This window comes from Balaenoptera borealis, assembly GCF_965194805.1.
Source record: "Balaenoptera borealis genome assembly, chromosome: 1".
Classification (NCBI taxonomy): Eukaryota; Metazoa; Chordata; class Mammalia; order Artiodactyla; family Balaenopteridae; genus Balaenoptera; species Balaenoptera borealis.
Genome location: NC_138860.1, coordinates 145,125,762 through 145,197,850, shown reverse-complemented (window position 1 = coordinate 145,197,850; position 72,089 = coordinate 145,125,762).

Sequence of the window (72,089 nt, the reverse complement as noted above, 5' to 3'; positions counted from 1 at the left end):
ACACGTCTAGCAACCCTTCTATATTTCTTCATAATCGCTTGTTTCGAATCTGATTTGGGTCATCACCCAAGTAACTTTCAGAACTGTGTCTATGACAGCATATAACTTGCCCTGTTATATGCTCTCCAGCATGCTTTACTTTTCCTTCAAGGCTCTTATGACATCTAATTATTTGTGCAATTTTTTTGTTTAATGTCTGTAGTTCCTGCTAGATCATTACTTACTGCTCTATTCCTTAGTGCCTAATATTTTGCTTGGCATACTGAAGCTTTCCCATTCAATATTTGTTGAATGAATAGAAAGAAACTCACAACTGAGCCGATGGCAGACACAAATGAACATTCTCCGCTACAAAGACAACAGTCCCCACCCAGAGAAATTCACCAGTCTCCGGAGTGTTCATGTCCTGTCTTTAGACCACCTATAATCTCCTGGTGCCAGAGACTTTTTAGAACTCCCACCACTTATCACTTTCTTTAGAGTAACATCCCACAGTGATGTGTCCCATGGGATGCAAATTGAGCTAGAAAATGATTGGTGGTTGGTTCATCCTCTGCAGGACACATATCCTGGTAATTGTGTTAACCTTACAAGAATGCAACTCTGCATCTTACATGGAGGCTTTAGACTCTCCTTGGATCCTCATAAAGATATTTTACTGTATTTGTAGGTGCTATGTTCTCCTTGCTAGACTGGCCTTCCTCCCATTTAATCCAGTTGGGTCTGTGTCCCTACCATGGAGCCTTCAGTGACCAGGAAATCAAATTCTACCTCCCCAGCCCTGATGGAGTTACCAAGAAGGGGTTACTATATATTGAACTGCTACCATATGCAGAAGTATCCGTCATCATCACAACTACACACTAGGTAAGCCTCAGTATACATTTTTACAAGTAAGAAAAACCCTACGGTTTACAGAAGTGAAGTAACTTATCAATGGTCATATACCCAGGACTGGAGCTTTAAGTTTCCCTACTGACCCTCAGTTAACACTTGATGAGCACTCATACCTTAAAGCACAACACATTTAGGGTGCTTTTTATTATCCTTCTGGTCACCCTAATATTCCTTGGGAGGACCAAAGAATTGATGGATATTTCTGAGAGGGCCAGAAATCTCTGACCACTCTGCCAGATAATTCAAGTTGTTACTCCATTTAAAAAAAAAAAAAGATGCAATAATACTACTATTGCTGGCCATGTCTTGGAGGGGAGGGACCACCGGGGTCTTTCCAATGAGCAGATAACATATTTAAATGCAGTCCATCAGTCAGTAATCCGCTGCCATCCCATCCTCGGAGAGCTGCTTTATTGAATTTTGTAATTGCCTGGATGCAGTTATTCATTTCTGTAGCTGTTGCTATTAATTAAATATTTTTGTTGAAAGCTCCCTGTGACATTTCTTGCCGCATTCTTGAATATCTGATAAGATATACAGCCAAGTACACTGGTACCCGCTGCATTTGGCTGATAGTCTTGTCCTAGTTTCTAACCCTCAAAACACTAAAGAAATGACACAGTTTTAGTGGAATGAGGACTTCTATTGTTACAGGATTTGGGGAGATAGGGGGAGTGCAAGATTCTTAGTGAAATAGATGCAAATGTCACGTTTTAGAGCTCATTGTGCTGGTTCAAGCTGGAAACTGGACTAGACCTTCATTCAAAGGCTTAGCCCATTCCTCAGGTCAAAGAAAGCTTGGCTGGACTGATTCCGACAATCCCAGCCCCAGTGGAAACAGGCATTTAGTCATTCATTCAATAATATTTAACTGGTATCACAGGAAGTCCCTCTATGTACCAGGCCCTGGGCTAAGTGCTGAAGTTACAGAATTTAAATAATAAAAATTAAAATTAAAACCAAAGCAATCTCTGCCCTTAAAAAAAAAAAAAATCACAGTCTGTTGGGGAACCCAGGCAAACCTACTACTGAAGGGAGCATGCTTTAATTCCAGGTGTAAACTAGCAATAGTAACAGCTGAGGCTGCAGGGCCTCTGACTATCGAGAAAAGCCTGGCAGCAAAAGGCACAAGGCAAAGGGAATGAAGTGTACATAGAGCAAGGCATCCCAGTGGAGACAAAACTGACGCATAGTTTGTACGTGGAAGTGACAGGCTGGAGACTTCTCTGGTCCTCCATTAATCTGGATAACATGTATGAGAACTTAAAGTATAGTTGCTGTACAATATTATATGTTACAGGTGTACGATATAGTGATTCACAATTTTTAAAGGTTATACTCCACTGATAGTTTTTATAGACTATTGGCTATATTCCCCGTGTTGTACCATATATCCTTGTAGCTTATTTTATATCTAATAGTTTGTACCTCTTACTCCCCTACGCCTATCTTGCCTCTCCCCCCTTCCCTCTCCCCACTGGTAACCACTAGTTTGTTCTCTGTGGCTGTGAGAGCTTTTATTTTTTTTCCTTGAAAGAGGAAGGAATCTGAGACCAGAGCCTTTGGGGTGAAGAGGAGGACAAAGTGGGAGAGGATGACCTCTGCCCCCCCACTTAATTTCCAGCCTGGGTTGGAGCCCATATGGGCAGAAAAGGGGGGCCAGAAGCTGAAGCGGTTGTGTCCACAAGAGACTGTGAGACTTGGAACATGGCCTAAGCAGCCGGGGGACCCAGATGCTCGGAGCACTGCGGGAGTTGGGGTGCCAGGCCTTGCTCCTTCACAGATACCGGCTCGCTCCAGCATCTCCAGGACCAGCAGATTTGGGGCATGGGGAGGAAGCAGCTCTGCATGGATACTGGACTTCTCCTAACCGGCATGACTGTGGCGGCAGTAGAGGGGGTCCTTCAGAGGACTTTGAGGATGGAGAGCCACAAGGTGGGGTTCAGACCAGAGAGAAAAGGGGGCCAAATATGACAAGTGTAGCAGATAGACTGGTTTTATGAGAATAGGTGAGTGCCCCTGAGACACACCTGGAGATTCTCGGGGTGGGGCAACTCTGAAAAGTGATGGAATTGGGGAGGGAGGGGTTTTCAGTCTGAAAAATTTGAATATAACTGTTAACAAGGTAAAGCAGCTTGGGGATATTTGAACTGTTTAGTGATTTAAAAAAAAAAAAAGAAGGAAAGAAAGAAAAGAAAAAAGGAAAGAACTCAGAAGACAGTGGCAGATGGATGAGCCCCTTGGCCCAAGCAGAGAATCTGCCAGAAGAACTACTGGAACCGAGCAGTGTGGTACAGTGGAAAGAACACTGCGGGTCAGGGGACACTGCTTTGCTGGTAACTGTCTGTGTGACGTCTAGCAAGTTACTGCCCCTCTCTGGACCTGTTTCCTTGGCTATAAATGAGAGGCAAGACCATTTCAACAGTACGTTTCTGCTCCTCTGAGTCCAAGATTTCAAAGGAATGACTTACAGGTCCTCAAGCTTGTAAATACAGGAACCCCCTAACACCAGGTGAGGGTTGCAGATGTAACTATAACAAAGTGAGAGATGGGCAGAAAGTTAAGGTTCTCATGGCAACCGATTCATAGCAGTTTTGCATTGCTAAAGGGGCTTCTTCTGACAGGCTGATGAATAATCCCAAAGTCTACCTATTGTGTAGGAATTGCCAGGGACTCTTTTTTGGGGTCTGGGTTGGGGCACAAAGGCAAGATTAGCCAACCGTCTCAATGAGATTTTTAATCAATGCAAACATTTTTGGGCAACACTTTCAATGAAGGTGCCCAAATAAAAAATGCATTTATATTTAATGAGGCACTCTGTCTATTTATTATTTATGCAATAATAAATGCCAGTTGGTTATTAATAAAATATTGCTCAGTCATTAATCCTCAATAAATACAGTTAGAGTAATTAGTATGAAAGTGACACAGAATACTTCATAATGAGAAGGTAATTTTCTCTATGGTAATGGATTATTCAAGCAAACCTTAACTTGCAGTTATCAAAATCAAGACCCTCTAGGGAAAGAGACTAGGGAGTTAAAGTATAACCTTGAAAACTTTGAAAGCTTAAAGACTTGAAAATGAGGCCAGCAGGTGTCCTCAAACTGTTAATAAGAGTCTCAGGTTTCTCGGGGGAAAAACCATACAAAAGCCCAAGCACATGGAGGATCTGGGATAGAAGCTAGAATTTAACCATAACTAAGTTGAGTGACCTTGGCAAAGTCATTGAGTTTCTACACACCCTACTTCCTTCCTTTGAAAAATGAGGATAATGCTATCTCCCATTAAAAGCTGTGGTGAGAATTAAATGAGATTATGTATTTTTTAAAAACCTAGCACTGTTCCTAGCACATAATAGATGTTTGATAAATGAGAGTTCAGGCTAAATCCCATCAATAACGAAGTGTATTCCATTAGTGTGGCGAAGGGAATCATAAGTCCTGTTTCTTAAGGATCCCAAATTTCGGAATCTTAACTTCACTTGTTGGGTTGAAATTCATATTCCTCATCTTTACTCAAAATTTTGACTGTCACTTATGAGCCCTTACATTGGTCCTTTCTGGCAGATCCAAGCTGTTTTCATAGATGTCAAATCACCTTGACAGCATCTTACTTCTGATTGTGACAATAACACAGAAGAATAGAAAACTGTACATCTGAGAATTTAGAAAAGTGAATTCCCATTCCAGCCCTGCGTAAGCTTCTGTCAATCATTCACCTCACTGGGCTTCAGTCTTATCACAGGTGGTGACAAATAATTTCTATAAGACTCTCAGTATTTAGCATGTAAATATTTTACGACTCTTTCTTTAAATAGTGGGTTCTTAGAATTTTCTCGTCTTTACAGATTTATTTTAAAGCCAAGCCATTCTTGGGAAGAACAGTGCTATTGGTGACCCTGGAGAGTTCAAAGAATCACGGTTGGGGGAGGAGACCCCCCACCCCCCCACCCCAGTTATTCGCTTAATGCAACTCAACTTCCAGAAATACTGCTGAGCTGGGAGTGAGGGTTGAGGAGAGCAGGGCTGGGGGCTGAGGGCAGGCGGATGTTGGAATTTCCAACTAGCAGAAAACTCTGACCCAAAGAGCACTGACTGAATGCAGAATCCTGGTCATTTAGATCTCATTTAGTTTCCAGATAATGACCCCATTGCTGCCATAGGTCTCCAGTTCAAGTCGACAACTCCAAGTGTATTCTGTGTGCCAGGCACCACGCTAGGCAGGGGACTACAGAGCTAAATACATCATTTCTTCCCTCTAGAACCTTGCAAATGAACAAATCACTGTATTAAATATGATCAGTGCCAGAAGAGAAACAAAATGGTATCTTTACAAAACCCTTTGTCTGTCTTCTGAAAAATAAAGGTAGGAGGGGAATGAAAGCCCTTCATAGACTTCCTTAGAAAGTTCTTACCTATTTTGAGCTGCCTTTTCATAACTTCTCCCTGGCACTTGTAGAAATGTTGTGTACACTGCCAGAGGCAGTAGGGTATAAATATATATAGGTATAGGATGGTGTCGGACCTCGAACCAGCATGGGCTGGGCTCGGATCTTCATTTCACCATTTCCTAGCCTTGCATGTGACCTCGAAACAACTTACTTAACACCTGATGCTTCAGTTTCCTCAGCTGTAAATCTGAGATAATAACAGTACCTTCCTTACTGAGTATTTGTGAATTTCAAATGAGTTAATATGTTTAAAGCACCTAGAACAGTGCCTGGAATATAACAAATGCTCAATAAATGGCAGCAAATATTATTATCAACACTCTGCCCATTTGCTCCGACCTGCCACTTCTGATTCTCCACAGGAGAAGCTTTTGGACTGGATGCTCAAAATCAGACGTTAAATTATATATTGAGAAGAGCCTGGGTTTCCAAGACAGTCGGACACGAGTTTGAACTTGCCACCTGCTGTTTATGTGCCTGGTGGGAGTTTTTCAATCTGTCTTAACCCTATCTAGTAACAACAAACAAACAAAAACAAACAAAGAAGGAGATGGGATCTGGGGAATAATATACTACCTACCTAGCAAGGTTGAAAACTATTGGGTTAAACAGATTAAAAGAGGTTTTGTTTTGATTTGGTTTTGGTTTCGGTTTCTCCTGCAGGACTTATTATAACCGATCTTATATACACTCATGGATTTCCAAGAAGGGGATAGAACATTTAGGGTTTTCCCAACTCTTTTAAGCATAGAACTCTTTTTGATGGCATACCTATTAACATTTGCTGAAAACTGGAATTCTCTAGAAAACTCTTTGGAAACAGCTTAATCTAAATTCTTCCTGTTTCACAGATGAGGAAAATGTGGTTGGGGAAGTGTATTAGTCTGCTTGGGCTGCCATAGCAAAATATCATAGACTGGGCAGTTTAAAGAACAGAAGTTTAATTTCTCACAGTTCTGCAGGCTAGAGTCCCAGATCAAGGTGCTAACAGATTCTATTTCCAGTGAGGGCTCTCTTCCTGGCTTGTAGATGGCTGCCTTCTTGCTGTATCCTCACATGGCCTTTTTTCTGTGCATACAAGGAAGGAGACATTTCTTTCTCTCTCTGTCTATAACTCTCTGTCTCTCTCTCCTTCCCCTCTTTCTTTCTCATGTTATAAGGCCACCAGTCCTGTCAGATCGGGGCCCTTACCTTTATGACTAGGACCTCATTTAACCATAATTATGTAAGGACCTCATCTCCAAATATAGTCACATTTGATGTTAGGGCTTCAACATGTAAATGTGGCGGGGGGACACAATTCAGGAAGAGAAAGTGACTTCTTCACTAAGGCTGCACATAAACTTGTGGGAAACTGCCACCAGAACCCAGAACTACTGCCATGCAATCTGATGTTACTTCAGGGACATTTCCTGACTGACTGATTGATTGATTCATTGAGACAATCCTTTATTCATTCACTTACCTTCCAGCACTGAGTGCCAATCATGTGCATTTCACCATGCTAGGCTAAGCTACAGGATTACAGAGAAAAGAACAGACCCACTGCTCTCAAAAAGGAAACCAAGATTCTAACTAGAGAAAAAGGCATGAGAACACAGTCTCAAGGCACTGGGCTCATAGCATTCTGAACGGCGAGGTGCTTATCTGTGCCCACCAGCACTTGCCAGCATCTTGCAGCAGCGGGCAGGGTAGAGGAGAAGCGGGCAGTCATGTGGAGCAGAAATGCAATCCTGGCACTGAATTTGCTAGCTGGACGGCACCAGGCAAACTACTTGACCTCTCTGTGTGCCCCAGTTTCTTAATGTGACAGATAAGGATAAAACTTTGTAGTCTGAGGAACAAATGTACATATATATATAATCTAGCATATTGCCTGGCACATAGTGGATACAAGAAATGTTAACTCCCTTTCAGTTGGGGAGAGGAAATTAGAGGGATTTTAGGCAACAATATCCACATATACTTCTTCTTCTTGGACTTAACAAGTACGTGTGTGGCTCTATCAATTTTAGATCCCCAGGATCCAAGGTGCAGTGCTGGCTTGCATCATTTAATCTTCCATCACTGCAAGGGAGTGATCCCACTGAGAGAGATTTATTAATAAGCACATGTATTTTGTTGCTAAAAAGCCACTGAACCTTTTAAAAAAAAAATGGTTAACATCCGTGTGCTGCTGTGAATATATCCATATATATTTTTAATCCTCCTTTAAAACCCCTTTGGTTCCTGCCAAAGACCAACCCTCCTTTAAGGAAACTTTCTTTATGAGCTATCACTTATTTATCACTTAGCGTGGACCAGGATCTTGTGCTAGGTATCTTAGACACATTATTTCTCTTAATCTGTAGAACAAGCCAGAGAGGGAAGCCTCATTAAGTCTATATTTTGGTGAAGATACTGAAGATCAGCTAGGTTAGAGGCAGGGCAGTGGTTCTCAAAGTGCAATCCTGGACCAGCAGCAGAGGCACCTGGGCACGTGTTAGAAATGCACATTCTCAGGTCCCAGCCCAGCTCTGTGTATCAGAAGCTCCAGCACTCTCTGTTTCAACAAGCCCTGCAGGTGATTCTGTTGCATTTGAAAGTCTGAAGGGTTTGCTTACACCAGCCAGGGAGTAGTGGTGGGGACAGGGGGGTGGGCTGGAGCTTGGATCTATCTGACTACAGAACAGGGTCTTTCTCAACTAGGGATGATTTTGCCCCTTCCCACCCCCAGCAGACACTGGGTGATGTCTGGAGACATTTTTGGTTGTCACCACTAGGGGATGGGGATACTACTGGCATCTAAGGGTAGAGGCCATGGAGGCTGCTAAAATCCTTCAGTGCACAGGACAGCCCTCACAACGAAGAATTAACCAGCACAAAATGTTAGTAGTGCAGAGGTTGACAAAAGCTAGTCTATAGTTTCATGCTGCCTTGTGAAAAGACACTTAAAAGGAAGGAAAAGTGAGGGAGAGGAGGAAGAGAGAGAAAAAAAGAGAGGCAAAGAGGGGAGAAAGGGAAGAAAGAAAGAGGGGGATATTGAGAGAGGAAGGAAGGAAAGGAGGGAAGGAGGGAAGGAGGGAGGAAGGGGGCTAAATGATGGATTTGGAGAGCAGCCAGTGGGAAGGCCTGTCCTGCCCTTGGATGTCAGGAAACTGATGACCAAAATGGCCATTTTAAAAATCATTGTAGTGAGGTGGATGGAGTTAGAGTCTGTCATACAGAGTGAAGTAAGTCAGAAAGAGAAAAACAAATACTGTATGCTAACACATATATATGGAATTTAAGGGGAAAAAAAAAAAAGGTCATGAAGAACCTAGTGGCAAGACGGGAATAAAGACACAGACTTACTAGAGAATGGACTTGAGGATATGGGGAGGGGGAGGGGTAAGATGTGACAGGGTGAGAGAGTGGCATGGACATATGTACACTACCAAACGTAAAATAGATAGCTAGTGGGAAGCAGCCGCATAGCACAGGGAGATCAACTCGGTGCTTTGTGACCACCTAGAGGGGTGGGATAGGGAGGGTGGGAGGGAGGGAGATGCAAGAGGGAAGAGATATGGGAACATATGTATATGTATAACTGATTCACTTTGTTATAAAGCAGAAACTAACACATCATTGTAAAGCAATTATACTCCAATAAAGGTGTTAAAAAAAAAAAAGAACTTGAAAAAAATATAAAATAAAAAAATAAAATCATTGTGCTGGAGCCTGGGAGCTACACAGAATGGAAACTTAATACGTCTTCAGTATATCATACTTAGTGGAACTTCTGGATGTGAAATGTACTTACAAAATAATGTGGCATTTCAAAAGAATATTGTCCTCTGATAAGCCAGGGTCTGGAACCAGAAAGAAAATATCTCTATGGACAATCACCAGACTGTAACAGCCAATGAATGTGATATGTAACTTGCAGCTGCTATATTTATTTCAGCACGTTAACATCGAGACGTTTGTCACCTTACCAAATGCCTTTAATACTTTCTTTCGCAGCGTGAGCTCGAGTCAACAGTCTTTCTCTCCCCTCTCTGCCTGCTCCATCTCACACCCTCAGTCTCTCTCTCCTCCCTCAATGCTTCTCTCCTCTCCTATTTATTGCCCTTCCATCTTCCTCGTTTCTCTCTTCCCTCCCTGTCTTTAGTCTTTTATCTCCCTGCCTCCTGTCAATCTCTTTCTCTCCCATCTTTCCTCTCTCTCAATTTTTTCCCATCATCTTCCCTTTGTCCTCCCTCTTTGCTTCTTCCCCAATTTCTCAATCTTTCTATTGCATTTTTCTCCAGTTTTCTCTAAATCATTCTTATATTTTTTTCCTGCTCTTGATCCCATTCTCTCTCCCCCCTTTCTCTTTGTTCCTTAGTTTTTCTCCCTCTCCTCTCCTTGCACCTTCAAAGTTCCAATCCTTTCCCTGGCCCCTCCTTTGCTCTTCCCATCCCCCCTTACTTCTATCTGTCTCGGTAAAGCCTTATCCCGTGCACTGCCTTCTAGTAAAGGGCCTCCTTTTCTGAACCAGGTGTGAGGATGCATGCTTCTGGAAAGGGAGTATTGTCACTTTGGGGGAACAGGGGTCCTCCCAAATGTGACGGCATAAAGACTGGAGATGATCTCTCTGCTGCCGAGGAGCCCTATGGCCTTGTTTCTGATGGTGGTGGGCATAATAATGACTCCCAAAGATATCAAGTCCTAATCTCTGGAACTTGTAAATGTTACCTTATAAGGAAAAAGGGTCTTTGAGACGTGATTAAATTAAGGACTTGGAGATAGGGAGATTATCCTGGTGGATCCTAAATGCAAACATTGTGTCCTTTTAAGAAGGAGACAGAGAGAGGTCAGCACAAACCCAGAGGAGAAGGGGATGGGAAGATGGAGGTAGAGATTGAAATGAGGTGGCTACAAGCCCAGGAATGCTGGCAACCACCAGGAGCTAGAGGATGCAATGCAAGGAACAGATTCTCCTCTCCAGTCTCTAGAAGGAGTGCAGCCCGGCCGACATCTTGATTTCTACACAGTAACACTGATTTCACACTTTTGGCCTCCAGAACTGTAAGAGAAGAAACTATTGTTGTTATAAGCCACCAAGCTTGTGGTTATTTTTTGCAGCAGGCACAGGAAACTAACATGCTGACCTTGAGTCTTAAGCCATCCAAAACACAAAGGTCTGAGTTCGGAGACTGTCTCTTCTTTTCTATTAGTCTGTGACTCTCTCCTTAGCTGATGAATTGACAGGGCCCTCCGTTATAATCTTAGAGGACTTTTTTCTTTTAAACTTGTGGGTACTTTGCATATTTTGGTATCTGTAGATTATGAATGAATTCTATAGTTCTTAAATATAGTACATTTCTAAACCTACCTATTTTCAGCCACTTTATACCTATCCATCAGCCTGAAATCCACATTCTTTTCTTCCATGGTCTACTAGGATGTACCTCTGAGTCCAACAGACCTGGCTTATGGCTCATCATCTACGAGGTTTGCATAGTTATTACATCTCTCTGAGCCTCTGAATCATTATCTATAAAGCAGGGATAAAAGCTTCTCTTTAGGTACCCAATGCAAAGAAATAAGCAGAGAGAATGCAAGGCACATTATATAGGGAGACCCACAATATCTTAAATAAACAGGTACTTTGATGCCAAATGACACAGAGCATATAGAGAACATTAGAGAGCATATATCTAACAAGCAAACAAATAAATAAAAAATAAGAGAGTTTGGACCCAGACAGACCTGGGTTTGAATTCTAGCTCAACTACTTACTAGTTTTCTAAATTGGGGCTAGTTATTTATCCTTTGAATCCTTTTCCTTATCTGTAAAATGGGGACAATACTATCGAGTGTATTGGTTTATTGTTGGAAGGATTAATTAAGATGCATGGAAGGGCTCATGACAGTGTCTGGCATATAGTATGTTTATGGTGATGAGTATTAGTAACAAACTTCATCATATGTGTGTTCATTTTATTATCTGTATCTTCCTGGAAAAATCCCTTAAATACTTGGATTGAGATGTGGAGCTACAAAAAGAATCAGAATCTAGGAGCTGGGAGAAACAGGCAGGGAAGACCAGGAGTAGCACTTAAGAGTGCCCCAACTGTGATAGAGGGATACCTGTTCCTCCGTCACTGGTAATTGTAAGGGTCTGACAGAGTCACACGTATTACAGTGGCTGGCATCAGGACCACAGCATAGCCACTGTAATACAATGGGCAACATCCAGTTCCTTTCTAGTTCCTTTCTTCTTCCGACTGTCTAGTATATTGTGTTCCTCTCCGCTTCACTGATGAAAGAAACCTCAAAGAAGAAACTTAAGTTTAATGGTTTCCCTTTCCTGACGTGTTTTGGATAGCCGGCCCTCAGTTTTATGGAAATCCAATTGACGTTCTTTAAAATGTGCGTTGTGGATGGGAGAGACTTCATTTTACCAGACAATTCCTCATTTAGCCAAAGTGCTCAAGGATTTCTTTAAAAATGCCTTTAGCTACTTTCTTCTGAAACAGGATTCAAATGCGGAAACTGTCATTAACCCAACTTGTTAGGGCCCCTTTGATTACAGGAATTACACCTATGTGGGTCAGGACCGCTCTGCTCTTTGTGTGTCGGTTTCAGCATTCAGTCTGCCTCTCCCGCACCCTGGGTCCGTGTCAGTGCCTTCAACTTAGATTGACATTCCACTGGGTCATTGCTTTCTGACTGGCATCTGTGGCTGCTTCCAATGCAGGGCGGCCGCGGGGGGAATGTTGCCAGTCATCACTGTCAGATGACTGCTCAGGGCACCTGTTGGCCTGGAAGTTCACAAACAGGAAGCAGAAACTGACATGGCCCATTTTCACAGCCCCTGTCTAGTTTTGCTCTGCCTGGCTCTAGGTCCAGAATCCATCTCTCTTTTGTGCCAGCCTGTCTTCCTCGGCCACCCCCAGCTCAAGGCTGAAAGGTGGGAGGTGGGGGTCAAAAGACCAGGTAACTAAATTAGCATATGTAATTCATCCAAGACCTAGTGCTAGGCCACCCGAAACTCTGCTTTTGAGATGGAGATAACAGACTCCTGCCAAGGCAGAGGAGCTACAAAAAGAATCAGAACCTAGGAGCTGGGAGAAACACGCAGGGAAGACCAGGAGTAACACTTCATGTTGTAGAGTGATTCACAGTTTTCTGAAAGGCTCTCTCCCTTACACCCTTACGTTCATTCTTCCCAGTCACCCCAGGGAGGTCAGTAGTAATATGCATTCTTTTTCATACGTTATACATATATATGTGTTGATGCATGCATATTTTACAAATACATATATATTATCCAGTTGTAGAAATTGAGGCTAAGTGTCCTGGCTGAGGTCACACAGCTGGCTCATGGCAGAGCTGGGATTCAAATGCAACTCAGACTCCATGGCAGGCCAGGGTTGGGGTTACTGTGCCACTTGCCATTGGAAGCTCTTGGTTTAGCTCAAAGTCCCCAGCCTCAATCCAGGGGCCAGCAGAAGGACACAGGTGGGGCTTGCTGGACACACAGTGGGAAGCAGAGGACTCAGTAGTTTCTGGATGGAGCGTCTTATTAATAATGGTTGAGGGGCTCTGTGGCAAGCCCAAAGAAGAAAACAACTACGATGCAATCAGAGCGAACCCGGGCAGCTTCCACTGGCTGGGACATTGCTCAGGGCAGAGGCAGTGGAGCAGAGGAAGCCACACTGCTGGGACTCACCTCTCTGGTTTTTCCACTAACCAGCTCTGCAAGCTACTTAACCTCTCTCTACCTCAATGTTCTCATCTGTAGAATGGGGGCAATAATAATAATTTTTAAAAAGGACTATCCTCATAGAGTTGATAGGATGATTAAATAATGCATCTAAAGTTCTTAGAATGGCACCTGCAGCAGGCCAACACTTCTCTCCCAAGCTGGTTTTTATAAACAGGTTCATTTAGGACTGGTTGAGCTTTTCAGGCAGAGCTGCCATCCTGCAGGCTGCACAAGACCTGCTCTTGGGGCACAGGCATGGCAGCACTTGGGGTGCTCTAAGGAATAGGCACCCACTCCTCTCCCTGCAGGGGCAACTAGCCAGTCTGAGCTCACCAGGGATTTTTCTTTAGTTGGTGGTGCTGTCCTGGGCACGTGTAAACTGGCGCGTACATGAGACTTCTGAGCCCCATTCCCAGGGTTCCTGATCCAGTAGGTCTGGGTGGGGCCCGAGAATCTGCATTTCTCACAGGGGCCCTGCTGAGCCCTCTGCCCACTGGGGGAGGGCAGAACGGCCTGAGAGGCCTGTCCCCGCCTCCTCCCAGCCAGGTGTCACTGCTTACCCTCTGAGCCTCAGTTTCTCCAGCTGTAAAAGAGTGGAAGGCTCCTGACAGAGCCGTTGTGAGACTTGGAGTGAGATTATCCGGGGGAAAAAAGTGCTTACTAGTGCCTGGAGCTTAGTGAACATTTCACACATATTCGCCGGACTGCTCTTTCATTACCATTTCACAGAAGGTTTGTGAGGAGGGGACCCGAGGCAGCCAGGGCCTGCTGCAGAGACGTGCTCAAAAAAGGTCTCTTCAAAATCTGCTACATGCATTTCAAACCTAAAAGCAGCCTCCTGAGGAGTGGAAAATAAACACATTCATACCGACTCCCCCTACCCACACCCGGCTTTCTTCTCTTCTGACACAGATACGCTTCCTCTCACTGACAATACAATTTATATCAGCCTCCTCAGCCACCAGTAAGCCATCGGCTACGAGGAATCCCTGTTTTCCAGATGAGGAAACTGAGGGGTTTTTTGTCCAACTAGGGAGAGTTTCAGCATGCCCACATTTTAGTTTATCACTTTACCGCAGTCTATTTTATATATGATAGAATTCACCCACTTCAATTGCACAGTTCAATGATTTCTAGTCAGCTTGCCCAGTTGTGGGGCCGTCGCCATAAATCAGTTTGAGAACATTTGCATCACCCCATAAGATCCCTCGTGCCCTTGCCCTTTTAAACTGGCAAGGTTGGTATGGGGGTTGGAAGGGTTGGGGGCAGGGGTTGGTGTTATAGGCAGGGCAGAAACACGTGAGTCTGTCCGAAGACCCAGGCCAGAGTTTGAGACGCGGGGCCCAGGGCCGGTGTCTGGGGTTTGGAGTGGATCATTGTCATTCAGAACACAGGCCCATCCCCTCACAGTGCTGAGGCCTGGTGAGTGTGTGGCCAGAGGACATTGTGATTCTGATACATCTGCAACTTCAAGGGGGGCTGCTTTGAAGAGGAATCAGCAAACATACTACATCCTCCTGGGGTTCCTCGGCCCGGATACCCGACAGCCTGCTGTGGCCAGGAGGGGCTCTGTGTGCCTGGCTTTGGTGAAAAAGAAAAAAACAAATCGATGCTTCAAGATCCAAGGCCAGATAAGAATACTGAATAAGATACAAAAAGCAGATCCCTTTTGATCCTTCAGGTCACAGGAGTTCAGCTGCATGCGGGTCATAGTGGCTGATTAATAATAATAGCTACCATTGTTGAGAAATTAATTCGTGGAAAGACATTGTGCTAAGAAATCTGTGGCCCATGCATTATGACATCATTTAATTCTCACAACAGCTTTTGAGGCAGAAATACTTATTGTTCCTATTTTTTTTCCCTGAGAAAACTAAGGCTCAGAGAGGTTGAGAGACTTGCCCAAATACACACAGTAAGGAGGTGACCAAGTCAGAATTCAAAACCAAATCTATTTAGTTCCAAAGCCTGTCCTCTCACCGCATAACGCAGCAGTGGCAGCATAGGGACGGGGCGCCCGGGACCAGCACATCGGTGGCATTTGGGAGTGTGTCCCATCAACCTGCTTCCTAACCCTGACAGGAGGCCCCGGAAGGCAAGGCGCTCTTCCGCACAACTCTGGATCCCCGGCACTTGACGCCGCAGTGCTTGGCACCCAGAGGTCTCAATAAGCATTTACCAATTTAACATTGTTGAGCCTCCACCATGAGAGGTAAAAAGACACTGAAATACCCTGGCTTTGTCACTCAGAGGTTGTGTGAGTGGCAGGTTACTTCTTTGTGCCTCAGTTTCCTCTGCCAACTACAAACTGGCACTTGCCGTCTGCCTCTACAGGGATTAAATCGTGAGCTGCGGCAGCTGCTGACCTTCAACATCCCCTGAAAGGAGCTCAGGGTGGAGATCAGGAACGAGGCACTCTGTGCTCTGGGAAAACCCAGCAGAACAGGCCTTCAGATAGTCAGATATTTTCAGGAGAAGATTTTATGAGCCCAATTCTTGCATCTCCTCGTACCTAAGAAAGCACTAAAATCATTAACGGTGACATCTGCTCCCCGTGACTAGCAGCCAGCCTCTGCCAAAATGTGTGCCTGATGCACGTGCCCCTTCACTAACATCGTATGTAACTCTGACCTCGCCCACTGCCTCTTTGGAGCAGTGTCTCAGAGCTCTCTGAAATGCTGTCTCCCAGGCTGTAGTCCTCATTTTGTCCCAAATAAAACTTAACTCACAACACTCACGTTGTGCATGTTTTTTCAGTCAACATCTCAAATGTCAACTAAAAAAAAAAAAAGGAAGGAAATGGAATCATCAGCTTCAGAGGACTGTTGTGAGAATGAAACATCCTTAGTATCTAGTGTCATAAAATCAGCTCTCAGTAACTGCTAACTCTTACAAGTATGAAGAGTATCCCTTCCCCAGAGATTTCAGCTCATATAGGCAAATCACCTTAGCAAAGGGTCAAAAGGAGAAAGTAGCTGAGGCAGGACCTGAGTTCCTATCTCGGGACTCCAAGGCTTTTTCTTGACTTTACAACACGTAAGGAGAAATGCTTGTTGACTGACAGGCACGCTGGGACGCTAACTCAGAGCCAGAAGAGATGTACTCGTACAAAGCAGGTCCCAGGGCGCCCATGACCGCCACAGGAGAGACTGCATGGGCAGCTCAGTGGGTCCAGGACACGGGGGACTCCTTACCTACTCCGTGAATCCCAAGCCTCCAGAAAGGATGCTCTCCCAGACTGAGTCCCTCTCTCAAGCACCCTGCCTCTGCCTCCCCTCCCTCAGGAATGTTCTTGTGAAGGTGAAACACGTGAATTCTGAAAGAGAACAGTGAATAGTTGCTCTTGTGCATTGTTATGCAAATGTTACACAAATTGGAGTCTTAAATCTGGCCCTAATGATGCCATCCTGCTTTGTCTTCCAGCTTCCCTGACACCCACTCTGAGATGCAGTGTACAGATGTTAGTTTATTACGTACACCAATAACTCACTCTCCATCTCAGCGAGGTGGGCTCTTGGCAGCTACCATCGCAGCCCTGATAGCGATGGAATGTGTCCCCTTGAAAGATGTGATTTAAGCTCTTTGCAGCCCACAATTCAAGCTTTCTTTTATCAGGGCCCAAGAGGCAGTTAATCGTGCGACAGAGTGATGGCAAATCCAGAAACAACGCAGATCCCACAAAGAGGCTGATTAAAAGCTTACTTGAAATTTGGAAAATAATAATTTTAAGAAATGATAACATTAAAAAAAATCCTCAAGATGCACAAAGAAAACCGATTTAGTTCGAGCCAATCCTTCATCCACAGAAGGATTAGAAGAAAGGTTTTGCTTTAGACTAAATGTGGAGCCGGCTTTGCAGCCAAAACATATAACGTCCCGCTAATTATTCTTTCAAGCTTCAACATGTACTTTATTAATCTTTTTCCCACTTTAACAGCCACAGATATAGACTTAATTCAGTGCGTAAGCAACAGAACTTGTTTAATTAAGTTCAGCATGTCAGCTGCATCTTTGGTGTTTGCCACTCAAGGGCGGGCGACGTCCGCAGGGCTCAGACATGGCGAACACGTCAATCATGTTTGGCATTATCCTTCCAGGAGATAACCTGTCTTTAGCATCTCCTGGCCAATGTACTCAAGACAGAATGGTGTGGAGTCTTTGGAGAGTTGCTCAAAGGAAAAGAGGCAGCTGAAGGAGGACTAAAAGCAATGATGATACGTAACACCCTCTCTTACCTAAGCATCTAGATGTTCATTCCTCATGATGGACCCAAAAGAAAAATAGTAAAATAGACAATATGATTAAATAGCAATTACCTGGAAGCTAAACACTTTTAAAGTTCAGATTTATTTGTACGTTTTGGGGGCCATGCTCTACTTCACTCTTTCATGTATCTACCCATCCATTTATGCATTTATAATTGAATAAATTATATTACTTTATCATTATAATACCTACAGAGTCGGTATTGAGTACCTACTATGGGTCAAGCACTGTGTATGGGAGCTAGGCAAGTAACATACAAATATCCTATTCTTTAGGAGAAGGAAGCAGAAGAATCACCATGTACCGACTGCCTGCTATGTGTTAGACACTGTCCAGAGAACTCTCAGTAACCCTCACACCCTGAGAGGTAGACAACAGCTTCATTTGCAAGTAAGAGATCTGAAGCTTGGAAAGTTTGACTAACCTGCCCAAGATTACACAGCTAGGATACAGTGGAGCGGGATTCAAATCCAGAACCACCAAAATCATCCTAATTCAGGATCCTTTCCAATCCCAAATTAGAAATTCTTAGGATTTGTGGATCATGTGATAAACAATTGTAATGCAAGGTGAAAGTGAACATTGCTTAAAAAACAAGGGGATAATGCATGTGGAAACTTAGAGGAAAGAAAGAATATAAGCAGTTTATGGAGGTAGGGGGATTCGGGAAGGATCTCTAGAGCAGGAAGTTGTTGACCTAGGTCTTGAAAGGTTAAGCATATAGGGATTAACATTAAAAAGGACATTTATAGAACAGGAAGCAGCCTGAGCAAAAACATGGAGGCTGGAAAGCATGGATTACATTCAAGGAAATCTAAGTAGTTCTCAGTGCAAATAAAGACAGATGATAAAAAATAAGTGTAGAAATGAAGTAAGGGATCAGACTGCAGAACTTCCGATGTTACACAAAGTATTTTTCTCTAAAAAAAAAGTCAAAGAAAATTGGTTCCATCTTCTACCTATAGTAAACTTAGAGAAATGCTTAGTTTTATACCAATCTGAGACATATTGATGCACATCAAACCAAATCTCCTTGTTGTACATATTCAAGTCCCAGCAGGGCATCCAGTATCAGAAGACCCGAGTTCAAGTTCTAGTTCTTGAGCTCATCAACTCAACCCTGAGCATGTCACCTTATTTTGTTATAGCCATGTGGGGGTGCTTGATGATTTACATTCTTCCAAAAGACTCACAACCATAAAGGCTGGCCAGGTTAAGTATCATGAGCCAATCACATAGTAGGACTATTAATGGGAACATTTAAATAATACCCATTATGTATTTATTTATCCACACGTATTCCAGAAACGAAGTGTACACACCTACAAACACAAGCCAAGCCCAGAAACACACAAAGATTCTCTCATTTCAACCCCAGAACAGCTCTGAAATTTAGATAGCATTATCCCACTTTACAGATGAGGAAACTGAGAACCCAAGAATTTGACAGCTAAGTCCAAGATCATATTTCTAGAAAGTGGGAAAACACAGTTATCCGAAATCTAGTGTTCTTTCCAATATATTACCATTGCCTCATTACCATAGCCATTTAACTTGCTCTTGGTTCTTAATCTGTGTGTTCTGGAACATTTGAGAAGCGTCCAGCTAAACAATGTCCCAACTTCATTTTTGTTATATACTACATACTGTCAGAGAAATGCTAAAATAAGGGCATTGTGCAGGGTATCATATATCATTGGGATTCATCCCACCTATTTTATAGGATATGTGATTGTTTATAGGATAAAGTGTTGTTAGGAGGATAAAATGAAACCATGTATGTGAAGATCTTTGGGTAATATAAAGTATTGTAAGAAAAAGGCTCTATTCCCCTTTCAGAGGAAATGTTAAAAACATGTCTTTAAGATAATTAGTTTTTAGCTCACTTGTTCTCTTCTTCCCACTACTATGATATAAACTCCCTGACAGCTGAAAGTGTACTCTACTTGGCTTTGACATCATCGTAGCACCCTGAATAGCTCATATTTCCAAGAAACTCAGTTCAGTGAATTAAATGATAATCCATGGTGCTTAATTATGACGATGATGATTGCTAGAATTTGTTAAGCCCTTACCATGTGCCAGGCATTATGTTACATGTTTGGTATTTGTTCATTCTTATGATTTCTATAACAAGCCTTGGAGCTAGCTACTATTATTTCCCCCATTTTCCAGATAAGGTAACAGGCAGAGAGAGGTGACATGGATTGCTAGTCCGTAGCCGGACTGGGATTCCAGGTTTGGCAGTCTGGCATGTGTCCCCAGTGCTACCCTCTGTTAACAACTCTTATCCAGAAGGTGTGAACAGTCCTGAACGGTTCATAAACTCCATCACACCCATTCCCTTATCTAATCCTTATAACAACCCTATAACGTAGGCAGGATTATTCCCACCTTAGAGATGAAAACACCAAGGCTCCAGGCCACACACTTGATTGGAAAGCAGCTGTATTCTTTTATTACAGAAAGAAGCATTATGTTTCGCCTTCACTCAGGAAAAAAAATACACCTATCTGAAAAATTCCAGGAATTCTCAGAGCAATTACAGAGTCTCTTGCTACAAACCCAACAGAACCTTCTTCAAAGTACCACGCATGCTTGGAACAGCACACACATAAAAGCGTAATTTGAACACTTGTCGGTTTTACCCCCTTGTTGCAAGAGAAGAAGAATGTTTATGCACCAAAAAAAAAAAAAAAAAAAAAAAAAAAAAAAAAATCTAGCTGCATTTCCCAGTTTAATTAGTTTTGTCAAGTGCCTGCAATGTGATTTCCATGTTAATTTCCCCATATCCCATTTCGGTTTCTTTATATTCCACTTCAATTATTTGCTTAAAAATTGAGAGAGGCACAATGACTGTATTCAAATTCCACTCCACTCAACTAACATTTACTGATGTCCCATCCTGCCCTGGCCCCGCAGAGCTGTGGGCAACACAGCCCACGTGTTTCCACTGCCCCTCCGGAGCCCATCACAGGCATCCCTCGTGGTCAGTGCACCTCCCTACCACACACCCAGCCTGGGAAGGCGAAACCTCAAAATCTTTCTCGGCAGGGCTTTGCAGACAATCGCTGCCAACTGATTGAAGCTGACACGGGGAAAATAAAAACTGTTTGCCATCCTAATGTTCAACATTTTCTCACAAATTTCCTTCTCCTTTAATTCTCACTACCTCCTTTAACGAAGGTAGTGGTTATCTCCATTTTTACACACGAAGTAACTGGCTCCCAGAAGTGAAAAGTCCTACCTAAATGTTAGATATCACACCAATAAGAAGTCTCCCTGGCCTCTTAGATTTAATGTAAACCTCGCCAGGGCTTTATACTTTCTGATGGCTTGTGGGCCTGGCCCAGCCTGGGTCTACTTTCCCAGCCTCTAAAGGGGAATGCAAAAGGGAGTAGGAAAAAACAGTCTCTACCAGGTTAGACTAATCCTGGGTGGTACGTATTCTCACATTAGCCTGTGGAGCAACCTTTAGTCTGTATTTTATAAATGAAATTGTCAGATCTGGAAGGAGTCCAAGTGATTAGTCTCAACTCTTCATTTTAAATCAAGGTCCAACATCACCTCATTTAATCTTTATATCGTTAGTCTTTGAGGTCGCCATTAGTGTCCTCATTTTACAAGGAAGCTGAGGCACAGAGTGGTTAAGTGATTTGCCTAAGGTCACACAGCTAGTTTAATGACATTGAAGATGCCAACTCAGATCTTTCTACCTTATAAGCCTGAATATTTACTGAATTTTTTTTTCTGATTTCCTCTCTTTTCCTCCTAGAACATAAATATTTAAGGTAATCAACCAAAAATAATTGATTTCTTATTTCACATCCTTTCTCTTTCACCTCCTCCTAAAAATGTTTGAGCACATACCTCTATTTTTAACAAATATAAGACTGCATGTTTATATATTTAACAAATGTTCTCTGAGCCCTGTACAGCGACTGTGGGATAAGAACTGAGTCACAGACAGTTTCTGACCCCAGGGAGGTTATGGTGTGGTGTGAAGAGGACTGACCAGCCAGAAGACAATTAAAACACAGTGTGATTCTGACAGCAGAGATACAGGGGTTGGGGAAGCACAACAACTGAGTTCTGGATCTGCTAGCAATTAACCAGGGCAATTAACATAGCTGCTGAAACAAACAACCCTCAAACCTCAGTGGCTTAGCCCAGCAAAGGTTTACTTCTCACACCACAATGTGAAATGTGTTGAGAGGCTCTATTCCACAGGGTGACTCAGGGACTCCGGCTCTTCCATCTTCTATCTCTATCATCCCTGGAGCCTCCTCAGAGTCCTCTGCTGGTTGCTCCCATCTGGCCCCCAATGAGCAGGAAGAGAGAGGGTGGGGCAGATTGCGTGAGAAGGTTTAGAGCCAGGCCTGGATGAAAATTACATCCCACATGCCACTGGCCATCTAGCCAGTCTTGCCTCTGGGGTGTAGACTGACTAGATGCTTACTGTTCCTCTTCCTTGGTGCACAAGAAGACTACACTCTCAAGCTTTCCTTAGAGGTAGGGGCCATGTGGCTGGGTTCCGGCCAATGGAATGCCCCTGAGTCCCCCCCTTGGAGGAGGGTCCCCTAACTCACTTCGGTGAGAAATCAGCGGTTGTTGTGTTAAACCATTGGGATTTTAGGATTATTTGTTACAGTAGCTTTTGCTAAATTATCCTGGCTAATAGAGATCCCATTTCCGTTACTCTAGAATGGAAATAATAGTGCCCTGCCATGAGGATCAAATAATAAAATGGGTGCAAAAACTCCCAAGTGATCTAAAGTAGTATGGTTACCATTATTCATTTTACCCTAGAAAAGCAGTTGGGATCCCAGAAATAGAGATAGCAAAGAAAGCTTCTCTGATTCATGGTGAGCTGCTAGACAGGAGATCCAGGCTCTTCCAGAGACCACAGCAGCACTGACCTGAGCCAGACACTCCGCAGAGACAGTGGAGTTCTTCCTTGGGCTTCTTCCTTTAATAATAACAACCCTGTACACGTGCATTGATTCCTTAATTAAGACATGACTGATCATCAAAGAGTATGTCAGATGGTAAATGTCAGACACAGTCCTGGTAAGATTCCTTCCCATACGTCTGGAGGGTTGTTTTCAACCCACAGCTGCTCCCTGCTTCTGTCCTATTGCCCCCTTTTTATGTAAATAATGTTAATAACCATCAATGGTGTGCTGGAGCTGGCTCACACCAGGTAAAGAGAGTGTATACTGGCTCAGTTGTGTACCTCACCTCCCAACTCCTGTTAGCTTGAAACCAGCCATGGGGGCAGTGCCATACCACGGAAATCAACAAATGGGCAAATCATGCTATTTTTCATTCATTTTTTTCTTTTTACGAGAAAGCCGCAGTGTAAAAATTTACCAGCACAGCACTGATAATAATACAATTAATAATAATAACAACAATAATAGCAATAATAATAGCAGCTATCATTTCCTGAATGCTCTCTATGTGCCAGGGCTCCAGACTTAATAAATGAAATATGTATAACTTCACTTATTCTTCATAACACCCATGCAAGTAGATGTTAGTGTGTTATTGCTACTCCAACATGGAAACTGAAGTTCAGAGTAGCTAAGTAACTTGCTGAACGACACAGAGCAATGAATTGGGAGAATCAGGTTTTGAATACAGTTTTGTCTGTCTGATTCAAGGCTCATAATATTTCTACCCTGTTACATTAGATAAAAGGAGAGCTTGAGCTTCAAAATTAAATTCTTAAGAGTTATTAGAAGTTTGTTTCTACCCAGAAAGGGGAAGAATAATAAAATACCTCTGCCTTTGTCTAAGGTTACACAGTTTTGTAAAAACACTCACACGCTGTGGATATCAATCCACTAGCAGTCGCTGCGGGTGATTTTAAGCAGTCATTGCCTTGCTGTTTTGGCAGGATTGGGAGGCTGACTCCATGCAGTTGGGTGATTTGTCCTGCACCCAACAAGGATGGCAGGTGCAGTCAGGGCTCCTAGGCCCCGGGTCTTCCAGCCCACTGCTTGGTTTGGGGACTTGAAAAATCAAACTGCAATCATATCTTGTCCCCATAAATTATGACTGCTTGTTTATGAGTCTGCCTCGGACTGTCCCTCCTGACAGAGGATTTAGCGGTCTTCCATCTCTGTGCCTCTGGAGTAGAGCGTGGCACTTGGTGGACGTTTTATAAATATTTGTTTAATGACTGACTGATGGATGTCACGGAACTGAGGGAATGGACCTGCCTGACTGAATGGGGGAGGGATGGAACATGGACGCTGGCAGGGAAAGTCCTCCCCCAAAAGGAGGGGACAACAGAAAAGAAGAAGGAGGAAGGGGACATGGAACAGGGAAGCGCTGGTCATCAGAGAACAACTTCAGCCTCTTTTCGGCGTTTGCTCAGGGTCTGTGCTAAGTTCAGCCCTCATAAACCTATTGTGAATTTGATGCTGCTTTGGTGAATCCGGCAAGACAGCCAGAGTCAAACAAGAGGGAGCACTGTGGCAGGTGCCCATCCGTAGCTTGGCCTCAGCTACCTGCTCTGACCAAGGCCAAATGGAGCCCAGGGGCCTGAGACAGAGACACATGTCTTAGCCATTCTGGTCCAGCACCATCCCTTTGACTCTGCAGAACAACTGTCTTTCCTCTCAGAGTCCGCCTGGCATCACATCTGGCCTCTGGCCCCCCTGTTGTTCATAACCTTCCAAACCCCTCTCTGCCACGCCCCGCCCTTATCCCCTCCACACCTCTTCATACTCTTGGCTCACTTTCCTATTTCCTGTTTCTATTTTGTCCCCGACATGCTATTTAATTCTGTTTCTTGGCTATGAAGTCTGACTTTACTCCTTAGTCACAGTTTCTACTTCTGATTATGCTGCCTTTGGTCTTAACTGGACTAACATCTTGTCTAGTCCAGCCCAGATGCCAAGGCTACTCCTGACAAGCCTGTCCTGAGCAGGCACCCAGCCTCCACGGCTTCTATTCTTTTCTCCATGGAGATTGTGTCGGTCATAGCATCTGTGTTCCCAACATCTATTCCTTCCCAAAATGATTCGTCTAAGGCAGATTTCACTCCATCCTTGTTGCACCTTAAAATTACCCAGAACGCTTTTTAAAAAATCCAATATCTGGGCTTGCTGCGGATTCTCTGTTTTAAAGTCTCAGGGGTTATTTAACGTACAGCTAGCATTGAGAATCACTGATCTACGCCAACCTGTTAATGCCATTTCCCTTGCAAGGGAAGGGACTGGAGACTAAACCCTGGAGCAAGAGACGGGAGAAGCAGGACTTCTGCAAGAAGGACGCAAGAAAGAGAGGCAGTCCTTTCTCAGCATCAGGATGTGTCATTTCCAGATATAAAGCAGGAAACTGCTGCTGCCACCTTGCAATGATGGGGCAAAGCCAACATACACGATGGAGAGTGAGATGGAAATCGGACACTGAGATGGAGACAGAGTCAAGTGAGATGGAAAGACCCTGGGTCCCCATCACATCCTTGAACCGAGGTACCAACCTGACCTTGAGCCTTGTTATTTAACGAGGTAATATATTGTATTGTTTGTGTGTTTGTTTTGTTTTTATTGAAGTATAATTTACAATGCTGTGTTAGTTTCAAGTGTACAGCAAAATGATTCAGTTATACATATATATATTCTTTTTCAGATTCTTTTCTATTATAGGTTATTACAAGATATTGAGTAGAGTTCCCTGTGCTATACAGCAGGTCCTTGTCGTTTACCTATTTTATATATAGTAGTGTGTATACGTTAATCCCAAACTCTTAATTTATCTCCCCCACCACCCCCTATCCCCTTTGGTAACCATAAGTCTGTTTTCTATGTCTGGGAGTCTATTTCTGTTTTCCAGCAATATGGATAAACCTAGACATTATCATACTAAGTGAAGTAAGTCAGACAGAAAAAGACAAGTATCATATGATATCACTTATATATAGAATCTAAAAAAATGATACAAATGAGATAATATATTAAGTCAGGGGTCAGCACATGTTTTTCCTGTAAAGCAGGGGTCCCCAACCCCGGGGCCGCGGACAAGTACCGGTCCGCAACCTGTTAGGAACCGGGCCGCACAGCAGAAAGTGAGCAGCAGGTGAGCCCGCGAAGCTTCAACTGCCGCTCCCATCGCTCGCATTACCGCCTGAACCGTTCCCCCCCCTTCCCCGCCCCTCCACCCCCATCCATGGAAAAATTGTCTTCCACAAAACTGGTCCCTGGTGCCAAAAAGGTTGGGGACCACTGCTGTAAAGAGCCAAAGGGTAAATATTTTAGGCTGTGCCAGTCATACAGTCTCTGGAACAGGTACTCTGCCCTTATAAGATGAAAGCAGCCATAACGACACATAAATGAATGGGTGTGGCTGTGTTCCAATAAAACATGACTTGCAAAAATAGGCAGTGGCCTGGACGTAGCCTGTGGGCCCTAGTTTCCCCATCCCTAGTTGAAGTCATCCTGAGTCAATGTGTTTTGTTCTTTGCAGCTGATGGTGTCAAGTGATACAAGGATGATTTCCCAAAGTTAAGGCTGCGTTACTGACCCCCTCCACCCAGCTGAACCCCATATGCATAATTTTATGTATCTGTTAGTCATATCTTCCTTGTGTCCTGCAGACACTTAACTCAAAACTGATCTCGTCTTCCCCACGTCCATCTCTGGGTCTGCTTTTCCTCTTGCATTCCCCACTTAGCAAGTGGCACCAGCACCTTGAGCTGCTCAAACTAAAACCCCTTAAGTCATCTCTATTGCCTCTGTCATCATTAGTCAACCAGCCACCATGTTCCATCCATCCTACCTACAAAATATTTCTCAACCCTCCATCCATCCAATACTACTTCCTATGTGCCAGGCGCAATGCCAGGAACTGAGAATACAAGGCACGAAGCAGATAGGATTCTCAATGTACAATAAACAAGAGCCGGTACCTGCCGTTACTCAGAACCTCCTATGTGCCAGGCTCTGCGCTAGGCACGCTACAGTAAGAACTCTGATCTTCAAGGTACACCTGCATGCACATGGTATTTTCTCTTATTCATAGATAAAGAAACCGAGGTTAAGAAAGACTGAATCACTTGTCGTGGTCACAGTGGCACAGTGTGGCAGCACCAGCACGGGAGGCAGATCTGTCCCCACACCAAAGCCCAGGCCCTCCTCACTACCCCTGTCCCCTGCTTGTCCATCCTGGGACTGGGGTGGCTTTCTGGACCATATTGTCATTTTGGGAATTCTTGATCAGTGAGTACCTAGGATGACACCTGGCTCTCACTTTGGCAAAAAGCCCATGACAAACAACTCATCAGCACAAGAGCTGTGCAATTAGGCACAGGCTGTTAAAACACTCATGTTGGAAACCAACTGCTCTCTGCCACCTGTGCCCAGGCAGAGCTTTCTCCCGGAAAACGACAAAAACCCAAGTGCCAGGGGACGCAGAGGCTGGAGATGCTCAGCAAGATGCTCTTTCCAAAGGCATGCTCTGGCTGCTTCTGCCCTGTCGTCTTCCTTGTCACACTGCCAACTTGGAGATAGGATGCTGATGAAAGTAACAGCCCTAGAACCGAGCAGACCTGGGTTTAAATCCTGCCGAGGCCTCAGGCAAGTCAGCAAACCTCTCCTTGCTCCTGCCTCACCTCTAAACTGGAATTATGCTACCTACGTACCCGGGTGATCCAGGGCGTAGGAGTCAATGAGGTTTGTGAAGAAGGGAGAGTGTGGTGCAGACCTGAGCCAGGGCTCGGTGAGTGGCAGCCATCTTCCCTGCTGTGGTCGCCAGGGTAACAGGCTCCCAATTGGAGGCGCCCCCTTGGAGGCCAAGTGGGGCTGGTAGAGGAGACCATGTATATGGAGGACCTCGTAGCAGCTCAGGAGTTTCAGCCCAATGCAGATGGAGCCCCAGCCCTCCTCGGGGCTGCTGCCTTCCCCGTTTCAGATATTCTGCTCACTGCTTCACGGGCATATGACATTGAATTATCATTGTCCTGCAGGATAATCATCCCCAACTTACAGGTAAAGATAACAAAGCTCAGAGAGATTAAGTAGCACCCTACAAATGGTCAGTAGTAGATTTAGGACTTGAGCCTAGGTTTTCAAGCTCCAGAGTTAAAGCATTTAACCATGCCACCATTCTGGTTCCCATCTTCAGACCCTGCCCTGCTTATTATCAGGTGGGTGGTTGACGGCACTCTCACCACCATGAGTAGCCCTTGTCTTGTGCCACGTGTCTCCCTAACCTGTTTAATTCACCAGGTCCCCCAAATTTGGGGCTCTCCCTCATTCTCTTCAGCAGCACCCCGCCTCCCCAGCCAGGTACTGAAGTAACAGCCAGTGTCTGCCCTCTTATCTGTTTAGCTAAAACATAGAGGACTCCCATTTATAGGGCAACGAATAGCCAGGCAATTTGTTTGGCACTTTAATATAACTTATCTTATTTACTCTCTATAACAATGCCTCAGTAGGTATCATCAAGCCATTTTTCAGATAATAAAACCAAGGCTCAGAAACGACAGCTCTTGAATGCACAGGTGGAATTCAAAGGTAAGACTGATGATCATAATGCCTACATCCAAGTGCTGTCACCCCCAACTCGGCACTCATACTCTCTCCCTCTTTCTGTCTCTGTCTCTCCCCTTCTCTCCTTTCCTCCCTCCCTCTCTTACCCCTATCTCCCCCTCCCTCCTTCTCTCCCTCTTTCTGGCTTCATTCCAGTAGCCGGGGCTCTTCTCTAGCTGCCAGCATCTCTGGATCCAGCCTGTCCTAACATCCACAGATCTTAAGAGTGCTGAGTTCCCAAACCTTGGTTGCCTAGCAATAAGCCCCACCTCCCTCTCCCTTCCCATGGTCCCCAACTCCCTCCCCAGGCTGTTCACAGTAGACTTCCAATCACTTCTCTTACCCTTCAAGGATGTCCATTTTAACCAATGCATTTAGTATAAGGTTACTGGCCACTAGAATCAGGGACTCACAATGGACATTTGCCCAAGGCCAGGACCTTAGAGATACAGCTGGCAAGAAAAGGCCTGGGGGCCAGCTGACCTGGAACTTCCAGGACCAGGAATTTACTTGACCAGTGTTCACTGGGTATTCAGACTCCAGTCATAATGTACATCTGTAGCTCCACCAAGAAGCACTGCTCTATGGGTTTTGTGATACGGTGCCCTCTGCCTGGGTCCATCCCATCCTCACCACACTTCAATGTTTTTTTTGTCTGGCAAACTCTCACTCTTGGTCCTTCTTTCCATAAGAAACTTTGACTGTCCCCATCTCCATGTCTCAGGTTTGAGTTCGTCTTTGTGCTCTTATACCGAGCACTAACTTCCGTCAACTGCTCATTAGGTAGTACTGGACTTTTCTATGTGCGCGGCTGTGTCTTCTGTAAGCCTCTAAGTTTGGCAAGGGCAAGTAGTGTGGATTCCACGGATCGTGGTACAATGCGTGGAACCCAGTGAGTGTTCTTAGATAGAAAGGCAACAGAGGAGAAGAAGTAAGAGAGAGAAGGCATAGAAAAAGGGAAAAGGGCGAGAAGGAGGGGAGGAAAAAAAGAAAGAGGAAAGAAGTTAGAGAAGAGAAGAAAGAGGCAAGGTAGGAGAATGAGAAAAAGAAAGCAGAGGGAAGAACTGCACACAATCTACTGCCTTGGGTCTTAGGAGGGGGCACAGAGATGAGTAAGACCAGGTCCTTATTCTAAGAGGGTTTACAGTCTCCTCAGAGAGGCAAAGTCAGGGAGTGATGAAGAGAGTCTGGGGAGAAGACAGAGCAGTGCTGTGAACTGGAATCAGTCAGTCACAAATTCCAACTTGGGACACTGCCCCTGTATGGTAGGAACTGGTTCTAAATCCAGTTGTTGGTAGCACCAGTGGCATCTTCTTCTGGATTTGGTGACAGTGATGAGCTTAGAGCCAGGCTAGACCTGGCTTAAGTAGATAGATTCTTCTTTCCTACAGTCTTATCCAGAAAGCCTGAAATGCCGGATGTACACTGCCTAGCGCAGTGCCTGGCACACAGTAGGTGCTGAATATTTATGGAGTAAATAGATAAAGGCATGAAATGATTAAGGAGCACAGGAGCTTACCTCGAGCACCTCGTAGGCACATTACATGACTGGTGAATGACTAAAGGAATGAGTACAGTGTGATTCCTGACACCTACCCCCAACGCCTGGCACGTAGTAGGTAAACACGTGTTGAATGAACAAATTTCAACAGGGGCTTCGTCATCATCTCAAATTGCCATCCTAACCCCCCATCCCCTGCCTGGATCTAAAGGCAAAGGGAGGCACTTTTAAACATTTCTCAACAAGCTGATGTTTGCTGCATTGCACACAGACTAGCAAGGTCTCAGGCTGCCTTGGTTAAATGACACGGAGTTTGAGGCCTTACTATATAGTTGCTTGTTTCTCTAAGAGACTGAAACATGTTCCAGAATATTTGAGTCAATGTATCTTTGCAAACATGTTAGTACACATTTCACTTGACCTTCAATCCCTATTTAAATCCTTCTTAATCACTTTTCTGGAATCAAAAGATGTTTATTGGTTTCATAATCATTTCCAGGTTCCAAACCCCCAGTGACATTTCTCCCTCCTGCAGGCCCTTCCTAGCCTTCCCTGAGAAACTCAAAGCAGGCTCAGGGTAGAGATGATGCATAAAGGAGAAAAATTCCAGTTGTGTAATGACTGCCTTGGAGATTAGGCGGAGGCCAAAGGTGTCATCTGAAAATATTAGTATTATAGGGAGAGGCAATGTAATACAATGGAAAGGTCATGGGATTTGGACTTAGAAGACCTCTACTTAAACCTCAGCTTCCCCACACATTGGTTGCATGACCTTGAACTAGTCACAGTCTGTCTGGGCCTCAGTTTCTCTGTCTAAAAAATGAATAGTCCAGATATAATAACCTCTAAGATGACTCCCAGCTCTAATATTATGGGATGTTAAAATGGCTCAGGACATTCTGATGGCCAAAAAATGAAGGGTGATTCACACTACTAGAGCAATTCATATTTTATTTATTTTTAAATTACGGGAAAGTTCTTTTGGCCAGCGATAGAGGCCCCATTTACTGCTGGAACAAATGCCCATGCCTTCGAAGCTATAACATTAGGTATTAAAGTTAGAAAATAGAAGGGAATAAAAGTGTGCTTTCCCATTTACAGCATTATTAACAACTTTTACGTCGTCAATAATGTGGTCCATTTTTCAACCCCAGAAGGCAAGAAAATATTTAGCACAGGAAGAAGAGAATAAATAAAATTTATTGCTTATGTACTATTAATTACTATTTATCCAATGCCTACCATAAGCTAGACATGAGGTCAGCAATATTTCTTCTGCTAACTCACTTCATATCTACAACTGCACCATGAGATAGGCATTGTTTTCCCCATTTTACAGATGAGACGCCTGAGACTCAACAGGATGTGACTTTCCCAATATAATATATCCAGTAAGGTAAATTTGAGCCCAGGTCTGTCTGAGACTCTGACCAATATTTTTCCTATTGTATCATTTTTGAAATATTCCTACTGAGTAGAGAGCTCCCCATTGGTGGGATGAATCAAGCATCAATTAGAGATGCTGTAAGAGGGATCACTGTTCCAGAGTAGATCCTGAGTGGTTAAACTGGATGACCTCTTTAAGTCCCTTCCAGTCTGAGAGTCAATGATTCTATGACCTTAAGTCACTGCAAGTAGAATAATAAGAAGCACATATCACTAAGCCTCCCTCTCCAGAAAAGCTGCAATGTGTGATCTGTTTTTCTTTTTAATGTTTACTATGACTATCTTTCTTCCAAGAAGAATAACATCTCTCTCGGATTCAGAAAAGTCCACAACTTGTTCCCTGGCAAATGCTGTCATTGTTCCATTCTTCTGATGACGCACTAGAACCATAGAATTATTATTCTGCATTAAGACTTGTCTGTGTAATCCCAGGAGGTAGAATGAGGAATGTGAAATTTAATTCAATAGCATAGGAAATATCCACCTGTAATCCCAGGCAACATTAAGCTGGGCTACCCTGCTTAATAATAAATTCCCTCCTTTTTACGGGAAGTGTTCAAGAAAGTGCTTAAATACCACTTCTATATGAAGCATGGCCACTAATCACCTAAAATAACTCTTTCTTCTGCTTATTAGAGCCGTTATCTCTAGAATTCTTGTAAGGAGCTTTGAATATATTTGAGCCTCCTCACTCGACAACGAACTGCGGACAGAGATTACGTCTCTGTGCAAGGAACTTTGTGTAACAGCGTGCTTCATGAGATTGACTCAGAGCCTTTGTCTTCATCATTATTAGTATTTAATCAAGAGAAATTCCAGCTATTTCTCCAGCAACTGGGCAACTTCAACTTTGACGTCTGTAAATGGTTCCTCTCAGGGAAAGAGGAAGACAAAGCTTTCCTCTTTAAGGTGCCCTGATAGCATAGCTGATCCCCATTGAGAAATTGGGTAAAACTGCTGAGGTCAAGGGGTCTCCTGAGAAGAAAAGACCAGGACCCTGCTAGTTACCAAATGATGTCAACCAACAAAGCAAGTGTTGTAGAAATGAAGTTACTATAGGAAATAAGGTCATTTGAGCTTGTGACCAAAGCTCAAATCCATAGCTTGGAGGCTTATAGGAAATACTGGTTTGAACCCAGCACATAGTGGGGACTGAGTTCCTCCAAGCTTAATCTTCCTAGTGTGGATGTCATCCCTTGGGCACAAGAGCTGAGCATGTGTGTATAACCCACATGACCATTTACTATGGGCTAGTCACTGTTCTAAATGTGTTTCATATACTGACCCTCCACCCTATCAGGTAGTTACTTTATTATTGTGATTTGATGGATGAGGAAACTGAGGATAGAGAGTTAAGTAATATGCCCAAGTTTCCATGGCTAGCAAGGGGTAGAGCCAGGATAGAGCTCCAGATATTCCAGATAAAACTATTGGGAGGGAGACTTCTAAAGGAAAATAAGGAAATTCCTACCAGTAAGGATAGATGGGGCCCCAAGGGATTAAGTGGAAAAATGAGAGGGATGTGAGTATATGATACCCATAGCTGGAAAAATGGGAAAAGCATGGGATGTGGCTAAAAAACCAAAACAGAAAACGATGATAAGAGGGCAACTTGTATTGTCAGAGCAGAACTGGCCTAGGAAAATGGAAGTCTAGAGGCCAATGTAGGAGTGCGTAAAGTGGAAAGATTGAAAAATCAGGTAAAATGAAAACAGAGAGTGGTGGATCTGAAGGAGCAACAGGGAATGCTCTGGATCAATTCTAAGCAATATGAAGCATCCAGTTACATTGAGGTATGTGAACCCAGGAGCTAAGGCTGCCATTATGCTCAGAAGCGGTTAAGGGGCTGGGGACCAGGGACATCGAACAGTTGGTTTAGATAGGCTTCTTTCTCCTCTTGAAAAGCATGATGCTCCCCGGTGGTCTAGTGGTTAGGATTCGGTGTTCTCTCCTCTTAAAAAGCAAAGCTATTCCTGACAGTCAGGGAAATATGGCTTCCAAGAGGTTGGCAGAAGGGTTCATCTTGCTAGAGAATTCAGGCTATTAGTTGACCTCTCTGAGGAACCTAGAGACAGCCCATGGGCAAAACCCTTAATAAAACCCTTCCTCACAAACCAAGTCTCTAACCTCAAAGCACCTGGATGCCTTGAGGATCTGCATACTCTTGACTTTTTCCTGAAGCACCACTCAAGGGCTCTCCAAGACATTAAGTGTCAAACTATTGCCCCATGCAGACCTCCAAATTTAATCTGCTGGTGAAATTACAACTGATATTAGAGACACTTCTTTTTGATTCTCACCTTGCAGTACAGAAATGCAAAGGGGATGCCCTGGAGATGCTAGAGAGACTCAGTGGGGGCCCTGAGGAAGCCAAGTTCAAATCTCTCCAAGTGAGATTCAAATGAGCAGGCTTGTGCCTTGTGAGGGTTAGACCTGGGTTTGAGTCCCAGATCTGCCTGCAGGGACTGTAGGCAAGTCCTTTCCCCACTGTGAGCTTCCGTAAGAGGATGGGACTAAATGCCCTTAAAGGTCCCAGCAGTTTGTCTATTATTGTTATTGATACAAGTGTGCTAAGAGGCATGCTTCATGGTATATTTGAAATACACTTACTTTTTAATTTCCTGCTGTCCCCTTGAAATAAAATCAGCTATGTTAAAAGCAAAATCTTTATCCTTTATATACTGAAGTATTTATGGGTATAATAACATAATGTCTGGGATTTGCTTTAAAATACTTGAGTCCCTCCCCCTACTCTCCAAACAGGGATAATGGATAAAATAAAACTGGCAAAATGTTGAGATTGTTGAATCTGAGAAATGGGTAAATGGGAGTTTATTATACTATTCTCTCCACCTTAATTCAGCCTTTAAAGTTTTGTGGGTTTTTATCAATTTATTTATTTATTTTTATTTTTGGCCGCGTTGGGTCTTTGTTGCTGAGCGTGGGCTTTCTATAGTTGTGGTGAGCAGGGGCTACTCTTCGTGGTGGTGCGCGGGCTTCTCATTGCGGTGGCTTCTCTTGTTGCAGAGCACGGGCTCTAGGCACACAGGCTTCAGTAGTTGTGTCACGCGGGCTCAGTAGTTGTGGCTCGTGGGCTCTAGAGCGCAGGCTCAGTAGTTGTGGAGTATGGGCTTAGTTGCTCCATGGCATGTGGGATCTTCCCAGGCCAGGGCTTGAACCCTTGACCCCTGCACTGGCAAGCAGATTCTTAACCACTGAGCCACCAGGGAAGCCCCAGGCTTTAAAGTTTTCACAGTAAAAAGTTAAATGAATGATAGAATAGAAAATAAATACATTCAGTGGGATAGTCTTTCCCTGCCCCTGGATTAAAACTCCATGACTTTCCTGCTTACCCTTAGGAAACAGACAGTGTACAGAATCTTTAAGTCACAAATGTAGTTTGTTTTTTTTTAACATCTTTATTAGAGTATAATTGCTTTACAATGGTGTGCTAGTTTCTGCTTTATAACAAAGTGAATCAGCTATACATATACATATATCCCCATATCTCACAAATGCAGTTTTTAAAAAAAATTAATTAATTAATTTATTTATGGCTGTGTTGGGTCTTCGTTTCTGTGTGAGGGCTTTCTCTAGTTGCGGCAAGCGGGGGTCACTCTTCATCGCGGTGCGCGGGCCTCTCACTCTCGCGGCCTCTCTTGTTGCAGAGCACAGGCTCCAGACACGCAGGCTCAGTAGTTGTGGCTCACGGGCCTAGTTGCTCCGCGGCATGTGGGATCTTCCCAGACCAGGGCTCGGACCCATATCTCCTGCATTGGCAGGCAGATTCTCAACCACTGTGCTACCAGGGAAGCCCACAAATGCAGTTTTGATTCAGAAATGAGAATGTACAGTCCAAAGTGGAAACCAAACCCTGACCATGATTCAGTGCCCATCTTACATCTCTCAGTTCTGGCCATTTGAGGATGGAGACTCAGAGAGGGCATGACTGGCTGAACTGCCCTTTGATTTCCCTGATCTGCCTCTGCTTGTGAGCTAAGTATGGTTTCTCATGCCTACCCCACCTCAGCCCCAGGGGTGGCAGGTGAGAAAGGAGGAAGGAGAAGAGGCAGGAAAGGTCTTACTTGGACTTGCCATAGTAAGGCAAACTGGCTTTAGAGGCTCTGGGTCTTGCAGAGGTTTAAGGCTGCCTCTTGGTCTAATGAGCAATTTTGAGGACTCTTTGGAGCAGCACTGTCCTATAGAAATGCAACGCAGGCCACGGACGCGAGCCACATATGTAAATGTCACTTTTTTCTAGTAGCCACATAGTAAACAGTAAGAAGAAACAGGTGAAATTAGCATAAATAATATATTTTATTTAACCTAGTGTATCTAAAATATTATCATTTCAACATGTAATCAATATAAAAATATTAATATTTTACACTCTTTTTTTATTAGTTATTTTATACATATTAGTGTATACATGTCAATCCCAATCTCCCAGTTCATCCCACCACCACCCCCCCGCCACTTTCCCCCCTTGGTGTCCATACGTTTGTTCTCTACATCTGTGTCTCTATTTCTGCCCCGCAAACTGGTTCATCTGTACCATTTTTCCAGGTTCCACATATATGCGTTAATATACGATATTTGTTTTTCTCTTTCTGACCTACTTCACTCTGTATGACAGTCTCTAGGTCCATCCACGTTGCTACAAATGACCCAATTTCGTTCCTTTTATGGCTGAGTAATATTCTATAATATTTTACACTCTATTTTTCATACTAAGTCTTTAGTATGAAACCGAGGCATGTTTTACACTTTCAGCACATCCCCATTTGGACATCAAATTTCAAGTGCCCAATAGCCACATGTGGCTATTGGCTATCATATTGGACAGCATAGTTTAGGGGCCCCCATGCCTGGAGACTTCTGGCTTGTGTTCCCTTGCCCATACACTCGGTGACCTGACTATACACCCCAGTTTTCCTGGGGAGTCCCGGGTTGAGTCCTGTTGCCCCAGCTTATCATTCATTAAATTACTTGGTTCTTAGTGCTCCCTTTCTCTCTCGCCAGCATCCCTGTTTGGATAGTGAATCATATGGTCACCCTGCCTGTACCTCTCTATCCTGGATGGGAGCTGGTGGCTTCATCCCCATCCTCGTTTCCAGGTTCCCTACTCAAAGGGTCGGGCCATTTCCCCCCTAGATCAAGGGTCAGCAAACTACAGCCCACAAAGCTAAGAATGGTTTTCACATTTTTAAAAGACGGAAAAAACAAAGAATATATGACAGAGATAACATGCCTCCTGCAAAGCCTAATTTACTACCTGGTCCTTTACAAAATGAGTTTGCTCACCCTTATTCTGTATCTTCTGGGGAGAAAGGAGGTCAGACCCCAGTCCACGGAGCTCCCACCACAGGCCGTTCCCTTTGGGATTGAGGTGGAGAGGCAGGTCCTTTCTCTCTCACCTGGTTGGAGGGTAGGAGGTAGACCACTGGCTGCATCCCTCCTCCCATAACGCAGAGTGGAGACTCTGCGAGAACATCCTTAAAGGAGATCTCATCACTCATCTCCCTTTCCACTATCTCACCCTTAGGTCATTTCCTCTAAACATCTGCAGTAATGTAATTTGGCACTTCACTTTAAAGTTTCATTTCTATCATAGCTTAGAATCTAGTCAAAGTTTCAATTTTAAGCTCTTGTTACTATCGTACCATCATCCCATCACCACTGTCAACATCATCGTCATGCATAATGTGTTTCCTCGAATAGCCTATGAGTTTGTTTGGGGGTAGGATCCCTTTTGTCTTATTTTTGAATCCCTGGCAGCACGTAACACAATGCCTCATACAGAAGAGATCCACAATAAACATTGTTTGAAAGAATTAATGACCATGAATTCATACACTCAACACTTCAGCCCAACTAAACAACTCAAAATTCTCTGAAGACAAGGACATCTTTTCCCCCAAGTGCCTTTGCACATATACTACCTGGTATTCTTTTCCCCTTCCCTTCTCATCTACATTCTCCAAGATGCAGCTCGAATAATACAATAATAAAATTGTATTAAAAGTGAAAAATAAACCTCTCTGATTTCCTCAAATATAAAATAACAGCCCCAGGGGCTTCCCAGGTGGCGCAGTAGTTGAGAGTCTGCCTGCTAATGCAGGGGACACGGGTTCGGGCCCTGGTCTGGGAAGATCCCACATGCCGCAGAGCAGCTGGGCCCGTGAGCCACAACTACTGAGCCTGCGCATCTGGAGCCTGTGCTCCGCAACAAGAGAGGCCGCGAGAGTGAGAGGCCCGCGCACCGCGATGAAGAGTGGCCCCCGCTTGCCACAACTAGAGAAAGCCCTCACACAGAAACGAGGACCCAACACAGCCATAAATAAATTAAAAAAAAAAAAAAAAAAAAAGCTTGCCTTCAATTAAAAAAAAAAATTAAATAAAAAAAATAAAATAAAATAACAGCCCCAGCAAAACCTTTCCAGATCCGCCCTGGAAGCATTTAGTATTCTCATCCCACAGCCAGTTACACATATCTCTCTTTTTATACTTAAAGCAGTGCACCTTATCTGGTTGTATAATTGTCTCTCTCACCAGATCTGGGCTCTGCATGTTACAGTTACTTGGGAAGCCTTTAAAATATACTGATGGGGCTTCCCTGGTGGCGCAGTGGTTGAGAATCTGCCTGCCAATGCAGGGGACACGGGTTCGAGCCCTGGTCTGGGAAGATCCCACATGCCGCGGAGCAACTAGGCCCGTGAGCCACGATTGCTGAGCCTGCGCGTCTGGAGCCTGTGCTCCGCAACAAGAGAGGCCGCGATAGTGAGAGGCCCGCGCACCGCGATGAAGAGTGGCCCCCACTTGACGTGACTAGAGAAAGCCCTCGCACAGAAACGAAGACCCAACACAGCCATAAATAAATAAATAAAATTAAAAAAAAAACAAAAAACAAAAAACCAATTGTAAAAACAAACAAACAAACAAACAAAAAAATATACTGATGCCTGGGCTCCGTTCCAGACCAAGGGAATCAAAATCTCCAGGTTGGGGCCTGGGCATCAGTATTTTTTAAAATACTCTTTGGTGATCTAATATTCAACCAGGGTTGAGAACCACTGCACAAAATAGTGAGCTACTACAAGGCAAGGACTATAGTTTGTCTCTGCAATTCTGTAGTTATTAGCAAAAATTACCTTGGACTAAATAGTTGTCAAGTGAATGAACTCTGAACCATAACAGGAATATAAAGAATAATTTATGTAAGTCTATTCATAGAAGTTTGTTAGAAACTGTTGTGAGATAAACAACTATATGTTAATATGATGACTTCTGATTAACTGGACAGGTTTATTTAACCATATGAAACACACCGAATGACTAGAAGCCCACATCTAGCTAAGCAGTTGTCCTAATCGTGGTAAAACTAGACCCTAAAAGAAATATAGATGGGTCCTGCAAAAAGATGAACGTCAAGGCAGTTCATTAGCATGGCCTCTAACCAAGTACATAAGACAGACCTCCAAAGACCCCTCGCATAATGTAGATATATTTCAAGTTTGTTATCCTACAATTGTCAAACCCAGGCTCTCCTTGCCTTTTGCTGTGCAATTTGTACTTGAGACTGGCACGAGAGTTTTTTATTAATCTGTCTGTCAAGCAACACTCGTATAATTATCCTGCCTGTTAGTAGCATTAAGTACAAACATATCTCTTGGTTTTTGCTTGTTAATTTGTGCCTCTCCTATATTTAGAGCTAGCAATAGATGTAGCCATAAGATCAGAAAATTGCTGGTGGTCAGAGGAGGAAGACATGAAGGCCTCTGCATGCTTTTGCTGGGAATTAATCTGCCATGAACTAGGCTGATATGGTGGAAAGATCACAAAAGGAGCTCTGGGTTTGAGTTGGTCTCTGTCATTTACTCTGTGTCCTTAGACAGGTAAGTTCACCTCTGTGTGCCTTGCACAACCCCTCTCAAAACTGGCAGGTAATAATGAAATCTATTTCAAATGCCCAGCAGAGTTATGTGGGTGAAATAAAATAATGGGTGAGAAAAACATTTAATAATAAACTATGAACATCAATGCTAATATGCTTGCTTCATTCATTCACTTGCAAACTGGCTTTACACCTAATGTGCCAGGTACTAAAGGGGTACAGATATTATAATAATGATTCTTATTACTATTGTTATCATAGGGATGATGTTATTAACATGAAGTCCTTTTGGTATCTTCTGATGGTTAATTTTATGTGTCAACTTGACTCGGCCATATAGGGTGCCCAGATACTTGGTCAAACATTATTCTGGGTATGTCTATGAGGATGTTTCTGGATGAAATTAACATTTGAATTGGTAAACTGAGTAAAGCAAATTTTGCCCTCCTTAATAGGGGTGGGTTTCATCCAATCAGGTGAAGATCTGAGTAGAACAAAGAGAACAAAAAGGCTGAGGAAGAGGGAATTTCTCTCTGCCTGACTGCCTGAGCTTGGATATTGTTTTTTTCCTGCCTTCAGACTTGAACTGATACATCGGCTTCACCCCAGCCAGCTTTCGGACTGGAACTACACCATCATTTCTCTGGGACTCTAGCTTGCTGACTGCAGATCTTGAGACTTTTCAGCTTCCATAATTGCATGAGCCAATTTCTTATAATAAAACTCTTGGTGTATATAAATAAAAATATCTATTTATATAAATAGATATAAAAATAAAGCATAAATCTCCTTATATATGTAAACAAAACCAATAGGATGTGTGTGTGAATATACACATCCTATTGGTTTGTTTATATGTGTTGGTTTAAATATTTATACACTTATTCCCACACTCACACATCCTATTGGTTCTGCTTCTCTGGAGAACCCTGACTAACACACATCTCTGGCAATATAAACTCTGGTTTTTTTTGGGGGGGGTGGCTTCAGAGATAATCCTTTTTAAATATCAATAAAATTCCTTAAGTTGGTAGAATTGTTTTCAGTGCATCCATTAGAAGTAGTTATGGGCTCCCCTGTTGGCGCAGTGGTTAAGAATCTGCCTGCCAACGAAGGGGACACAGGTTCGAGCCCTGATCTGGGAAGATCCCACATGCCGAGGAGCAACTAAGCCTGTGAGGCACAACTACTGAGCCTGCGCATCTAGAGCCCGTGCTCCACAACAAGAGAGGCTGCGACAGTTAGAAGCCCGCGCACCGCGATGAAGAGTAGACCCCGCTCGCCGCAACTAGAGAAAGCCCACACACAGAAATGAAAACCCAACAGCCAAAAATAAATAAATAAATAAATAAATAAATAAATAAATAAATTTATTAAAAAAAAAAAGTAGTTATGTAAGCCAGTGCTTATTAGAATCAGCTGGCCAGCTTTAAAAAGTTTGATTCCCAGGCCCAAGACCAGAAATTCTGAATTAGCACCTCAAGGGGGCAGAGCCCAGGAACCTGGATTTCTAATGGTCTTCCCAGTACTTCAAGACGAATCACATCTGGGAACTACGCATCTAAGTGGTCTGACTGAGGGAACTAGGAACCACAGATCTGCCCTGGTGCCTGAAATCCCATCACCTCGTGTTCACAGATTTGGTTTCTCTCTCTTGTCTCTTGTCTCTTGGCGCAGTGGTTGATGAAATGCAGATGAGCTGGAGAGATAATCTACAAGGCCTTTAACCATAAATTTAAAATATATTTATCCTGAATTCAGCTCTGATCATGTTCCTCCTGGGTCCAAACACCTTTGGGATCTCCCCACCGCCTACTTAATAAAATCCAATCTCCCTTGAATGGCATCCAAGTCACTTCAAAATGTGACCCTTGGACAACTACAGCGTCATCCTCATGACAATCACCCACATCCATCTCACGGTCCAGCTGGCACAAGGGTCCCACGGGCCCCTTTCTGATGCCATGCATTGCTCCTGTTCTCACCTCCACCTGGAGGGCAGTTACTCCTAACTCTCATCCTCCAAGTTTTAGCTCAAATGGCATTTTATTCATGGGACTTCTCTAATACCTCTCCTACAGACCGCTTTCTATCAAAGCCACTGTGTTCATGTCTCCCTCATAGAATGGGAGCGTCTCGAAAGCAGTGGTCCACCCTTCACATCTGTGTCCCCAGACCTCTGATTTGGCACACAGTAAGATTCACATACATGAACTGAGTTGATCCAGGCTATTTTCTTACTTGGTTACCAAAAGGGAAAAATGAAAAAGTTGGACATTTGGTTGCAAAATTCAGAAATGATACAGAAACAGGGCCTAGACTGTAGGTCAGGCGGCACAGTGTATTGGTTAGAAGCAGGAGCTTTGGAGAGACACACCTGGCCTCAATTCATGCCTCTCCTACTTATTAGTAACCTGGTGGGTCAAGTTGCTTCTCCTGCAGAGTCTCAGCTTCTTCATCTCTAAGTGAGGATGCTGATGGTATTACTTCACGAGGCTCTTATGAGGATTAAATATGCCAAGAACTTAGCAAGTCATCAGAATGTATCATATTTACTTAATAAGCTGTACTTGTTATTAGCTCTTTCTTATTATTTTATCAATGTTTTAGCAAATGAGCACAGGCCTGGACAATGGAAGATTCCTGACTTGTGGGTCAGTAGAAAAGCACAAGAGTCCTCAAGCTAACTTATCTCGTGGCCATTTCCATTTCTGAAGGGTATCCACCTCAGGGCGGGGGGGGGGGGGAAGAAAGCCCGAGAGTTATGTCCTCGTCTTTCACAGGTTGCCTCTCTTCCCTGATGAATTTCCTTGAGGAATATAGATTTATGTGTGTGCTCTGTTTCCCAATAGTTAAAGCGACCTATTTGCCACCGTTAAGCATCCATTCCTTCCCTGGAGGTCGATTTGCAAGGTGCCTGCTCTTGTCAAGGACAAGATTGATAGACCAGCGGCCACTGACTTGACAGCCAGTGCGCTGGGGCTGGGCTCCTCTCCGTCTCTGGGCTGGAAGGAGGAATGGGCCAAACTCTTAAAGCCATCCTTGGAATTGAAAAGTGATCTTTGATACCATTTGATCCAATCCACTGCCCTGGAGACATGACAAAGCTCCCAGGCCTAGATCAGGGGAAATAACTTAGAATAGAGTACAGAGCTGTGGTTGCCAAAGGGCACTTGCCTGTGACAAAGACAGCCCTGTTCTGGGTGCAATGAGAAAAAGAAGTACAGCGTGGTGAGGTTCTCATAAAGGTGAATAAAGATGAATGGGTTGGATTTTCTAAATCCGAGGTTAAGCTCTTTATACGATTATGATTTAAGGTTACTTTTCTTTATATAATGATGATAACAATGCCGACTTTTTTCTTTAATGTCCTTACCTGGGTAAATAAAAGTTGACAACTCTAGGTCCTTCTCCATGTTTTTCTGCTTTTTTTTTTTTTTTCTTACTAGCCTATAAAATCCCCAAGAGTTTGGGACTCTCTGATATCAAGATTGAGAATGGAGGCTCTAGAATCAGAAAGACCTGAATATCGTTGCACTTTTTCCAAGTTGTATAACTTTGAGGAATTTATGTAACTTTTCTGTGTCTCTAAAATGGTAACAATAACAATAATGCCCACTCTACAGGATCCTCCTGTGATGAAAAGAGATACCAGATGGCATGTGGTTAGCACTGGGCCTGGCACAAAGACGGGGATGGTGGGTGGTTAAATAGATTTTCAAGAATTCACAATCATGTGGATAAAACATTTAAATGAAGAGCAAACTCAGAAGGAACTAAGAAGCACTTAATTCCCCTGTGTGGGATTTTTCCTAGACGCAACCAGTATGCTTTGAGAACTGCTGTTTTTGGACTCAGAGAGACTGGGTTTATATGCTACTCACCTGAGCTAACTTCTCTGAGCCTCTGTTTCCTCATACCGTAGAATACAGTCTCCCACTTTAGAACACCAACGCACCAGGCATTTTATACACATCTTTAACATACACAGCAACCCTATAAAATAGATATAGTCGATTATCATTATTTGCAAGAGTGATGTTCTATAAAGCTGTGTCAATACTGAACCATTGCTCCTAAGGGAGACACAGGGTTAGGTTCCTGTGAGCCTCTGATCATAACATTTTCATCAACTGATCAATACACATCTTGTTTTATGTATGTTTCTGTCTAAAGACACCTTATTTAATATATAGTGTTGATTCTTTAACATTGAACTCATGGCCCCAACAGCCCTATAACTAGTTCCCCAATGAAACTTCTCTAACATGTGCATTTTCTCCATAAAGCCCATCACAGCCTTCTTGAGCTGAGGAACACCAGATAGCACGTCAGCTCTATACTTGGGGTCATGTTAAACAGTGAAATTACCAACAAAAAGCACAAAAATGTGAAACACATGGCACTACACAGACCTTGCAAAGGACACTTGTTCACAGTATGAAAGCTGAGACAAGAAGGCAGGGACTCGCCTTGTTGGACCCCACCTGGAAATACGCGCAATGGGCAACTCAAATTTTTGTTGCTCGGTGCACGTCTGCTAATGACCACAAAAGTGCCATGAGTATCGAGTTTGGGGTTACAAATAAATTTTAGTAAGTAGGTGTGTTCCTAAATAAAGAATCTGCAAAAATAAGAATCAACTGTACTATTCCCGTCACAGACGAGGAACATAATGCTCAAAGAATTTGTGTCTTACAACTAGTTAGTGGCTAAATTGATTTGAAATTGGGTATATACATCTCCAAAGACCCATGTTCTCTCCTTGCTAACTCTGGCATCTAGAACAGCCTGTGTCCTGGGTATTCCATCTATGAAACAGGAGGGGTGTGAATAGCTACCTCACAGAAAGATTGTGAAGATCAAATTAGCTGATGCCCTTGAAGGTCCTTTGTAAACTGTAGAGCATTATACAAATGTGAAAGAGTTTTACAAGTAGGTTCAATTAAAGCGAAGTTACACTACCTAGCATTAAGGTCAACTAAAATGAACTCCTTAATTCTCCCACAGTAGAAAGAGACCAAGAAGAGAAGCAGGACCTTGAGAGGTCCATGGCTGGGTAGCCCTTATCCCAGCAAACGATGAGAAGCTGGTGATTCAAACTAATTCAGTGCTGCCTCAGTGGGGCTGCTCTTCCAGGATTCTGAGAGCAAAAGAAGTACTTACAGTATATTTTGGTTAAAAGATCAAAATGCAGGTTGCATGCACTAAAAAAAAGTGTTTCTGACGTCACATTTGCTTACAGCTGCTGTTGCAAAAATCCATCACCCAGGACCACACACACAGACACAAAATCAACAGCAGAAGCATTAGCCAGCAGTGTGGATACAAATGAATGGGAGCATTGTCTCAAAAACCATCTTGGAACTACTTGCTGTGCCTTAATGAGGGAGGGGGCTTGGAGCCCACAGGCTCCGTGTTAATTACAAAAGGGTGTTTAATAATTGAGGACAGACTCATCCGAAGAAGATCAAAACAATTAACCATCTCTGATAAAAGAACTGGTAAATGGGACAAAGGATTTAAAAATGTTCATACCCTTTAACTCACTAATTCCACTTCAAGAATGCTATTAAAATGATCGGATAAGGAAAAACATTGACACCTAAAGATGTTCATAGTGTACTTGCTTCCAAGTTTTAGCTTTTATAAGTAATGGGGAGTTGGTTTTAAAATTATGATAAATCCATACAAGATATTAAATATCATTTTAAATCATTTTAAAGAATTTTTCACAACCTGCAAAAATATGCAATAAGTGCAATATTAAGTTAAAAAAAGTAAAAGCAGAGTACAAAAAGTATGACTCAAACTGTGTTTGTGTGTGTGTGTGTATTCCTAAAAACAAAACAAACAAAAAATTGAAAGGAAATATACCAAATGTTAACAATCATTGATTACTTGTTTGTGAGATTATCAGTGGTTATGAGTGGTTTATATTCATTTTTTTAATTTCCAGAGTTTCCACCATAAATATATACTGTTATTCTTTTTAAGATGGGGAGGCAAACAGCACAATGAAAGTACAATCCAATTTGCTGTCACACTCTACACCAAAAGACTGCTTTGATGAACAGAAGCACAGATTAAACAGGATTTAGCCTGTTCATCTAACAGGTCACTGATCTGTAAAAATATCAGATGTTTTCAGATTTTTCAAATCATTTATTATTAAGCAACTAGCTGGAGTGTAGCCAACTTAATTAAACAAAGAACATGAGATGGCCTCATACCCAGAAAAGTCCCTGGGGGGCCAGGACTCTCCTTTCTTCACCTTTATACTGCCAGACCCTTGGGCCTGAAACAGAGCAGGAGCCCAAGAAGTATGTATTGAAAGAATGAAGGCATGGGAGAATCTGCTGCCATAAAATCACGGTTCAGAAGCCATCTGTCTTATCTCTCATTCATTCACGTACTCATTCAAAGTTTCATTAAATATATATACATATATATATATTATATATATAATATATTTACACATATATACATATGACTAGGCATGGATGGGCTTCAAGACACGTAATGACACGTGACAGTCCTACTACACAAACAAAGAACATCATGCAATAAAAAGGTATGGGTAAAATGCTAAGGGAGTTCAAAAAAGGGAAGAATTTCTTCAGACAGGAAGTTCCAGGAAGACTACCTGGAGAGAGTAGGATTTGAGCTGGGTTTTGAAGGATGGGTATGAGTGAGAGAAGTGAGAAGGCATCTCACTGAAGTGATGACATAAGCAAAGTCTTAAAGGTGGGTCTTTATAAGGCTTAGAGAAAACAAGCAATGCTTTAGTTTGGATAGACCTCAGGAAGGTAGTGGGAGGGAGGCTGAAGCCATACCTTGGGACCTGATAACATAGGGAGAGTTCTGGATATCATGTTAAGATTTGCTTTCTCCCACAGATAAAACAGAACAATGGAAAGTCTTTGGTAGGAGAGTGCCCTGTGCAGAGAAATGCTTTAAGATACTTGGGCAGCAGTGAGTAAAATGGGTGGGAAAGGGTGGCGGCAGGACCTGAAGTGGGGCAAAATTCCCCACGGCAAAGATCTCCGGTGAATGGCTGGGAGGCTGGGAATACCCAACCAGCTCAGCAGCTGCAAACTGCAGCTCTCTGCTGCTGCTGGATTTCCTTTAAGTTGAGATGCTACGGACCAGGCTTTAGAGAGATGCTTAGACTCTAGGCTTAACCACAGCCCCTCCCCCTCCTCCCCCTCAGAAGCAGCTGAATTGCTTTGCAAATATATGCAGATACATGCGAATAACAAAGCCATTAACATGTGCCCTAAGCCTCAAAGGGAAAGGTTTGCTTTGATCAAAGCTCATAATGGGATATATCCAAGGGGCAGAAAAACAATATCCTGCTTTGCCCAAACAAGGGAAGGTTTAGATTCTGGAACAGAATGCCAGGCCTTAGTAGTTGCGGTCCAGTTAAATATTAGGACATATGGTTTTCTCCTTCTGCTTCCTGTCTCCTAAAATTGGAATTGCTATAGAAGAACTTCCCTCTGCTTCAATTTATCATGGCTGCAAGTACTGATAAAAAACGTGCGGGTGTGTGTGTGTGTGAGTGTGTGTGTGTGTACATGTGCGTGTGTGTGTGTGTGTGTGTGTGCTGAATCTGACCCTGTAAACGGTGCTTCTCAAAGTATGGTCCACAGACCAGCAGCATCCACATTATCTGGGAGAAAGTTAGGAATGCAGAATCGCTAGCCAGAGTCCAGTACCAGAATCAGAACCTGCATTTTAACAAGGGATCAAGTGGGTGATTTGCATGCACATTATGAGGAGCCCTGATCTACATGACCTGAGCATCCATAATTATAATCTCCTAAAGGCCAGGACTATTTCTTTCTTACCTTCATATCCCCCAGGTACAGTGCATGGGATACAACCTGTCATCAAAATAGGTCTCTTTCCTCTTCTTTGAAATGAGCTAATGCCTATCTCAAGAGCGACTGCATGGAGTGAACAGAATATTAAATGCAAAATGTTCAGGCACAGTTCCTGGCATGTAGAAGGAGCCCAAAGTTCTAATTCCCTCTCCTTTCTATTCCCTGTTAAAAGCAATTTTTGAACTGTGTACTCATAACTTATGTCGAGCAGTTTGTAGTTTCTAAAACATCTCTCTCATCAAATCCTCATGTTTAGGCAGCAGGAGCCGCCAGCTGTGTTTCACCAACCAGAAAAGTAGGACCCAGGTTACAGGACTGTACAAAGTCATAAAGCAGTAGGAGCAGACCTGGGATTGGAATCAGGCCCCTTCTAATCCACCCTTTACCCCGCAGCCACCCTGTCCATGATGCAGGGCAGATCACACACGTGCCCTGGTAAAAACTCTTCCACATACAGGGAGAAGCTAAGCTCTTTTGCACAGCTCAGCAGCGGACAGTGTGATGCGATCTATACCGCAGAGGGCGCCATCTGACGACAGGATGGGCACGGACCGGTGGGTCAGGTAGGACAATGTTGCAAAAAACCCAGGGAAACTGCCACGGTCTGACCCCTGCCTGTTTCCCTGGCTTCAGCTGCTTCTTTTCTCTTGTTTCAAGTCACGTTCTTCAGCCCAAAGTCATCCGGACATTTCACATCTCCCTCAATTGACTAGCGTCCCTTTCGCTGGAATGGGTTTGTCTAACCCTATTGCGTCAGATAGATTCTGTTCGCCCCTCCAAGGCCCACCTTCAACCTTTCCACTCTGCCCTGTGCCCCCTGGAGACTGATCCCTCTGGGCCACAGTGAGAGTTCCCAGGTCCTCTGGTTTCCAGCTGGGTTTGGCAGGGGATGAAGGGAAAGAGGGGCGTGAGATCAGTATTTATTCCCTTGGCTCTTTTCTACAATGTCTCATGAGAGCTGACTGGACTCTTCTATGGAAGAGTCTCACCTACCAAGGAGACCAAAGCTACAGCTCTTCCACTTTCCCGATTCTGGTAACTGCAGCCTCCTGTCATCTCACGGGGTCTGGGTGGTATCAGCTGAGCACCACATGCCTACCCTACTCCTTCTGGTTTCCTTATACCCTCACCTTTGGGAAAAAAGTCTTCCTTCAATGGTCCCATTTTAATATACCACTTATTTTCCATTGTGGCATTCTTCATCCGGCCAACTCCTATTCATCCTTCAGAACAGCCCAGCATCACTATCTCTGATTCTGGGACACCTTGGGCTTTCCTCTCACACCACTTTTACATGGTAGTAATAGGGCATGTGTTCTTGGGGCTTCCCTGGTGGTTTGGAGTCCACCTGCCAATGCAGGGAACACGGGTTCGGGCCCTGGTCCGGGAGGATCCCACATGCCACGGAGCAACTAAGCCCGTGCGCCACAACTACTGAGCCTGCGCTCTAGAGCCCGCGAGTCACAACTACTGAGCCCACACGCCGCATCTACTGAAGCCCGTGCGCTCTAGAGCCTGTGCTCCACAACAAGAGAGGCCACTGCACTGGGAAGCCTGCGCACTGCAACGAAGAGTAGCCCCCGCTTGCTGCAGCTAGAGAAAAGCCCGCACACAGCAACGAGGAGCCAACACAGCCAAAAATAATAAATAAATAAAAATAAATTTAAAAAAAATAGTGCATGTGTTCTCATCTGACTTCTTCAAAGAAAGGAATGGTGTTTTTATTCTACTTTGTATCCCTGGCATCTAGAAAGCACTCTATAAATTTTTGTTGAATAAATCAATTAAGAATGACAAAGTTAGTTTTTCTTAAAGAAATTTCTACTGATTTTTTTATTTTCAAGCATTGTTATTCTATGCTTAGAGTGACCTTTTTAAAAAAAAAATCACTTAGCCTGGGCCTATTCCAGGCAAACTGGGACACAGTCACCCTAATTATAGCCCACACATAATGGTTTGATATCTAGGTATGGAGTGAAATTCAAAGACTCTAAAATTGTTGGAAGGAGCGGTAAGTGCTGGAATTCTTGGATGGTCGCCGTAATCCCTCCACTACTGCAGGCACCCGTGTAATTCCCTCCACTTGAGTGTGCCCTGGCCCTAGCAACTGCTTCTAACAAACAGAATACAGCAAAGGTGACAGAATGTTGCTCCAGCAATTTGGCTCCAAATGTGACTTCCGCCTTGCTGGCAGTCACTCACTATCCCTGGCTCTCTTGCTTGCTTGCTCTGATGAAGCAAGCTACCCTATGGAGGGGCCCACATGGTAAGGAAAGAGGGCAGCCTCTCCCCAACAGCCAGAGGAACTGAGCTCTCAGTCTCATTGGCTGCTAGGAGCTGAATAACCAATAAATACTGAGTGAACTTGAGAATGGGTCCTCCCGCAAACCTGGGGATGACTGCAGACCCAACTAATACTGGAGCTTAAGCCAGATCCCAGAACCCAGGGAGCCCAGTTAAATCACCCCCAGATTCCTGACCTGTAGAAGTTTTGAGATATTAAATGTTGTTACTTTAAGCCACTGAATTTTGAGGTAATTTGCTATGCGAAAATAGACAACTAGTAAAGGAGTTTCTCCAATTTAAATATCAGTGACATGGTTCTAGTCAACCAGATCCTGCAGTCAGAATGGGAAAATCAGAAGGGAAATAGAGAAAAGTGTCGAATGTTTGTAAATTACAGTTTGTCTAGTAGCACTTAGCCCAGAAATAATGACTTCCCATCCCAAAGAAGAAATCCAATGACATCACTCTATCTAGCTGACCTGAGTCCCCCTGGGCCTTAGGGCTTTTTGTCTAAAAGGTGATTTGATTTTGCAGCCCCTGGCCCTCCTCCCACGTATGAATCCAGTAACATTGAAAATGAGCCACTTACTGAGCGTGATAGATTATCCACAGAATGGCCCCAACCATCCCCTCCATCCCTATCTATGCATGCTGCTTTTCCCATCAACAGGTAGAGTCTACTCCCCCTGAAACTTGTGTCTTACTCTGACCAACAGAATGTGGCAGAAGCAACACAGGGCCCATGCCAGGTCTGGGCCTTAAGAGGCATGGTGGGATTTATTTTTGCATTCTTGGGAGTTCTGAGATGCCATGTTAAGAAGTCTGATCACCCTGCTGGAGAGGGGAGAGGGAGGGCACGTGGAGAGGAAGAGGCTGCAGTAGATGAGAGGTCACAGAGAGGGCGGTGGGCGTGACCAGCCACTCCTGCCACCCAGCTGCAGTATAAGTCATGTAACAGAAACTGTCTTCGATCCTGCAGCTCCAGGTGAACTACCTCAACCGACACCCCACAGAGAAACAGGAGCTGTTTCCAATGAACCCTGTCTCAACTGCAGAATCCAAGCATATAAATGGTCCTTTCTGTTTTAAGCCACTAAGTGTTAGGGTGATTTCTTACACGGCAATTGACAACCAGAACTCTGCGGAACTGAGATACCGCCGAGCACTCAGCTAGACTTTCCACTTCTACTCCCAACAGTCCTTCAAGGCCAACTCTGTGAGATGGGTGTTGCCACCCCCTTGAAGATGAAGAAACTGAGGCCCAGAGAATCTAGCTTATCCATACAAGGTGGTTTATAATTTATAAAAGGTCACACGAATCGTGAGTGAGAGTGAGAATTCACATCCTAATCATTATGACTCTAAAACATGTGTACTTTACATCCAACACTGAGACAGCGAGGTAGTGCCCGGTTCAGGGCTGCCATCGTAGTCTAGGAGAATGGCACCTCCTGAGTTGTGAGATGTACACTCAAAGGCAGCACCAGCCCTAGGACTTGGGAGATGAAAGAAAAGCAAACTCCTGGCCAAGGGGAGACTTGAACTTTGTTCTCAAGGAACAGGTGAGCTAAGGAAAATGACAGTTTTGGGAAAAGATGTGGGCATCATCTCAGGTTCTATGGCTGGTTATGGCTTATCATAAAAAAACTGATTGACAGTGACCTATCTAAGTTTATCTTACATAGAGCACATCATAATTTGAAGATATAGTTTACTACCACTTCTCCCATAGTTCTCCCAATTTCCTAGCCATCTTTTCTGCTTTTTCTCCTTAGCATTTTCACCATCTAACATACTATATATCTTATTTATTTTTCTCTTAGGTCTCTTGTAATCTATAGTGGGTTGTGTAAGCCTGGGACAGTCTTAGGATGATACAGAAAGGTTGTGAGGTTCCCCTCCTCCCAGGGTGATAGCAGATTCCCACCAAATGCTGGAGCTGTTCTAATGTAACTTTGATTTAAGTTGTGCCCAATGACGAGGAAGATGCACATACACACAGGTTTCATGGTAGATAGGAACTTGCTTTTATTTGTTACCCCCGAATATCCCTTAGCCTGGAGTGGGGCTGCAGGAAGTAGAAGAAAATAAACTGCTAACAAGTGAATGTCCTTCAGATTCTCACCCCAGTGAGAGGGCAGGGGAGCTGGAGGGGAGGCTGTCTGCGTAGCCCATGGGTCCCCTAATAGCAATGACAGCAGTTATCAAGTGCTTAGCCTTTGCTATTGTATTAACCCATTTAACTTTCCCAACGATTCCATGAATTAGAAACAATTATTAGCCCCACTTTACAGATGAGGAAAGCAAGGCACATATAGGTTAACTAACTTGCCCGAAGTCATGCTACTAGCTGTTTACCAAAGACAGCCAACCCGGGGCTGGGGGCTCTGCCTTGGCAGTAGTGATGATACAATGATGCATCTGGTCCAGTGTGCCTGGCCACCTCGGGCAACACGCAGAGGGCACGGCTCTCCCCTTTTTGTGAGTTTATCTGAGGCTAGCTATGGTTCATACAGCCTCCACTCAAAGTGACCAGTTGTTTCATTATCTACTTTATCGCAATCCATCGAACACCCTTATTCAAAGGTCAAATTAACACTTTTATCATCATCCCAAAACATTGCAGTTAGAGGCCGAAGGGCTTCTGCTAATTTTCTCAACAGTCTGTCCGAATAAAGCCCAGCATATGATAAAGCAGTGCCTGGTGCAGCTGAAATAATAGGGTGGGATGCAATGAGAGTAGCAGGTGACACGGCCCAAGAAGCAGTCCTAGAGAGATTTGTAGGTCCTGGTAGGGAGGTTAGAATTTTATTCCAGTATTAAGAGAGGCCTCCTGTGGCAGGAGGCCTGCGTTCTCTTCTGCTTCCTGGGCACACGGCTGCACCACACTTTCCAGCCTCGCTCGTAGTTAGATACAGCCACGCACCAGAGTTCTAGCCAGTGGCCTGAAAGCAGAAGGGATGTGACTCACTTCTGAGCATGGGCCCATCTATGCTTCCCATTCCTGCTCCTTCCCACTGGCGGGAGGCCCCCAGGATGCCTTCGTGTAGCAGCTGCTGTCAGAGCTCCACTCTGGTGACCTTGGATCACCGACTCCGGGTGTTCCTTCTCTCCCAAATGCCAGCACCCGCATCTCCTTATCAGCGGACTGCCCTCAGGGTGTCAGAACCCGCTTTGCCTGCACGCACAGGTTGCTAGGAGTACCTGGGAAGGCACCTCTCCCCAGAGGCAGCCCTTAACCAATGAATCACAGGCATGGGCTCACATACTCCAGCTCCCTTCTCCCGATGGGACACCTGTGGGGGGGGGGCATATGGCATCTTCAGATCTTTCCTTATGGGACTAGGCTACAGTTATCTCCCTGGTACCTTGCTTGATATCACACCCTTGCTTAATATCACACCGTTGCTTAACTTCCTTCCCTTCATGGTCCCACTTCCCCATTTCTATATCAGTTTTTTTCCCAGGAAAAGTTCCTTTTGTATGAATCCTGGTTTCAGGGTCTCCTTCCAGGAAATCCAACCTAGGATATCTTTGAAACCATGTGTTAGCAATGCCTGAATGACTCCTTAGAGTAGGGCTACACTGCTGATTTATTCACTCACTCAGGTCATAACTATGGTGTATGAGTTGTTACATATTTTTGGATCCTTTTGCTACAACAGCTAGCCTACCCTAATTAACACTGCATCAACTTCCAGTTATAAGATAAATAAGTAACCAGGGATGTACAACGCAATTAATATAATTAACACTGCTGTAGGTTACATATGAAAGTTGTTAGTAAGTTCTAAGAGCTCTCATCACAAGGAAAAAATTTTTTTCTTTTTATTTTGTATCAATATGAGATGAGGGATATTATCTAAACTTACTGTGGTTCTCATTTCATCACACATGTAAGTCAAATCATATGCTGTACACCTTAAACCTACACAGTGCTATATGTCAATTATTACTCAATAAAACTGGAAGGTAAAATAAAATAAAATAAAATAAAATAAAATAAAGCCTTTATGTGGAAAATAAATTGGAGGGGGCAAGAGGCAAAATGAAGAGAGCTGTGAAAAAGTTCTTATAAAAGTATAGGAGACAACTGATTGTGACTTCCCAGACTTGGACAGAGGCAAGTGAGTGTGGACATTCCACACACTTTGGAGATGGAAATGGGATTGGATGCTAATGGATTGGATGTGGGGATGGAAGAGTGGAAGGAATCCAGAAGGACTCCTAGGTTCTGGATTGGTGATGAAAAACATGGCCAATCATCAAGGAAACGCAAATCAAAACCACAATGAGATATCACCTCACACCTGTAAGAATGGCCATCATCAAAAAGAACACAAATAACAAATGTTGTCGAAGATGTGGAGAAAAAGGAACCCTCGTACACTGTTGTTGGGAATGTAAATTAGTGCAGCCACCGTGGAAAACAGTATGGAAGTTTCTCGAAGATATAAAAATAGAACTAGCATATGACGCAGCAATTCCACTCCTGGGCATATATCCGAAAAAAACAAAAACACAAATTAGAAAAAATACATGCACCCCAATGTTCTTAGCAGTATTATTTACAGTTGCCAAGATATGGAAGAAACCTAAGTGTCCATCAACAGATGAATATGTATATATATGTGTGTGTGTGTGTATATATATATATGGTGAAATACTACTCAGCCATAAAAAAGAAATTTTTCCATTTGCAGCAACATGGATGGACTTGGAGGACATTATGCTCAGTGAAATAAATCAGACAGAGAAAGACAAATACCGTATGATATCACTTATATAGGAAATCTAAAAAAATACAACAAACCAGTGAATGGAACAAAAAAGAAGCAGACTCAGAGATACAGAGAACAAACTAGTGGTTACCAGTGGGGAGGGGCAATATAGGTGTGTGGGGGAGGTGAGAGGCACAAACTACTGTGTGTAAGGCTCAAGGATGTGTTGTACAACACAGAGAATAGAGCCAATATTTTGTAATAACTATAAATGGAAAGTAACCTTTAGAACTGTATAAAAATTAAAAAAAATTTTAAGCCTATGTAAGTGATGTACAAATCATCTCACTCCAAGTATTTGTACAGCAAACTTGTAGTTGGATCCCCTGTCATGCTATCTTGGTTCATCTTACCTAATTTTTCTTGCTTTTCCAAAGTAAAGAAAAAAGAGGCAAGTGTGAATCAAGGCTTACCAGTCAAGCACTTGTCCATGACCCTGATCCCTCACCTGGATTTCCTGTCACCTGGGTTAGCAGGCTCTCAAACTGTGCAAACCACAGTTTGCAAATGGCACACGAAAAGAGACTTAGCCTGATGGGGTGTTATTGAGGAACCAGGATTTACAAGCAGGGCATGAACCGGGACCCTTCCAGTCTGGGAGAGCAAGTCTCCCATCAGAATCTGTAGGGTGTGAAAGGATGATCTGGACAGAGTCTCTGCTTCCAAGGAGAAAATGTCCGGCTGAAAAGATGAGTCATAATCTTCTCCCCACCTCAATGTTTAATATGCATATAAGTGAAAGTTGCCCCACCCCCCCTTTTTTTTTTTTGTCAGAAGACAAAAAGATACTTTGAAGCTTAATTTCAGTGTCTTCAATTCCCTGACCCCTCCCGGGCATCACAAAGACCATTGTATATTCAGGTCTTTCTCATGGGTCTACCTGTCCCTCCTTGCCTTCCTCCTTCCTGCCTGGGCAGCCTCTGAGGGCCTCCCACACCATCCCCCACTGAGCCCTTGCTCTATTAATCATGTCTTGTTTTCTGTATTTCTGATGCTTTGATATCTGGGGTCCTGATATATGTTAGGGTTAGCTTAACCTAGAGATAGTAAACAGCTCTCTCATAGTGCACTTTTCAAATGCAAACCATCCAATCCAGATTCCATACCCCCAATCTCTTAACACCCCAGGTCGCTATCCACCTACCCTAACCACTCCAAAGCCAGGTACAGACAGCTAGGGGCAGCCCCTATGCCCCAGAATCTGCTGAAATTATTTAAACTAGCCAATCCTAAAGCTGTTCATCCTGCCTCTTGTTCTTTCCCATGGAAACCGCAATAAAGGCTTTTGGCCCAGATTTCCCACCTCTCCCTCTGCCTTCCCACCAAATATGGAACATCCTGTATGGATCCCGTGGTGTGGTGTGTCCCCTCTTATTGGGATCTGAGGGTAACAAACTATTAATGACAACCGTCTCCTGATCTGGTGGCTTTGCCATACCTAAATAATAATAAAACCCATATTATTAAATCTATAATAAAATCTATATTTTAAAACAAGTACCCTCAACTCAGAGCCCTCTATCCCTTCCCAGGTCCCCCGCAGCCTACAGGAGTTTACTGCCTGAGACTCATGACTCCGGCCCAGTCCTTTCCCTGGAACCTGTAAGAAGCAGTGCAGCACAGCACTGAAGGGTACAGCTTTTGGAGTCAGAATGCCTCAGTGACCTGGGGAAGGTTCTTTCAACTCTCTGCCTCATCTTCCTCCTCCTCATAGAAGGATAATTAAATTACCCATCTCAAAAAATTATTGTGAGGATTGAATGAGTCAATGAATGTAAAGTGCTTGGAATAGTGCCTGGCATGCAGAAAAATTCAATAACTGTTAGTTGTCGCCATTATCAATATTATTAGAGAGCAAAGGGTGCTAGCAAAATTAGCCAAAGAATCTAAAATTTTCCATATGGCTTTACCAAGGCTTCCACACATGGAATAAGGGGCGGGCAGCAGAGAGGAATGATTGCATATTCATAAGCACCTCCAACCAAATTAATTGATAGGGTACGAGAGTAATAATGAGAATTAATTTCCATTTTAATAACTTCACGTGCTACATGTTAAGTATAGGTCCGTATTACCAGCGGTCACACAATTTCCCCTTTGCATCTGTTCCATGTTGATTATGTTGTCAGGAAAGCAAAAGTTAAATCCCTTTTTTAAGGAAGAAAAAAAAATCTAATTTAATAACACTGCAATCCTGTTGAAAGCAGGATTAAATCTTAATAAGGGTGGAAGGATGTCGTGTTTCATGTCTATTCCTCTTGAAGCCCTGGCAAGTTGTTCAGCGATAGAGACCATGTTGTCAAAAGACTTCACAGCCCAGCCCTGGCCTCAGCTTCCAGCATCCGTATGCAGCAGAAATCTCTGATGGTGCTGACACTTCTATTTTCACTTTTCTCTTCCTGGTGCTTTTTCTCATTAAAGCAGCTTGATTCTGTAATTTCTACCAGTACCGATGAAGATAAAATGACTCCCAACTTTTATTCTGACCTTATAAAACTATATAATTGGTACAGAACCTTCAGGCTAAATGAGTTTCCTTTGGATCGAGAACTTGGGTCAGAAGATTCATAAACTTAAAAAATATACCACATGTCCGAATAGAATTAGCTCACGAACCAATATTTTATTTTAATGTATTGAAACGCAGGTCTAATACCCATCTCATGAAAGTTTAGTTTTTGATTTATTCATTTTTTTCTCTTAAAAATAAGCATAATAGCTCAAAGGGCAACAAAAAGCCTCCATCTCAATTCTCTCCTCTTTCACTCAATCTCATAACTTGCAGGGAGTCCTCATCACCCAGTGAAACTGTGTCTGAGCTCCTAGGAGTTGCATCCAGGACCCTTGCCTGATTGCCCCACTTCACCTGTTCCTGCTTTGTCACACATATGCACCAGTTACACAGTACAGGTCCCCAAAGAGGCCATGCTGGACCCTAGCTCTGAGTCTTTGCAGATGTACTACTGCCTATCTGGAATATTCTCTCCTACTATTCCTTCTGCCACACTTCCACGCCACCTGTAAGAGTTAGCTCCGATGTCTTCTCCTCCATGAAGCCTTTCAGGCCCTCCCCTGATGATCTGGGGCAGATGCTCTGTGCTTTCATGGAATCTCGTGCAAGTCTGCATTTTACAATCATCAAACTCTACTGCATTGATTTGCTTCCTTGTCTCTCATTCCTTGTAGGCTGAGAATATGGAGGATGGAAGTGCCTCTTTTCATCTGTTTCCCTACATAGCACCTAGAACAACACTTGGCCTATAGCAGGCTCTCAGCATATGTTTGGAGAATGATTAGCGAGAGCCAAACTTAGACAGTGCTTATTATACATCAGACACAGCTTTATATAGTATAACACCTATATCCACTCATTCAAAACCCCCAACGCCCAAGCTACTCTTCTCATCATCCTCATGTTACAGTGGTAGAAGCTGGGGCACTGAGGGGTGAAGTGATCTTAGTTCAAGGTCACACAGCTAACAAGCGTCAGAGCGCAGAGTGGCAGAGTAGATTCCAGTCCAGGTGGTCTGGTTGTAGAGTACACACCCTTAAACGCTACCCCATGCTGCTCACAAAGAAGGGTCTCCATGACAACGCCCTGTGATGGGCAACTAAGATTCCTCTAAAGTGCTGGGACCAGGCTGGCTTCCTTGTGTCTCCAGACTATGGAGGACTCGGAGGCTGTGTCAGGGCCGGTGGGGAAAGACTATTCTGATGGATGGGCCACTCCCAGAGAGAGACAGAGCAAGAAGATGGCCCTGAGGTCTGACTGCTGCATGACGGGCCAGGCACCTCTGCTAAAAGAGGGGTTTGTGCCCCACACGAACCCCCAAGCCCCGCAGCTGAGGCAGTTTCAATGCCCACATGGTTGGACTTTTGGATGGTTGACAAACAGTAGAAGGTACACATATTCATCGTCAGCTGCCACAGATCTTCCTTATTATCTGTCCTGGGTCAAGCCAGCACTGCCCCAGAGGCCACCTGGGGCCCCGTCACAGGTGGATGCTGGGCTGAGGAACACAGGGAGGGGAACAAAATTACAGGGCCATGGATGAAGAGATGCCGGCTTTTTCAATGTCCCTCTGACAAAAACATGGTTGGACATCTTACCAACCACCATGCTTATGCTCCAATCCGGGCATGCTGAGGCAGGTCCAAATTAAGGACAGTCTTTTAATGGTACCATATTTAATAAATGGAGGCTTTTAAAATGTTTCATTTTACATTTATTTTTAAAACTTCAATTCTTAAAATATTCAACCAATATTTATTCAATGCCTACAGTGTCCCAAACACTGTGTGAGGTACTAGGAAGCCAGAAATGAATAAAACAAAGCAAGGAAAACCCCATCTCCCCCAATAGCTACCACTTACTGGCTTCTACTATGTGTCGGGTCTTCTAGGAGGTTGTACACACCCAAAATTAACCTACTGAGTGTACTGGGAATGTATACATGGCACATTGAAAACATACACAAAAAGGAGAGGGGCGGGGACAGGGGGAAAACCCCTTAGGAAGCACTAGACATTGCCAGAGACAGAAGCTGAGAAAGGATATTCCAGTGAGGACACATGGGCAAAGGCTAGTCACATGGAAGCATGAAACAGCATAGTCAGTAGTTCAATATACCTGACATTCAGAATTCAAGGAAGGGGAGTTGGGTGACTTAAGAGGAAGCCAAGATATTCTAAGGAGCTTAGATTTATCTTGAAGGCATGGGGTACCAATGAGGGGTTGCAAGTGAGAAGGAAGAAGCCTTTAGTAAAATCAGATTTGCATTTCCAAATGAGCATTCCATCCACCATGGTGTGGGGTGATCGGAACCAGGAGAAATTAGACGTAGGCATTCTAAGCGGGAGGGAGATGCATGCTAACAGCTGAAATGTGGCGTGTAACATCGGTAGCAAATTTTATCCATCAAACTCAGTACAAAGGAGTGTATAATGGGAATGTGTACAGATCAAATGTCCCGACAACATATCCTAGAAATAACGGATCACTGAAACATTCATGTATAGCCACCGTGTGGCTGTTTCCCAACTGTTAACACATCGGTGGTAAGAAGGCAGAAGAGACACCAAAATTCTCTGTCCCTTGTGGGCAGATCTTGTTAGCAATATAACAATTTCTCCATCAACATGAAGGGACCTCGTGGAGCCAGTGTAAACAGGGGTCCAGGGATTTAATTCAGTATTAGAAAGTTGACCCCTTAAGGTGCTATGAAAACAATATAGATTATATATCTCTTCAATTCCCAGTAGAATTTCAAGGTTAAAAAACAGTTAAAGTTGGCAGGAAACATAGGGACTGCACAGCCTAATTTAAACTCCTCAATCTATGGATCATAAAGTTCTTTACCACTTCTGCTCTCACTGCTTGGAGTACCCTTCTAAATTAAGCCATCTGACAAAACCCTACTTGTCCATAACCTGTGACGTCCTCAAAGCCCCTCCCATGCTGAAGCCTTCCTTGAATCCCATAGGATTAATCATTCCCTCTTTGAAGCTCTGGTAGTACTTATTGTCTGACCTTACTTTCCTCATCTGTGAAATGGGATCACTATTGTGCCACGGATCGAGTGCTTGGCAGAGTCAAATTGAGAGGATAATCTCAACCTAGCTATTTCATAGGATTGTTAGATGTGCCAGACACCTGCCTATTTGCTTTTAGATCTTTTCTCTGTCCTCCACTGTCAAGCCTGCCAGGAAACAACATTTCCCAAGCTCCCTTGCTCGTGGGTTTCCGAGTCTGTATGACCAATTTGAGGCACTATGGGGTGACTGGAGGATAGGAGGAAGAAAGAGGCCAGGATATTTCTACCCCCAAGTCTCTTGGCTTTGGTTGGCAACTCCTCCATGGCTCCTTTGTGGTTCTAGCTGCTGAACGTGACCCAGGGCTCTGGGATTTGCTGGCACCACTTTCTCCCTCTGTTCCTCTAGCCTAAGGGTTACAATGGCTTTCTCCCATCGCTGATCTCTGGCTTGCCTTAATGTCCCCCTTTGGCTTCTCAGCTTTTCCATCACCCATGCAACCAACTCCTGTATAGAATTCTCTCTGTTTGAAATACCTGGGACATTTCTGTTTTATGGCTGGATCCTAACTGATATACTAGTCAAAGAGTAAAGGAGTGGAGAAAATAAGTAATATCATTGACATAGTGTGTCATGTTCTTGCTCTGGGTGTAAGTTCATAATTTCAGCATAGCACCATGGTTAAGGTTACAGACTTTATCAGCGAGAACAGGCTTCGGGTCTCAGTTCTGACACGTACTAAGTAATCCCAGTGTCAACTGTCACTTGTGTAAATTAGGGAGAAGACCAATATCAATATAGAGAGTTATGAGGATTAGTGATCATATTAGCAATTAGCACCGAACCCAGCACATAGTACTCAAAGTTAGCTATGATTATTAACAACAAATAATAATCCAAATAAACCTACGAGGCTGGCTGGTGTTATTATTCTTTATGACACGTAAGGAACTGAGGTTCATAGATGTGAAATAATGTGCCCAAGGTTATAGCTAATAGACAGAGACGCCAGGATTAAAATCCTGACTCCCAGTCTTTGCTTTTTCCACTTTACAGAGTGGGCTCACGGATGGAAACACACAATTGGAAAGCATAAAGTATGTTCCAATTGTAAAGTAGGAGCTATCTGGCTCCCGAATAATTTACATGCACTTTTGTTTGGAGCAGAGTTTGGGAGGAGTCAGAATCCTGACAAATGCTCTCCTGCAGGCAGACCAAGAGCACTGCAGGGAGGATCAGGGTCAAGGTCAGCAGCAGGATGGGCTTGCCATTGCGGGGACCGCCCCCCCCACCCCGTGATCTGCTGTCAGGGGGCTGCGGGGTGGACCTCCCTTTCTCATTACTGCCCTGCTGCGGGGGTAAGAGCTAATGGACTGTTGGTCCAGGGGGACAGTCGGCAGCTCCGCACAGCTCACTCCTCAGCATCCAGGCCTGAACCTGTGACCTGAACCCCTCGTGCAGGGCCGCTCCCCACCCCTGAGACGGCCGGCGTTAAGATTCCCTCATTACTGGCCATGCAGATTGTTCCCGGCGATAATGAGGCGGCAGGAGAGGAGACAGTCCTGGGGGAGATTCGGAGAGCCGAGCCTTCGACAGTGGCTGAGATCCTAACCTGCCGTTTTAGATAATTTCTTTCTAAATTGCCAGGAATAGTTTTCTCCAGGGAAACTCTGACCCTTCTCTTTGTCTTTCTTCTTAGACTATGTGCCAGAAGACACGTAATTCCATACCCACCCTCCCCTTCCTTCCCTCCCATCTCCGGTTTTCTCTCCACCCCTCCCTGCACCCTTTCCTCCACTTCTCTCTCTCTTTTTTTCCCCTGTGCTCTTTCTCTCTTTTTTCCCTTTATTCTTCTATTTCTTCACGTGACATAGTGGCACAAGCTCTGGAACCAGATACATTAGGGGTTCAAATCCCTGGTAGCCGAGGACTGGGGGCACGTTTCTCAACCTTTTGGAGTTTCTGTTTTCTTACCTGCAAATTGAGACTCAGCACCTCGGGATTTTGAGATTATTAAATGGTTCATTTATATGAAGTCTTGTAAGGTACGTGGGAACATAACTGGCACAGAATAAACGTGGGTACCTTCCTATATTCAGAAAAGCTTTACTGAGTTGAGTCTTATTACATGTGAAGTCATGTGGCAGACACTGGGGGACAGAACAAGACTTGGTTTCTTCTCCCAAGGAACTTTCCCATTTTGATATTGAAGGAAGGCCAGGGAATTTTGGATTTTTAAAAAGTAAACAGAGATAAAGGTTGTGCTCAGTGTATATCAAGTATCCAATGGGGTATAACTATTTTTTTTCTAAAGCCAAGCAAACTGGGGTAAAGGACACCATGGTAACGGAAATGTTCATATAGTCCAAACCACTTACTTGGGCTGAAGCCTTGCCCCTGCAACAGGATATGTTTGCAGAAAGAATAACTGTGTTTTTTTTTCCCTATTTTTTTCTATTAATTCTATTTTCGATTGATTTGTTTCTAATGTAGGATTATGAACTACTTTCAATCCCTCTGAAACCGGAAAGAATATGAATAAGGTAACAATGGAACATCAGAGTTTTATTTGCATTTTTTAAATTACTAGTGAGGTTGAATATATTTCCACATTAGCTTTCAGCTATACTTTGCCAGTATCTCTGTTTTATGATTTTTAACTGGCTACTATCCATCCGGTATCTTTTCCACCATACTGTGAGCCTCTAAAGAACAGAACCTGCGTATTACTTATCTTTGCACCTTTTGTGCAGTATGGTAAAGCATTTCAGATCGAGCGGGTGTTAAATAAAAGTGCTCCTGCCACGTGCCAGACACTGGTGCTGGGGACAAAGAGGTGGGGAGCTCCCAGGGATACATTGTAAGTCCCATGATGCCTGTTCTCTGTGGGCCACTCACTGAATGAAGGAGGCTGATTTGGTGCTAGTGGCCTGGGTTCCAACCCAGCTCTGTCGCTTACTGGCTATGTGACCTTGGGCAAAGTTGCCTCATCTCTCTGGGTCTCAGTTTCTTTAGCTATAAAATAAGGACATTTTAGATAAGCTCCAAGATCCCTCCTAATTCTTATCATGACATGATATTTATGCACGTATTTAGGCTGAAAAAGTATATTCAAATTTTAGTTATTTTAAAAGTGTTGTTTTATTATTCTATGGATTGTATCAAGCAGTGCTGTCCAAGAGAAATACAAAGCAAGGCATGAATGTGAGCCACACTATATAATCTTAAACTTTCCAGTAGCCACATTTGAGTAAAAAGAAACCGGTGAAATTAATTTAAACGACACATTTTCTTTAACTGAATATAACCAAATAGTATCATTTTAACATGTGGCACTAATTATACTTCAGGTTCTCGATAGCCATGTGTGGCCTGCGGCTGCCACGTCGGACAGCGTGGTACGGGAAGTGGTGTGCGGGAAGCTGGCCTTTGCTGCTGCTGCTGGCCCCTGCGGGGCATACAAATGAGTGGCATCTCACAGAACATGTGGGATGGTGCAATGAAGCTCCCAGCCTGGGTGTCCTGCTAACTATTATCACATGTTCAAATCTGAAGACCCTCATGCCATTCCATTCATGTGAGAAATATGGGATCTTCTGCTGACACTGTCTCAGGCCAGGAAGCGAATCAGGTCATCTCTCTGTCTGACCTGAAAGTCTAGTCAAAGACTGTGTATCCAGAATCCAGAAATAAGAAAACATAAATGATCTGCACTATCTTTACACTCCTTTCCAATGATAATTATGCTCAGAGTCATTCAGCAGCCACACTGAGAGACTCACCAGGGCCTTTTGAGTCAGCAGGGAAAGAACTGATTGTCTGGTGTATTTCGATTCTTTGCAAATTGGTACCAAACATATGATACATGTTGGGATCTCCCAGTAAACAGGACATTTGATTTGCTGGAAACATTCATTTTGGAATACTGGAAAGAGCATGGATTTTGGAGTCAGACTCGGACTTGACTCTGAAATATGTCATTTGCTATGTGCCCTTGAGTTTGAAACTTCATCTCTTTGGACTTCAGTTTCCTTATCTGAAAATGGGAAAATCACTCTTAGTTTGCAGGATATTTTTAGTATTAAATGATGATTATTTATTCAACAATATTTATTGAGTACATATTACATGCCAGGCATTGCATATGATGCCATATACACAGCAGTAAACAAGATAGGATCCATCTATTCCTTCAAGGGGCTTTTAGCATGGTGGAAAAATAAATATTGTTTAAAACTATTAGTGTATGAAAAGAGGACATGCAGGGCACTATGGGAGCATGAAGTTGGGAACCTTATGTGGGTATTTCTCAGGCAGAGCCCCCTGAAGAGATGATATCAATGGAGACTAAAAGAATGAGTAGAGATCATCTAGGACAAGGACTGTACAGAGAGGTACAGGGGATGAACAGGGAAGCATTCCAGGCAAACAGAAGATGTGCAAAGACCTGAGGCAAGAGGGAGCATGGCTCATTTGAGGATCTAAAAGCAGTACAGAACAGAAAGAGGAGACCGACAGGGCTAGAGATTAATGGGCCAGATCCAGCAGGCTCTCATGAGCCTGAAAAGGTTTAGGCCTACATTCAAAGAAAACATGGAGCTATTGGCAGATATAAAAGAGAAGAGTCATTATTATATATATATATTTTAAATCTTTCTGGCTACATAGTAAAACATCGATTCAGTTATGGTGTGGAGAACAAAGTAGAGGCTATGGCAGGAATAAGGGTGAGATATGATGTGTCGTGTGGAAGTGTGATCAAGAGGAGGGGATTAATCTAAGCAATATTTAGGGGAATGAGAGAGAAAATTAGCCAGACTGCTTTATCTTCATCATGCTCAGTGCCATGTGGCTGATCGGTTTTTGCCTGGTGCTGTGCTGGTCCTAAATAGCCACAGTCCGTTCAGCAAGCATTTCCTGATGTCCTACTCCATGCCACATATTGGCATAGGTGCTGGAGATACCCCAGTCAACACAAACAGACCAGAATTCCAGCCCTCATGGAACTTATGTTCTCTTGGAAACATCATAAGGATAATACATGCAAGTAGCTGCCACATGGTAGGCTCCAAAAAGTACTAATTCACTTTCCTCCTCCCTTTTCCAATTGTGATGGAAAGCACCCCAATTTCTATATTTACATTTAAACAACTCTCCATGAAATCACTCTGCAGTCTAAACCAATACTGTGATTCCAAATGAAAGTATGAGATTCCCATGGTGTCAACCATACTCTGTTGGTAACACCTAGGTTTGGATTTTACTTCCCATCATCTCACTGAAGCCGTGGTCCCACCTACTGCCTGTGGTTATTTTTACTTGTACATAATACTGAAGGGAAGAAAGAGAGGGAAGAAGTTAGGAAGGAAGAATAAAGCTGGCCAGAAGTCAGGGCTTTCTTCTTGCCAAACATGAACTACACACCAGCACCACGGTGGTCCTTTAAACCACAAATCTCCAGGTGTGACATTTTCAACCCCATTTGACAGATGAAGACACTAAGTCTTACAAAGTTTTCTAGGAAGAGAAGCTGGTCTGTCTGACTTGATGTAGCTAACCTGTGTTTCAACCTTGGCTCAGTTATGTATCAACTGGAAGGCTTTTAATCCTCAATCTCCTTTTAAAAAATCAGGGTTAAAATGTCAATTTCACCAGTTTTTTAAAAAAATAGATCAAAAAACATGGTCTATGTAAAGTGCTTGGTGCACAGAATAATTATCAATAGATTTTAGTTGCCTTTGCTTCTTCTATTCCCCCACTAAGAGATAACAGCCCAGCTCCTGTATCTACAATTTAAACAATTACTCCTGGCTTAAAGACTCCACCAGTGTAAAGTATTCTCTCCACTGCTCCAGCCTTTCTCATAACCTCATGCCATTCGTTCTTGGTCCAGCTTTTTTGCCTCAGCTCCATCAGGCCTCTTGGATTCCATGTTTCCGCCAGCAGGTTGGCATGGGGAGACGAGCTACTCTATTTGCGAGCACAGACCACCACATTAATGAGAAGTATTTATACGCTGTGCGTTGAGAAACCCACAACTCCTGACTGCAATGCAGGAAGGGCTGCCTGCAAGGCCGCTGGTTACAGCCAGACATAAAACCCATTATCAGCTCATTGGCTGTTTGGACATAAAACTGCTTGGTCCTGCAAAGGTATTTCCCTGCTGAGGAGATAAGTTTAATAAGAACCACAGATGACAGTAAAAAGCACATTTATTTCCCATAACCTACAGAAAGTCTTTATTGCATGTAGGAAAAATAACAGGCCTCTGTGAATTACTGGTCTGCAATTCCACTGAGGAGGTTTGGGGCCTGGAACACAGTGGGGAGAAACTACTGTTTTAAAATCCAGGACCCAGAGCTGAAGAGGCAAGGGAAAAAGATGAGTTTTGCTGAGAAACAGATGACAACCCAGTATCAAGCAATGGTCCAGCAGGGCCACATTCTCGAGGGCATGGGCAGTCTTTCTACTCAGCGGCAGGTAGACTAGGGCAAAATTACTAAGCAATAAGAACATTCTCCTGCCGAATAATTATTTTCAAAACAACATCATAACCCATCTTTTTACTGGACCCTTACAATCCAATTGGGGAATAAACAAAAGGGATTATTGTCCCCATTTTACGGATGGGGGAATAGCATTAACGTGAGATGTCCAGGACTGCAGAATGTACTGCTGTGTCACGCAGAACCCAGTCCTTTGAAGACCATGGGCTCTGCTGGTCTCGCTCCTGTTACCCCTCTGACCTCACTGCATTCAGTTCCCATAGCGGTGCGTGCTTGCTGCTTCCCAAATGCTCCCACGGGCTCTGGCCTCAGGGTCTCTGCCCTTGTCCTTCCCTCTACCTGGACCATCCCTCAGGTATCAGAATGGCTTCCTCCTTCAACCCCATTCAGATCTTGGCTCCAATATCACCCGCTCAATGATTCTTCTTGCAGCTGTATTTCAACTCTCAATCCCATCCTAAGTATCCCCCCTCTCCCTTTTCTGCTTTGTTTTATCCACAGCACTGATCATTATCAGGCAGTCTGTTGTCCTTATTTGTTTGTTTATTGTCTATTTTCCCCATCAGAATGTAAGCTCCAGGAGGGCAGAGAGTTTTGTTGGCTTTGCTCGCCACTACCTGCTAGACCCATGATGGGCACACACAAGATGCTCACAAATGCATATTGAATGGGTCAATGGACGAATGAATGCTGGACAGAGTGACTGGCCACCGGCCTTCAAGAGAGGCCCCACTGGGACTTCCCTGGTGGTCCAGTGGTTAAGAATCCGCCTTCCAATGTAGGGGACGCGGGTTTGATCCCTGGTCGGGGAACTAAGATCCCACATGTCGCAGTCCGACTAAGCCTGTGCGCCGCAACTACTGAACCCGTGCGCTCTGGAGCCCACACGCCACAACTAGAGAAGCCCGCGTGCCACAACGAACAGCCCGCATGCCGCAACGAAGACCTGATGCAGCCAAATAATAAAATAAAATAAAAAAAAGAGAGGCCCCACTGCAACAGATTGCTGTTCAGTGTTGGTCATAATAATAGCAACAGTAGTGAATGCTCACTGAGTATGTATTACCAGTGCCATGTACTGTGGTAAGTACTTAAGTTGTATTGGTTTGTATAATCATCTCAATAACCCTACAAAGAGGCAGATGCCCAAAGTCACACAGGTGGTTGGAGATGGATTGAGTTAGTGATGTGAATGCAAGCCTGTCTCACCCCAGATCCCACACTCATTCTTTTTTTTTTAATTGGAGTATAGTTGTTTACAATGCTATGTTAGTTTCAGGTGTATAGCAAAGCGATTCAGATACACACACACACACACACACACACACACACACACACACACACGCATATATAGGTTCTTTTTCAGATTCTTTTCCCTTATAGGTTATTACAAAATATTGAGTATAGTTTCCTGTGCTTTACAGTAAGTCCTCATTGGTTATCTATTTTATATACAGTAGTGTGTATTCTTAGTGTTAGATTATAGCGACTTTCTCACCACCATCTAACTTGCCTGTTTTCTGGTGCCTACGCTCTCCCTTTTCATGAATATTCTAACGCAAGATGTTGTCTGTCTGCCTCTCCAGATCCACTCTCTAGCCCTCTCCACTCTGCTCAGGGCCCCATGAGTTTGATACACGTGGACTACATCAGTGGACCTTCTTGTCCTCTGGCTTCCGGTTGGGGCCGGCCAGTGGGGTCTCAACAAGAGACCAGAGGGAAGAAGGAGTCAAGGCAGGGTATCTATTCTCCTGGCTGTCTTCTCCCTCTGTGGTCACCTTGGGCTGGCTGCCTCTCTCAACTAAAGGTCACAGCTCTTCTCAAGGTGGCCCTCTTCACACAGTGTTCTGGTCTGGGTTCCAATACCTGCTTCCTGAGCTGCATCTTTCAGATTCAGGGGTGGTAACAGCTTGGTGTCCTGCTCTCTTGTGGTTTCTTTATGCCTTGCGCATACCTTGGTAAGCAGCCCCTTCGTTAAGCCCTCCTTGAATTATCCTAATCCAAGCCTGCCATCTGCTTCCTATGGGGACCCTGACTGATGACACACGTGGTGAACTCTGAGCTCTGAGTTCTCCCTCTGGCCTCACTCAGCCTGACTCTCCCTCCTTCAAACGGAGTCTGCATTTGATATACGTAAAGTGCTTACCAGAGTCCTCCATACATGGTAAGTGCTCGTGAATGTTGGTTTATGATTATTATTTATATTAATCCCTTCAGAATCAGGTTCCTATCTTTGTTTCACTCTCATTCATTTCCACTCCCCTTGACCACCTTCCCTGTACTGGGTTGAATAGTGTTCCCTCAAAATTCATTTCTACCCAGAACCTCAGAATGTGACCTTATTTGGAAAAAAATGTCCTTGCAAGTGTAATTAGGTAAGTTAAAATGGGGTCAGACTGGATTAGGGTGGGCCTATAACCGGTGTCCTTATAAGAAGAGAAAACTGAGACACACACAGAGGGAAGACAGCCACATCAAGACAGAGGCAGAAATTGGAGGGATGCAGCCACAAGCCAAAGAACGCCAAGGATTTCTGGCCACCCCCAGGAGCTGGAAGAAGCAAGGAAGAATTCTTCCCTAAAACCTTCAGAGACAGCATGGCCCTGCCAGCACCTTGGTTTTAGATTTCGAACCTTTAGAACTGCGAGAGAATACATTTCTATTGTTTTAAGCCACTCAGTCTGTGGCATTCTGTCACAGCAGCCCTAGGACACTAGCACACCCACCTACTGCACATCATAGCTAGCCTGAACGTTGAGTTCAGTGGACATTAACTCTTTCTATCTCCAGGTCTTTGTATAGACTGTTATTGCCTGTTCTTAGGAACATCTTCTCCCCTGATCTCCACTTGGCCACCTCCTGCTTGTTAATTTCTCCATTGTGCCACTTCATCTGCGAGGTCTTCCCTGACCCTCCAAGTCCAGTTTGGGGAAACCCCTCTCTGAGTTGCACAGCGCCCTGAATCTTTGCCATCATGGTACCCATCACATTACACAACAGTTATATAGCTGGCTACCCATACACCGTAAGATTCATAAGGACAATAGGGGCCAGTCTCTTATCCTTAGCTGCATTCATGGTACCCAGCACGTTTTAATGCTGACTAACGCTCACTGAGTGCTTACTACATTCTCAGCATCGTGCTAAGCACTTTATCTGTATGAACTCATTTACTCCTCCTTGCTACCCTGTGAGGTAGGTACTACTAATTGCCCCATTCTACAGTCGGCCACCATGGAAAGCATGGGCTGAGACAGCAAGGGGCCCATCTGCATTATTCTTGGCATTCTTCCAGGTGTACGTTGCAATTCCACCAGCAAACCTCACCATATGATTTCGGTTTCCAAGTGCAAATCCATCGTTGCCTTAAACTCATTTATGCCGTCTACTCCCACTATATCTCCCATGCTCGACTGCTGCATGGTGCAATAACTCTCTGCCGGCCTCCGAACAGTCTTCCCAGTAATCAAGGAGGCACAATTGATTCAAAGTGTTAATATTTGCTCAGCACCGAGACCAGCCGGAGGCCTCATCATTCATAGCAATGCCCGCTGGAGCTCCAGAAGAGTAGGACTCTCAAAGGCTGCTGCCCGAGCCGGGGATGGGAGATGCAAAATCTCATCGTGTAAAAACGTGCTCCCTCTCCCCTAACCTGGGCTTTCTGGCATACAGATGAGAAGTGGTTTAAAGGAACGTAAGTGGAAACTGGACACCTGTGCAAGCTACTGAATCCTGGAGTCCCTGATTCCTCATTGATTTATTCGACTGCCCTATATTAAATACGGACTCTGTGTCAGGCATTCCACTAGACGCTAGAAACCCAACACACAAAAAAGGAAGGAATCATCCTCTTCCTGGCCTTAGGTAGGACCACACCTGCTGCCTGATGGCCCTCTGCTCTATCTCAGTTCCTTTAAGACAACTGCAATGACTCACGGAGAAAAGTGAGGAACTTAGCAGGGCCATTTGCAATGAAAGTTTCAACCCCACCTGCCTGCTCCAAGCATAGCCCTGTCCCATCCTGCCTCCCTCACTCCATGTTGTCTCTTAGCATGAATTGCTGGTTCAGGATCCTCTTCCTTCTTGCCTGGGCTGTTCACTACCATCACACCTTCCCTGGAAATACCACAGTGGAATGGCCATGAGTATGGTCTGCTACGTTGTAGCTCTATCGTCATAGGGAAGCCTGAAACCCCAGGTGCCTTTTTTTCATCCTTAAAATGATGATGAGAATGACAGCAACTACTACTTTGGAGGGTTGTTGGGACAACTGAACGAGTTACCAGGCAAAGTGTTTAAAACAGTGCCTGACCCATAGTAATCACTCAGTAGACATGATGAGCTAATTCTATTATTAATGTTGTTATTACCTGATTGATGCTGGGTACACACATGAGAGAGCCACTGTTAAGTCTGGTCATCTCCTTTTACTTATATATGTAGTTATTTATCTGTTTAAAAAATATTTATCAGTCAGGCACTAGGCCCCATGTTGGGAATTATGGGAGGTACAGAGGCAAGTAAGACATAGTCTTTGCCTTCAGGGAGCACACAGTCTAAAGGGCAGACAAGCAAGGAAGAATTACCGATAGCCCAATGTACAAAGTGCAATCCTTTACACATTTATCATTTTTTTTATTTTTTTTATTTTTAAAAAAGTTTTATTTTATATTGGAATATATTTGATTTACAATGTTGTGTTAGTTTCAGATGTACAGCACAGTGACTTAGTTATACATATACATATAACTAATCTTTTTCAGATTCTTTTCCCATATAGGTTATTACAGAGTATTGAGTAGACTTCCCTGTGCTATATAGCAGGTCCTTGTTGATTATCTATTTTATATATAGTAGTCTGCATGGGTTAATCCTTTTTAATCCTCCCATCAACCTAATGGAGCAGGCCCTCATTATCGTCATCCCATTTCACAGATGAGAAAGTAGAGTCAGAGTGAGGTTAAGCAATTTCCCCAAGGCTACGTAGCCAGGAAATGGCAGAGAGAGGATGCAGCCCAGGCAGTTGGCTCCAGAGCTGATGCTTGAAGTCCCTAGGCTATGCTGCTGTCCCAACACTGAAAGCCGTGATAGAAAAGCTTCCTGGAAGAGTCTGGGAAGGCTGCACCAAGGAGATGGATACTTGACACATGAGAAGGGTTTTTTGTGCTCTGCAAGGCCAAGCATACCAAGCTAGGGGAGAGAAGGTCCTGAGCAAAGATGTTCGGGGGTAGTGGGTTAGTGTAGGGATGGCAGGAGCTGGCCTCTGTGTTCTGGGGGACGGTGGCAGTGGGTGGAGGGAGTGTGGGAAAGGAGTTGAAAGTTAGGTGGAGTCCAGGTTAAGGAGTCTGGACTTTTTCAAACCAGAGGGTGCTGAGTTCTCTCTCCATTCTCTGCTGGCCCCTCCAAGCTGAGGAGCAGATAGAGAAGAGAGCCAGGTTTGTGGCCTGGCTTTTCTGTATTACGGTCTAATCTGCAGAGAAAAAGCTATTGAGACTTGTGTGGACAGACCAGTTTTTAACCCTAGGTTACCTTCTCCCTGTTGTGTAACCTTGGCAAACCCTCTTCATCTTTCTGTGCCCATTTTCTCCCCTGGGCAGAGAGGGACTGGTTAGAGCCGCCTTGTGGGGGAGATAGGTAGGAGGTCAAAGTGAGAAAGTACAGGTGCTCAGGCAGGGATGACTTCTTTCCAAGGGCTCTTCCTTGCTACCCTTGCCGCCCTCTGGGGAGCTTGTGAGTGCGGGCTGGGGAACCTGCCTGAGCACCCAGTAAGTTCTGGACTGCCAACAGGAACGCTTGCCTCGGGTTTTGCAAGTGAGTGCATGCAAGTCCTAGGGTAGACCGCCAACTCTCAGCCGCCTCGGCCAGGAGCCATGGGGCTGCTAGAAAAAAGGGGACATCAGCCTGAGCAGCTTCTGCCGGATTACCTTTGCTCGCACACCCCCTCCTGCCGTGACATCACATTCCGATGATGTGGGGCATCTGGCTCCTCGGCAGGGGGATGCCACATTCTAGCTGCGGGAGGCCACCGTTTGGGGAAGTCAGCCAAGCCAGGGGCTGTCTGCCTCCCTGCTGCCAGCAAGAAGGAAGGGGAAGAAGGACGGGACCCTGATCCTCAGCGACTCCATCGCCTTCCTTAGGCAGAGCAGGGGAGCAGTGGGGGCTGGAAGAAGAGGACGCTCAGGGCCGGAGATGAACCCCAAAGCATCCTCGCCGGCCCCATTCCTCCACGTGCATAGCTTAGACATTCCAGGGTGTGGAGGGTGAATGCAATGACAAGTCTGCGGGCTTTGGAGTGAAGTAGACTTGGATCCGAGCCCTGGCTTTGCAACCTTGAGCAACTTGCTTAGCCTCTCTGTGTTAATTTCCTAGGGCTGCCATAA